This window comes from Anomaloglossus baeobatrachus, chromosome 1 (genome assembly GCF_048569485.1).
Source record: "Anomaloglossus baeobatrachus isolate aAnoBae1 chromosome 1, aAnoBae1.hap1, whole genome shotgun sequence".
NCBI lineage: Eukaryota > Metazoa > Chordata > Amphibia > Anura > Aromobatidae > Anomaloglossus > Anomaloglossus baeobatrachus.
The window spans coordinates 601,689,518-601,761,606 of NC_134353.1; positions in this window are offsets into that span (position 1 = coordinate 601,689,518).

Genomic DNA, 72,089 nt, shown 5'->3' on the forward strand with positions numbered 1-72,089 from the left:
GGACAGCTGTCACACCTGTTTTTCCACCCACAACTTCCACCACTGTAACCGCAACAGGCAGTTTGCTTGGTAGGTCGTCAGTTGTTTTGGAAGGGGAAACAAGTGAGTGTGTACAGCTGTCTCAGACATCGATAGCACCAACTTTGGATGAAGGCAACATCATGTCTCCGCCTGCACTTTCCTCACAAACCTGCATTTTTCCAGGGACACCCTACTCAACACCGTCTACACACAGCAGCCAGATCTCTGTCCCTCAGATGTGGACAAATAAAAGGCCATTTCCTGCGACCCATGACAAAGCTAAGAGGTTGACTCTATCCCTCTGTAAGCTGTTGGCTACAGAAATGCTGCTTTTCCGCCTAGTGGACACACAGGATTTTAGAGACCTTATGTCTGTCGCTGTGCCCCAGTACCAGATGCCTAGTCGCCACTACTTCTCTAAGAAAGGTGTGCCCGCGCTACACCAGCATGTCGCACACAACATCACCGCTTCCTTGAGAAACTCTGTGTGTGAACGGGTGCATTTCACCACCGATACTTGGACCAGTAAGCATGGACAGGGACGTTACATGTCGCTGACTGGGCACTGGGTAACTATGGTGATAGATGGTGAAGGGTCTGCTGCACAAGTCTTGCCGTCCCCACGACTTGTGTGTCAATCCTCTGTCTGTCCAAGTTCCGCCACTGCTTCTGCATCCTCCACCTCATCTGGGTCCTCCACCTCCGCCCCAAGCCTGCCTGGTCAGGCCACCAGCGTTCTCACTGCGCAGAAGGAATCACGCACCCCTCATTACTATGCTGGCAGCAGAGCGCAACGGCATCAGGCGGTCTTTAGCTTGACATGTCTTGGGAATAAGAGTCACACAGCTGAGGAGTTGTGGTCAGCTCTGCGGTCCGAGTTTAATAAATGGTTGTCTCCACTCAACCTGCAGCCTGGTAAGGCCGTGTGCGACAATGCTGCAAACCTGGGTGCGGCCCTTCACCTGGGCAAGGTGACACACGTACCTTGTATGGCTCACGTGTTGAACCTTGTCATGCAGCAATTTTTAACACACTATCCCGGCCTAGATGGCCTTCTGAACAGGGCACGAAAACTGTCTGCTCACTTCCACCGTTCAAGCGCCGCAGCTGAGCGACTTGCATCGCTCCAGAAGTCTTTCGGCCTGCCGGTTCATCGCCTGAAATGCGATGTGGCGACACGCTGGAATTCAACTCTCCACATGTTACAGCGACTGTGGCAGCACCGCCGTGCCCTGGTGCAATACGTCATGACGTATAGCCTGGGCCAACGAGATGCAGAGGTGGGGCAGATCACCCTGATGGAGTGGTCTCAGATCAAGGACCTATGCACCCTTCTGCACAGTTTCGACATGGCGACAAATATGTTTAGCGCTGACAATGCCATTATCAGCATGACGATTCCAGTCATTTACATGCTGGAACACACGCTAAACACTATTCGGAGTCAGGGGATGGGACAACAGGAAGGGGATGAACTACAGGAGGATTCATATGCGCAAGACACAACAACATCACCAAGGTCCAGACGTTCATTATCACCAAGGCGCCAGGCATGGGTCCATGGGGGACAGGGATCAACAAGGGCGCATGGTAGCAGGCGAGATGTTGAGGAAGGTGCAGGAGGACATGAAGAAATGGAGGACGAACTGTCCATGGACATGGAAGACTCAGCAGATGAGGGAGACCTTGGTCAAATTTCAGTTGAAAGAGGTTGGGGGGAGATGTCAGAGGAAGAAAGAACGGTTAGCACCTCTATGCCACAATTACAGCGTGGACTTGGTCCGCATGGCTGCGCAAGACACATGAGTGCCTTCTTGTTGCACTACCTCCAACATGACCCTCGTATTGTCAAAATTAGAAGTGATGATGACTACTGGCTTGCCACACTATTAGATCCCCGGTACAAGTCCAAATTTTGTGACATAATTCCAGCCATAGAAAGGGACGCACGTATGCAGGAGTATCAGCAGAAGCTGTTACTCGATCTTAGATCCGCTTTTCCACCAAACAACCGTGCAGGTACAGTGAGTGAATCTCCCAGTTGTAACTTCACAAACATGGGACGGTCTCGTCATCTTCAACAGTCTACACGTACCAGTAGGACCGTATCTGGTGCTGGTAACAGCAATTTTATGGAATCTTTTCATAATTTTTTTAGACCCTCCTTTGCAAGGCCACCAGAGACAACAAGTCTGACACATAGTCAACGGCTGGAGAGGATGATACAGGAGTATCTCCAAATGAACATCGATGCCATGACTGTGCAACTGGAGCCTTGCTCCTTTTGGGCTTCAAACCTAGAAAAATGGCCAGAGCTCGCAACTTACGCCTTGGAGATTTTGTCGTGTCCAGCTGCCAGCGTTGTCTCTGAACGTGTCTTCAGTGCTGCTGGGTGTGTGCTGACAGATAAGCGCACGCGTCTGTCCAGTGACAATGTGGACAGACTGACGTTCATCAAAATGAACAAGTCATGGATCCAGAAGGAATTTACAACCCCTGTGTCATCCTGGGGAGAGTAAATGCTTGTGGATTTGGAATGTGCTTGATGCAAATGTAGCTGTGAAGTGTACAACTAGGGCACAAGTGCTGCCACTGAATGGGTGGGTGTGTGTGGGGCACAATTTTTGGAAAAAAAGGGAGACTCCGCTTGGAGTAACCCTTGCTTGCTGTGTTTTTAAAAGAAGCCAAGATGAACAAGTCATGGTTCAGCAAAGACTTTATCTACCTACCCCGGTGTCATGCTGGGGACGGTTAATTATGGCGTATTTTTGAATGTGCTTGATGCAAATGTAGCTGTGAAGTGTACAACTAGGGCACAAGTGCTGCCACTGAATGGGTGGGTGTGTGTGGGGCACAATTTTTGGAAAAAAAGGGAGACTCCGCTTGGAGTAACCCTTGCTTGCTGTGTTTTTAAAAGAAGCCAAGATGAACAGAGCTGGGATCAGGAAAGACTTTGCTACCTACCCCGGTGTCATCCTGGGGATGGATAAGAATGGCGTATTTTTGAATGTGCTTGATGCAAATCTAGCTGTGAAGTGTACAACTGGGGCACAACTGCTGCCACTGAAGTGGTGGGTGTGTGTGGGGTCCAATTTTTGGAAAAAAGGGAGACTCCGCTTGGAGTAACCCTTGCTTGCTGTGTTTTTAAAAGAAGCCAAGATGAACAGAGCTGGGATCAGGAAAGACTTAGCTACCTACCCCGGTGTCCTCCTGGGGACGGTTAAGTATGGCGCATTTTTGAATGTGCTTGATGCAAATCTAGCTGTGAAGTGTACAACTGGGGCACAACTGCTGCCACTGAAGTGGTGGGTGTGTGTGGGGCCCAATTTTTGGAAAAAAAGGGAGACTCCGCTTGGAGTAACCCTTGCTTGCTGTGTTTTTAAAAGAAGCCAAGATGAACAGAGCTGGGATCAGGAAAGACTTAGCTACCTACCCCGGTGTCCTCCTGGGGACGGTTAAGTATGGCGCATTTTTGAATGTGCTTGATGCAAATCTAGCTGTGAAGTGTACAACTGGGGCACAAGTGCTGCCACTGAAGGGGTGGGTGTGTGTGGGGCCCAATTTTTGGAAAAAAAGGGAGACTCCGCTTGGAGTAACCCTTGCTTGCTGTGTTTTTTAAAAGGAGCCAAGATGAACAGTGCTGGGATCAAGAAAGACTTAGCTACCTACCCCGGTGTCATCCTGGGGACGGTTAAGAATGGCGTATTTTTGAATGTGCTTGATGCAAATCTAGCTGTGAAGTGTACAACTGGGGCACAAGTTCTGCCACTGATGGGGTGTCTGTGTGGCCCAATTTTTGGAAAAAAGAGAGACTCCGCTTGGAGTCACCTTGCGTTGTTTTTCATGATTTTAGAAGGGCGTGCCATGCCTATATCTGTGTCTCCTCCTCTTTTTCCTTGTCCAGCTCTTTTGTTTTCGCATGAGTATATGTCCTTGTCACTTTCCCATGTGTTGTGAGTTGTTTGTCACCTTTTGGACACCTTTGAGTGTGTTTTCTAGGTGTTTTTCTGTGTTTGGGATTGCCTGCCATTGTTTCCTATGCAGTTCGAGTTCGGTTCGTCGAACGTTCGACGAGCCGAACTCGAACGGGACCTCCGTTTGGCGAACCGACCTCGAGCCGAACCGGGACCGGTTCGCTCATCTCTAGTGTCGACATTATACAAAATACAGACCAAAGGTTTCAACCACTGTATATTATTCATGGCAACTAGTACACAATTGCGGGTCTGATTCTGCACTCTAAGTGTAATATTTCCTCTATCCAGTTAGAAAAATTTCACAGACCCCAATCACAAGACAAAAGGTCTCTTAGGTGGGGAAAATTTTTGTTTGTTTACCTTGGATAGAGCATGAAAGAGGCATTTTGGGTGGTGAAGTGTTAAATTACTTTTTTTTTTAAACTTGATGGATGAACGATCTGTATGAAAATCGATCTTGTGCAAGTCTAGAAAGGTCAACCATGGTCTTCTCCACCATTACTTTAATTGTATCAATGATATCGGGTTGTTGGCCTTTCGTTTCCCCTTGTTCCTTCTATTCCCTCGCCGACCATTTTGTTTTTCTACCAATTGACTATATAGAAGTATATCAGCTGTTGTTGAATAGCCTGTTTAGACAGACGGACAGCACTTTCATGCACACAGAATTGCTCAATTAATCGATTGTTGTGACAGCAAAGAATGTCCTTGTTCTTAGCAGCACATCACCTGTTTACATGGGACGAATGTGCTGTTGAGAACAATGATTTTTAAGCAAGCTTAAAAATAATTTCAAACATCCAACAAATGTTTTGCTCTTTTGGCATGGGATTGAGAGCCTGTTTACACTGGTTAATTATTAGGAAACAAGCATTCCTGGAACTGTTCCTTCCCCCAAGTCAGCAAATGGTAATGCACCCTAACTCACTAATCTGGACTTCCACCTACTAGAACAATATACAGTGCTGGCCAAAAGTATTAGCACCCCTGCAATTCTGTCAGAGAATACTCAGTTTCTTCTTGAAAATGATTGCAATCACAAATTTTTTGATATTATCTTCATTTATTTTGCTTGCAATGAAAAAACACAAAAGAGAATGAAACAAAAAGCAAATCATTGACCATTTCACACAAAACTCCAAAAATGGGCCAGACAAAAGTATTGGCACCCTTAGCCTAATACTTTGTTGCACAACCTTTAGCCAAATAACTGCGAACAACCGCTTCCGGTAACCATCAATGAGTTTCTTACAATGCTCTGCTGGAATTTTAAACCATTCTTCCTTGGCAAACTGCTCTAGGTCCCTGAGATTTGAAGGGTGCCTTCTCCAAACTGCCATTTTGAGATCTCTCCACAGGTGTTCTATGGGATTCAGGTCTGGACTCATTGCTGGCCACTTTAGTAGTCTCCAGTGCTTTCTCTCAAACCATTTTCTAGTGCTTCTTGAAGTGTGTTTTGAGTCATTGTCCTGCTGGAAGACCCATGACCTCTTAGGGAGACCCAGCTTTCCCACACTGGGCCCTACATTATGCTGCAAAATTTGTTGGCAGTCTTCAGACTTCATAATGCCATGCACACAGTCAAGCAGTCCAGTGCCAGAGGCAGCAAACGAAACCCCAAAACATCAGAGAACTTCCACCATGTTTGACTGTAGGGACTGTGTTCTTTTCTTTGAATGCCTCTTTTTTTTTCCTGTAAACTCTATGTTGATGGCTTTTCCCAAAAAGCTCTACTTTTGTCTCATCTGACCAGAGAACATTCTTCCAAAACGTTTTAGGCTTTCTCAGGTAAGTTTTGGTAAACTCCAGCCTGGCTTTTTTATGTCTCGGGGTAAGAAGTGGGGTCTTCCTGGGTATCCTACCATACAGACCCTTGTCATTCAGACGCCGACGGATAGTACGGGTTGACACTGTTGTACCCTCGGACTGCAGGGCAGCTTAAACATGTTTGGATGTTAGTCAAGATTCTTTATCCACCATCCGCACAATCTTGCGTTGAAATCTCTTGTCAATTTTTCTTTTCCTTCCACATCTAGGGAGGTTAGCCACAGTGCCATGGGCTTTAAACTTCTTGATGACACTGCACACCGTAAACACAGGAACTTTCAGGCCTTTGGAGATGGACTTGTAGCCTTGAGATTGCTCATGCTTTCTCACAATTTGGATTCTCAAGTCCTCAGACAGTTCTTTGGTCTTCTTTCTTTTCTCCATGCTCAATGTGGTACTCACAAGGACATAGGACAGAGGTTGAGTCAACTTTAATCCATGTCAACTAGCTGCAAGTGGGATTTAGTTATTGCCAACACCTGTTAGGTGCCACAGGTAAGTTACAGGTGCTGTTAATTACACAAACTAGAGAATCATCACATGATTTTTCAAACAGTGCCAATACTTTTGTCCACCCCCTTTTTATGTTTGGTGTGGAATTATATCCAATTTGGCTTTATGACAATTTTTTTTTTTTCATTGAAGACAAATTAAATGAAGATAATAATACCAAAGAATTTGTGATTGCAATCATTTTCAGGAAGAAACTGAGTATTCTCTGACAGAATTGCAGGGGTGGTAATACTTTTGACCAGCACTGTAGCTGTTGTAGTTTGGCATTTCCTGTATGAAAGAAGTCTTGTCGTGTAATCTTGACTGATCACTATAACAGCAAACTGACTATATAACCTGGTCCACCCCTTATAAGGAATTCTGTAGACGAATTAACTCATATGTGAAAGACTATATGTTACCCATGGATAAAACTGACCCCAATTATAGTCTATGTATTTTCATCGATAGAGTGTTTTACAAAAAAAAAATCACAGAGGCATGTCTGATTTTGATCCAAGTCTCGGATCAATATCACCAATACAAGTCTATGGGTTCATGAAAAAATCGGACAGCACTTAAATGCCATCTGTGTGCTGTCTGTTTTTCACAGACAGTTTGATATGGGGAGGTTGAGAAACCTTCATAATTTTTTTAAATCTGAAAAAAAGTGATGAAACCATGATGATAAAAACTGACACTGTAAATATACTCTCATGAAACTTATTAAGATCTAAATGAGGCCTAATGGGTGCAGCAATATAAGCTACCGAGGTTATGCACACTACTAGATCATGAAACCTAAGGGGAGCTAAAAGGTATTTTCTGTTCCACAATAGGGGTCTGTTACTAGAAATTAGAACTTATGGTAGTAGTTAGTAGCCCTGTTCCCTGTTAAAGGTTTTACCTTATGGCCTTGAAAATTCAAGTTACATTTCTTTACCCTATAAAGTAGTTTGATTATTTTTGTATAGACTGCGGTATATCAGCATCGTTTAGAGGCACACTCCCCTCAAAAGTTAAAGAACTACATAAACAAAGGAATTGACTCTGGATCACACGGCATGCTACATGCAAGACGTGGTCCTGGCTGGGGGTGTGGACTTCTGTTGTGAGATTGCATGCCAAAACTAGGCTGCATGTTTCCATTGGCATCGGCTGGCCAGGACCAAATCATGACTTGCTTTCACAAGGATACCATCAGTTCAGTTTTAACAACAACACTTTACTTGACAGTTGACCTTCGTCAACTCTATACACGAGATAGCTGACACACATCTACCAGCATGGTTTAGCTTCTCAAAGCATATTTAGACATATTTGCAGTTCCCACTGGGTTGTTTCTGTTCTTACTAGTCCTGTGAGTCCCAGCAAAATCCAATCTAATGCTACAGTCCAATTTCTGACAGTCAATTTTCTTTGTCCATGCCTCTCTATTTCTTCTCCTCACAGTGGAGGGGGTCAGGGGGTTTTGCCAGTATGGCCAGAATAAAGCTATGTCCCTTGGCCTCATAGAGGAGGGAGGTATAGCCAATAGTACCAGAGAAGAGCCTTGAGCTCCCAGATGCTTGGGGGAGTCTCCGCCTGGGAAAGCCAACTTTACTCATGTCTTAGTCCGTATTGACCCTTTATATTTTAGGCTTGGGGCCTTGTCGCTAATGTCCCATCCTCCAAACCTGTCTTGTCTGCCTGGGGCCCCTTCAATTGAAGCTCATTCTCTAGCCTCACAGTTGTTTCTTGTTCCAAATCTCAGTCAACATGCAATGATCACGCTATCTCAACTTCAGTCTCTTCTCTCCTTCTTCTGACACAATTCACCCACCCATGTGACCTTAATGAACTACAGACTATCCATCCATATCTATTGCACATTAGACTTTCACTATCAATCTAAAAGGAACCGTTTCTTTCCCTTTGAGATAACCCCTCCCATTGTAGGCTAGTCACAACACTTAACTGTTTGCTTACTGTCTCTTGGTAGGCAGAACTCATCCCCCTAACTAAACAATACCATATATGAAAACACTAAAACATTTTACATTACAACGGATTACATTCCCTTCATTGTGGAACAAGACATATCACACTTTGCTTTACATTACAATTTACATACTACTATATTTACAAAAGATGCAGAACACAATTCACATTACAGTACTTGACAAGATAACAACACGATTGGTGTCTTTCGTGAAAGGAACGCAACAACACTCAATACACCTCCTTTTAATGCTATAGATTTTTTTCTGTATGAAAATTGACCTGCAGTGTGGAATTTAAAATCTCTAGCAGTTTGAGTGTCTGTTTCAGGGGTTGTTTTTGGAAAAGTGTAAAATCCACACAAAAATTGTACTGCTTATTTTGTGCCCTGTGTGGACGTGGTTGGAGCCAGGTCCTTGAGCAAAGGTCCCTTTGACCCATATGAGGAGAGCAATTTGTGATAGATTAGGGCATTGTTGTAGAATCCTCATAGGTGTCCACAAAATGTTGCCACTGTCCAAAAAGTTATATTTTTTAAATGAACGAGAACCACATGCAATTTTTATGTCTTCTAGAATAATTTATATATTATAGTTTTGTCCTTACCAGGAACATCCCTTTAACCCTTTTATAATTTCCTAACACTGAGGATGGTGTGTGGATTTTAAGGTGCACTGTGCAAACAATCTCATGGTGTGTGTTTGCCAGAGGGTAAAATGACAAACACAACCGTGCTATAATATTTGTTAGTCATATCAGGCTGACAGTCTCACCCTGTTGTATTTATTGCTTATTGCAAGATGTAATCCGTCTGGATTTTAAATGCAAATATACAGTAAGGTAGAAAACAGAAGTGTTGGAATTTGTTATGCACTACAGACTTATATGTTTAATATCTATGCATGAGATGATGGAATTTTAAAACTATTACAGCTAAAAAGCAGCATCTCATTCTTGGGCTGACTTCCATTTACTATACAATAAACCTCACGCAAATGAAGCAAATCCCCTATGTACTGTTTCTCTTCAGCTCACATATTTTTGCATTGGTTGACAGTTTATTGTAGCACATAGTCAGCCTTTTAGGGAGATTAGCAGATTTAAATAATTTAGTTTAGTTGCTGGTTTTGACTAATGGCTGACAAGTTGCAGACAAACAAATCTGCAGACAGGAACCAAAATGCTAGTTTAATTTGTCAGACAGTATTTTTAGTAGCAGAAATTCCACAAACTCTAAATCTGACAATGCCAACAATAACCTTGTTTTATACCGTCAACTTGTTCATATTAATTTGCAATATATTTTTATTAATTACAAATTAATTATATGTAGAAAGCATAAAAATGTGTATACTGTATTTTTCCTTCAAGAAGTAAAGTGCATTTCTTAATTTTTATTACTTGTTCAACAAACTTAGTTTTTTGTTATAATAAAAAATATATACGGTAATTTTTTATTTAGACACTTATTTCTTGTGGATTTTACCAGTGTTTTTTAAAGCACCTGTCATGCGCTGTTGGTACCACATGTAATGCCCTGGCAGCGGTCGAACCGCTTGGGTCCAGATGTCACTGCTCGTGGCTCTAGGGTCTCCGGACCCGAGGGCTTAGGGTTACACCCGAATAAAGATGGGGGCTATTTACAGGGGAGATATAGTTCGTGATGCCACTCGTGGTGTACGGTAATTGGGAGTACCGCCGCTGCAATTGGGAGTACCTGGGGTGATGGAGTTGAGCAGCAAGATGACATTACCCTCCATGGGTAGGGGAAGGCCCCAGGACTCTGGATGGTGGTATGGGGTGCAGGGGGGAGCGCAGGCTCGCTGGTTGCAGGGGTTAATCTGGTACTCACTCAGCAATAAAGCAGACGCTGACAACATGGTAAACCAAGTCTCTGGGTGCTGCTGCCCTCTTGGGGGAGCTCGTTCGGGTCCCGTCCCCTGCAGCACTGCCTGATGGTCTGTGGCCTTCCTCCTGGCACAGTATTTTTAGAGTGTCCTTTGTGCCCGTTAGCCTGGAGCTTTCTGGTCCCCGCTCCCCATTGTGGCTAAGTAGAAGAGCTTGCTCTCAGAGGGTCACACTTGGGATTTCAGTGGGCCACTTGCTTGAAAAGCCCTATCCCCCTTGTTGCGCTAGTGCCCCCAATCTCTGAGCTTCGTGGGAGCAGTCAATAGAGGCCCTGTCCTCCGCAGGTTAATTGCCGGGTTGCTTGAAGCTTCTCCCCAACCTAGGGTCCGTGTACCCCGTCGTGCCTTTGGTCCCAGATCGGAGATTAGGCCCAGGCTGCTGACCGTCCTCCAAGACAGGTTCCAGGCACCTAGCCTCAATCCCCTGCGACCGGGGGTCCGACTCCTCTAGGTCCAGACTACCGTCTGCGACCTAATCTGCTTCTCCCCTGGGAGCTACAACTCCCAGCTTTGTCAGAGCTCCTCACAGCTCGAGAGCTACCACTGCACTGACTTTACACCTCCCACCAACCTGCCTGACCCCTAGGTGGGTGGCCCTATTCCAGCTTAAGCAGCCCACTGGTGTGCCTGACAGTTTGTGGTGCAAGATGTATCTAGGATTTGTGAATGCTGGTGGAGGCAGTACTGCAGGTTAGGTTAACAGAACCATGGGGGGTTGAGCCCTGCATGGGGAGAGAAAGATTGTGCAGAAACCTGTGACGACCTGACTAGTCCAGGGCGTCACACACACACGGATTAAGGCTACTTTCATACTTGCATTGGACGGCTTCCGTAGCATTGCGTTGTGTGACGGATGCAACGGATGCGTTGCATATACTGGCACAACGGATGCTACGGATCGTACAAAACAACGGAAAGCTTTTTTTTTTATTTTTTTTTCTTCTTTACAGTTTACCGGCAGCAGACTATTGTGAACGACCAGCTGATCGCTGTCAATAGCCGGCGGCTGGGCGCTCAGCTGAGCGCTCTTACATGCCGGCGGCCGGGCGCTCAGCTGAACATTCCGCCACCGAGAAACAAAATAAAGTTTCTGTGATTTAAAGGGAACCTGTCATCAGAAATTTTGCTTTAAACCTAAAAGTTTCCCCCTCTGCAGCTCCTGGGCTGCATTCTAGCAAGATTCCTGTACTTTTTGTGGCCCCTTTTAAACCAAATTAAATACTTTATAAACTTGTACCTTTTGCTATGTACATTTTGTAAATCGTCCATGGGGACGGGCTCTCTGGTGACCGTTGATGTTCCTCCAGCACATTGACGCCGCCCCCCCACGCTCCATTTCATCCATCAGGACGCTGCTCACTGCGCCCGAGGTGCCTCCCATGCCAGGATCGCTGGTGACGTGTGTCACAAGCACGAGATTATGGGCGGCGCTGTGATTGCATCACAAGTGCCCGCCCATAATCTCGTGGACGCGCTTTCCCCCACTGCCTCCAGCGTTCTGCGCAAGCGCTTGCTGGCCAAATGACCCGACGTCACCTCCTTCCCATCTTACCCTGCAGCAGGGCAAGATGGGAAAGACGTGACGTCCGGTCATCTGGCCAGCAAGCGCTTGCGCAGAACGCTGGAGGAAGAGGGGAAAGTGCAGTCACGAGGTTATGGGCGGCACTTGCTGATGACACTCACAGCGCCGCCCATAACCTCGTGCCTGCGCAAAACGTTACCAGCGGTCACATGTGCACACAGTGCACAGTACCGCTACAGTCGCACAGCGCATGCGCGGGACCACGGGCGCCCAGGGGCGGCGTCCTGAGATATGAAATTCAGCGTTGGGGGCGTCATAAATCTGCTGGAGGAACAGCAACGGTCACCAGAGAGCCCGCCCCCATGGACGATTTACAAAATTTACATAGCAAAAGGTACAAGTTTATAAAGTATTTAATTTGGTTTAAAAGGGGCCACAAAAAATACAGGAACCTTGCTAGAATGCAGGGGAAACTTTTAGGTTTAAAGCAAAATTTCTGATGACAGGTTCTCTTTAAAAAAAAAAAAGAGCATGCGCAGTGAAAAATAAAGGTTTCCGTCGCTCAAAAAAAGTTACATGCAGCGTTCCTTCTGCCCAACGCAGCGTCAAAATAACGACGCTGCGTCGTCCAGCGGATGCAACGCTGACACTTGCGTTACAGTGTGTTGTCCATACAAGTCTATGGAGAATAGCGCAGTGCGTTAACGGACTGCGCTATTCTCCATAGTGACGGACTCCGCTGAACGCAAGTGTGAAAGTACCCTAATACTACTGTATCGGGCTCCGTTCACATTGTAGAGTCCAATAGGCAACCTGGTCTCTCTTAGTGCTCAGCTCGGCTGGGCGTCGGCTCAGTTTTTTCACTGCTCCAAGCTGTGCAGGGGTTAATCGTTTTTGGAGCAGCATACTGGGAGCCAGGTTGCTGATTTCCTTCTACAGCTGGTCTATTTAAGGCTCGGGTGTGTAGTAGGAGACTTTCAAAGATAGTGTCTGCTAGCAGTTGCGATATCCTGGTGTCCGTGGTGATCCTCTATTTGGTGGTTAGTAGTTTGTTGTCTGCGCTGCTTTATAGCTCCCTGGTGTGACTTACTCCTTCCCCTTTGGATTATTCCCTCTGGTGCCTTTTTGTCTCTCCTATGTGGATATTTGCGGTGTGAGTTTCAGTTTATCCCTGTGTCTTTGTCTTGTGGGTGGTGTTATACTTTGTGTCCTGCCCAGCCATGGGTTGGTGGGTGCGGGGGTATTAGGTCAGGGCCCGACAGGAGACAGCGACATGCTGGTGGCTCGACCCTGACCACCTTCAGGTCTACTATCAGGATAAGGGATAGCACAGGGTCCCCAGCCTTAAGGTCAGCTCAGGAGCCCCTGTGCCATCTGTACTCTCCGTGACAGCACCACTCTAGCGTTTTTTTATTTCAACCCTGGAATTGAGCTTCAAAGCTAAGTTCCCTACCTCGTCTTATACAGTCCCTGACAGAAGTTCTGTCGCGTATCCATGTTATGTAAATAAAAGCTTATAACCTGACTTTAAATTCATCCATTGGTTTTATAAATTTCTCTTTTGAAAGCTGAAACGCTCCCAAATTTGGTTTAGGTTATGAAAATAAAGTTGCTGCAAAGCTGAAATATTGATCATTTAATGACCACAGAAAGGTCAGATTTTGGCAAGACAAAAGTTTGTCACCCACAGAAAGTAATGTGAAATTCAAACAAATAATTAACTTCCAATACAAAGATCTGTTGCATAATATTGGTGAATGAAGTTGTTGTGCTATTAGAGCTATATTTAATATTTTGTGTGACTTCCATGAGCTTGCAGTACTGCATCCATGCGGTTCAACAATGATTCATACAATTTATTGATGAAGTCATCAGGAATAGCAGTCTTAAGCCAGCTTTACACCTTACAATTAGGTGTGCGATCTCATATGCGATGTGACACGCCCAGGTCGCATATGCGACTTAATGAGATCGCACGTAGGGCGTTCATTTGCTGTCACACGTGCGTTAGTAGTTTATGTTAAATTGATCAATTTTGTGTGCGATCCTTTAGATCATGTGTTCTGTGACGTATGCATTGGGCACCCTTTTTTTTTTTTAATTTATTGACTTGCCAAGCGTGTGTAAAGTGTAGGGATGCGTTTTTACTATGTCATCTGCCATTCAGCTCTGCTACATGGCCGCTAACAGCAGACACAGGCAGCCATGTAGCAGAGCTGAATGGCAGATGACAGCAGACACAGAAAGAGCCGCACGGTCGGAATGAACTCGGGTGAATTTCACCCGACTTCATTGTCATGCTGCGGCTCTGTCTGTGTCGCGTCCTGATTAGTGGTCACCAGTGAAGGACTCACCGGTGACCGCTAAACTTCTGAGTAGAGATGAGCGAACCGGTCCCGGTTCGGCTCGAGGTCGGTTCGCCGAACGGAGGTCCCGTTCGAGTTCGATTCGTTGCACGTTCGACGAACCGAACTCGAACTGCATAGGAAACAATGGCAGGCAATCACAAACACATAAAAACACCTAGAAAACACCCTCAAAGGTGTCCAAAAGGTGACAAACAACTCACAACACAACACAAACACATGGGAAAGTGACAAGGACATATACTCATGCGAAAACAAAACAGCTGGACAAGGAAAAAGAGGAGGACACACAGATATAGGCATGGCACGCCCTTCTAAAGTCATGTAAAACACCGCAAGGTGACTCCAAGCGCAGTCTCCCTTTTTTCAAAAAATTGGGCCCCACACACACCCACCCCTTCAGTGGCAGCAGTTGTGCCCCAGTTGTACACTTCACAGCTAGATTTGCATCAAGCACATTCAAAAATACGTCATTCTTATCCGTCCCCAGGATGACACCGGGGTAGGTAGCAAAGTCTTTCCTGATCCCAGCTCTGTTCATCTTGGCTTCTTTTAAAAACACATCAAGCAAGGGTTACTCCAAGCGGAGTCTCCCTTTTTTCCAAAAATTGGGCCCCACACACACCCACCCCTTCAGTGGCAGCAGTTGTGCCCCAGTTGTACACTTCACAGCTAGATTTGCATCAAGCACATTCAAAAATACGTCATTCTTATCCGTCCCCAGGATGACACCGGGGTAGGTAGCAAAGTCTTTCCTGATCCCAGCTCTGTTCATCTTGGCTTCTTTTAAAAACATATCAAGCAAGGGTTACTCCAAGCGGAGTCTCCCTTTTTTCCAAAAATTGAGCCCCACACACACCCACCCCTTCAGTGGCAGCAGTTGTGCCCCAGTTGTACACTTCACAGCTAGATTTGCATCAAGCACATTCAAAAATACGCCATTCTTATCCGTCCACAGGATGACACCGGGGTAGGTAGCAAAGTCTTTCCTGATCCCAGCTCTGTTCATCTTGGCTTCTTTTAAAAACACATCAAGCAAGGGTTACTCCAAGCGGAGTCTCCCTTTTTTTCCAAAAATTGGGCCCCACACACACCCACCCCTTCAGTGGCAGCAGTTGTGCCCCAGTTGTACACTTCACAGCTAGATTTGCATCAAGCACATTCAAAAATACGCTATTCTTAACCGTCCCCAGCATGACCCCGGGGTAGGTAGATAAAGTCTTTGCTGAACCATGACTTGTTCATCTTGGCTTCTTTTAAAAACAATGTAAGCAAGGGTTACTCCAAGCGGAGTCTCCCTTTTTTCCAAAAATTGGGCCCCACACACACCCACCCCTTCAGTGGCAGCAGTTGTGCCCCAGTTGTACACTTCACAGCTAGATTTGCATCAAGCACATTCAAAAATACGCCATTCTTATCCGTCCCCAGGATGACACCGGGGTAGGTAGCAAAGTCTTTCCTGATCCCAGCTCTGTTCATCTTGGCTTCTTTTAAAAACAATGTAAGCAAGGGTTACTCCAAGCGGAGTCTCCCTTTTTTCCAAAAATTGGGCCCCACACACACCCACCCCTTCAGTGGCAGCAGTTGTGCCCCAGTTGTACACTTCACAGCTAGATTTGCATCAAGCACATTCAAAAATACGCCATTCTTATCCGTCCCCAGGATGACACCGGGGTAGGTAGCAAAGTCTTTCCTGATCCCAGCTCTGTTCATCTTGGCTTCTTTTAAAAACAATGTAAGCAAGGGTTACTCCAAGTGGAGTCTCCCTTTTTTCCAAAAATTGGGCCCCACACACACCCACCCCTTCAGTGGCAGCAGTTGTGCCCCAGTTGTACACTTCACAGCTAGATTTGCATCAAGCACATTCAAAAATACGCCATTCTTATCCGTCCCCAGGATGACACCGGGGTAGGTAGCAAAGTCTTTCCTGATCCCAGCTCTGTTCATCTTGGCTTCTTTTAAAAACACATCAAGCAAGGGTTACTCCAAGCGGAGTCTCCCTTTTTTTCCAAAAATTGGGCCCCACACACACCCACCCCTTCAGTGGCAGCAGTTGTGCCCCAGTTGTACACTTCACAGCTAGATTTGCATCAAGCACATTCAAAAATACGCCATTCTTATCCGTCCCCAGGATGACACCGGGGTAGGTAGCAAAGTCTTTCCTGATCCCAGCTCTGTTCATCTTGGCTTCTTTTAAAAACACATCAAGCAAGGGTTACTCCAAGCGGAGTCTCCCTTTTTTCCAAAAATTGGGCCCCACACACACCCACCCCTTCAGTGGCAGCAGTTGTGCCCCAGTTGTACACTTCACAGCTAGATTTGCATCAAGCACATTCAAAAATACGCTATTCTTAACCGTCCCCAGCATGACACCGGGGTAGGTAGATAAAGTCTTTGCTGAACCATGACTTGTTCATCTTGGCTTCTTTTAAAAACTATGTAAGCAAGGGTTACTCCAAGCGGAGTCTCCCTTTTTTCCAAAAATTGGGCCCCACACACACCCACCCCTTCAGTGGCAGCAGTTGTGCCCCAGTTGTACACTTCACAGCTAGATTTGCATCAAGCACATTCAAAAATACGCCATTCTTATCCGTCCCCAGGATGACACCGGGGTAGGTAGCAAAGTCTTTCCTGATCCCAGCTCTGTTCATCTTGGCTTCTTTTAAAAACAATGTAAGCAAGGGTTACTCCAAGCGGAGTCTCCCTTTTTTCCAAAAATTGGGCCCCACACACACCCACCCCTTCAGTGGCAGCAGTTGTGCCCCAGTTGTACACTTCACAGCTAGATTTGCATCAAGCACATTCAAAAATACGCCATTCTTATCCGTCCCCAGGATGACACCGGGGTAGGTAGCAAAGTCTTTCCTGATCCCAGCTCTGTTCATCTTGGCTTCTTTTAAAAACACATCAAGCAAGGGTTACTCCAAGCGGAGTCTCCCTTTTTTTCCAAAAATTGGGCCCCACACACACCCACCCCTTCAGTGGCAGCAGTTGTGCCCCAGTTGTACATTTCACAGCTAGATTTGCATCAAGTACATTCAAAAATACGCCATTCTTATCCGTCCCCAGGATGACACCGGGGTAGGTAGCAAAGTCTTTCCTGATCCCAGCTCTGTTCATCTTGGCTTCTTTTAAAAACACATCAAGCAAGGGTTACTCCAAGCGGAGTCTCCCTTTTTTCCAAAAATTGGGCCCCACACACACCCACCCCTTCAGTGGCAGCAGTTGTGCCCCAGTTGTACACTTCACAGCTAGATTTGCATCAAGCACATTCAAAAATACGTCATTCTTATCCGTCCCCAGGATGACACCGGGGTAGGTAGCAAAGTCTTTCCTGATCCCAGCTCTGTTCATCTTGGCTTCTTTTAAAAACACATCAAGCAAGGGTTACTCCAAGCGGAGTCTCCCTTTTTTCCAAAAATTGGGCCCCACACACACCCACCCCTTCAGTGGCAGAAGTTGTGCCCCAGTTGTACACTTCACAGCTAGATTTGCATCAAGCACATTCAAAAATACGCCATTCTTATCCGTCCCCAGGATGACACCGGGGTAGGTAGCAAAGTCTTTCCTGATCCCAGCTCTGTTCATCTTGGCTTCTTTTAAAAACACATCAAGCAAGGGTTACTCCAAGCGGAGTCTCCCTTTTTTTCCAAAAATTGGGCCCCACACACACCCACCCCTTCAGTGGCAGCAGTTGTGCCCCAGTTGTACACTTCACAGCTAGATTTGCATCAAGCACATTCAAAAATACGCCATTCTTATCCGTCCCCAGGATGACACCGGGGTAGGTAGCAAAGTCTTTCCTGATCCCAGCTCTGTTCATCTTGGCTTCTTTTAAAAACACATCAAGCAAGGGTTACTCCAAGCGGAGTCTCCCTTTTTTCCAAAAATTGGGCCCCACACACACCCACCCCTTCAGTGGCAGCAGTTGTGCCCCAGTTGTACACTTCACAGCTAGATTTGCATCAAGCACATTCAAAAATACGTCATTCTTATCCGTCCCCAGGATGACACCGGGGTAGGTAGCAAAGTCTTTCCTGATCCCAGCTCTGTTCATCTTGGCTTCTTTTAAAAACACATCAAGCAAGGGTTACTCCAAGCGGAGTCTCCCTTTTTTCCAAAAATTGGGCCCCACACACACCCACCCCTTCAGTGGCAGCAGTTGTGCCCCAGTTGTACACTTCACAGCTAGATTTGCATCAAGCACATTCAAAAATACGCCATTCTTATCCGTCCCCAGGATGACACCGGGGTAGGTAGCAAAGTCTTTCCTGATCCCAGCTCTGTTCATCTTGGCTTCTTTTAAAAACACATCAAGCAAGGGTTACTCCAAGCGGAGTCTCCCTTTTTTTCCAAAAATTGGGCCCCACACACACCCACCCCTTCAGTGGCAGCAGTTGTGCCCCAGTTGTACACTTCACAGCTAGATTTGCATCAAGCACATTCAAAAATACGCTATTCTTAACCGTCCCCAGCATGACCCCGGGGTAGGTAGATAAAGTCTTTGCTGAACCATGACTTGTTCATCTTGGCTTCTTTTAAAAACAATGTAAGCAAGGGTTACTCCAAGCGGAGTCTCCCTTTTTTCCAAAAATTGGGCCCCACACACACCCACCCCTTCAGTGGCAGCAGTTGTGCCCCAGTTGTACACTTCACAGCTAGATTTGCATCAAGCACATTCAAAAATACGCCATTCTTATCCGTCCCCAGGATGACACCGGGGTAGGTAGCAAAGTCTTTCCTGATCCCAGCTCTGTTCATCTTGGCTTCTTTTAAAAACAATGTAAGCAAGGGTTACTCCAAGCGGAGTCTCCCTTTTTTCCAAAAATTGGGCCCCACACACACCCACCCCTTCAGTGGCAGCAGTTGTGCCCCAGTTGTACACTTCACAGCTAGATTTGCATCAAGCACATTCAAAAATACGCCATTCTTATCCGTCCCCAGGATGACACCGGGGTAGGTAGCAAAGTCTTTCCTGATCCCAGCTCTGTTCATCTTGGCTTCTTTTAAAAACAATGTAAGCAAGGGTTACTCCAAGTGGAGTCTCCCTTTTTTCCAAAAATTGGGCCCCACACACACCCACCCCTTCAGTGGCAGCAGTTGTGCCCCAGTTGTACACTTCACAGCTAGATTTGCATCAAGCACATTCAAAAATACGCCATTCTTATCCGTCCCCAGGATGACACCGGGGTAGGTAGCAAAGTCTTTCCTGATCCCAGCTCTGTTCATCTTGGCTTCTTTTAAAAACACATCAAGCAAGGGTTACTCCAAGCGGAGTCTCCCTTTTTTCCAAAAATTGGGCCCCACACACACCCACCCCTTCAGTGGCAGCAGTTGTGCCCCAGTTGTACACTTCACAGCTAGATTTGCATCAAGCACATTCAAAAATACGCTATTCTTAACCGTCCCCAGCATGACCCCGGGGTAGGTAGATAAAGTCTTTGCTGAACCATGACTTGTTCATCTTGGCTTCTTTTAAAAACAATGTAAGCAAGGGTTACTCCAAGCGGAGTCTCCCTTTTTTCCAAAAATTGGGCCCCACACACACCCACCCCTTCAGTGGCAGCAGTTGTGCCCCAGTTGTACACTTCACAGCTAGATTTGCATCAAGCACATTCAAAAATACGCCATTCTTATCCGTCCCCAGGATGACACCGGGGTAGGTAGCAAAGTCTTTCCTGATCCCAGCTCTGTTCATCTTGGCTTCTTTTAAAAACAATGTAAGCAAGGGTTACTCCAAGCGGAGTCTCCCTTTTTTCCAAAAATTGGGCCCCACACACACCCACCCCTTCAGTGGCAGCAGTTGTGCCCCAGTTGTACACTTCACAGCTAGATTTGCATCAAGCACATTCAAAAATACGCCATTCTTATCCGTCCCCAGGATGACACCGGGGTAGGTAGCAAAGTCTTTCCTGATCCCAGCTCTGTTCATCTTGGCTTCTTTTAAAAACAATGTAAGCAAGGGTTACTCCAAGTGGAGTCTCCCTTTTTTCCAAAAATTGGGCCCCACACACACCCACCCCTTCAGTGGCAGCAGTTGTGCCCCAGTTGTACACTTCACAGCTAGATTTGCATCAAGCACATTCAAAAATACGCCATTCTTATCCGTCCCCAGGATGACACCGGGGTAGGTAGCAAAGTCTTTCCTGATCCCAGCTCTGTTCATCTTGGCTTCTTTTAAAAACACATCAAGCAAGGGTTACTCCAAGCGGAGTCTCCCTTTTTTTTCCAAAAATTGGGCCCCACACACACCCACCCCTTCAGTGGCAGCAGTTGTGCCCCAGTTGTACACTTCACAGCTAGATTTGCATCAAGCACATTCAAAAATACGCCATTCTTATCCGTCCCCAGGATGACACCGGGGTAGGTAGCAAAGTCTTTCCTGATCCCAGCTCTGTTCATCTTGGCTTCTTTTAAAAACACATCAAGCAAGGGTTACTCCAAGCGGAGTCTCCCTTTTTTCCAAAAATTGGGCCCCACACACACCCACCCCTTCAGTGGCAGCAGTTGTGCCCCAGTTGTACACTTCACAGCTAGATTTGCATCAAGCACATTCAAAAATACGTCATTCTTATCCGTCCCCAGGATGACACCGGGGTAGGTAGCAAAGTCTTTCCTGATCCCAGCTCTGTTCATCTTGGCTTCTTTTAAAAACACATCAAGCAAGGGTTACTCCAAGCGGAGTCTCCCTTTTTTTCCAAAAATTGGGCCCCACACACACCCACCCCTTCAGTGGCAGCAGTTGTGCCCCAGTTGTACACTTCACAGCTAGATTTGCATCAAGCACATTCAAAAATACGCTATTCTTAACCGTCCCCAGCATGACCCCGGGGTAGGTAGATAAAGTCTTTGCTGAACCATGACTTGTTCATCTTGGCTTCTTTTAAAAACAATGTAAGCAAGGGTTACTCCAAGCGGAGTCTCCCTTTTTTCCAAAAATTGGGCCCCACACACACCCACCCCTTCAGTGGCAGCAGTTGTGCCCCAGTTGTACACTTCACAGCTAGATTTGCATCAAGCACATTCAAAAATATGCCATTCTTATCCGTCCCCAGGATGACACCGGGGTAGGTAGCAAAGTCTTTCCTGATCCCAGCTCTGTTCATCTTGGCTTCTTTTAAAAACAATGTAAGCAAGGGTTACTCCAAGCGGAGTCTCCCTTTTTTCCAAAAATTGGGCCCCACACACACCCACCCCTTCAGTGGCAGCAGTTGTGCCCCAGTTGTACACTTCACAGCTAGATTTGCATCAAGCACATTCAAAAATACGCCATTCTTATCCGTCCCCAGGATGACACCGGGGTAGGTAGCAAAGTCTTTCCTGATCCCAGCTCTGTTCATCTTGGCTTCTTTTAAAAACAATGTAAGCAAGGGTTACTCCAAGTGGAGTCTCCCTTTTTTCCAAAAATTGGGCCCCACACACACCCACCCCTTCAGTGGCAGCAGTTGTGCCCCAGTTGTACACTTCACAGCTAGATTTGCATCAAGCACATTCAAAAATACGCCATTCTTATCCGTCCCCAGGATGACACCGGGGTAGGTAGCAAAGTCTTTCCTGATCCCAGCTCTGTTCATCTTGGCTTCTTTTAAAAACACATCAAGCAAGGGTTACTCCAAGCGGAGTCTCCCTTTTTTTTCCAAAAATTGGGCCCCACACACACCCACCCCTTCAGTGGCAGCAGTTGTGCCCCAGTTGTACACTTCACAGCTAGATTTGCATCAAGCACATTCAAAAATACGCCATTCTTATCCGTCCCCAGGATGACACCGGGGTAGGTAGCAAAGTCTTTCCTGATCTCAGCTCTGTTCATCTTGGCTTCTTTTAAAAACACATCAAGCAAGGGTTACTCCAAGCGGAGTCTCCCTTTTTTCCAAAAATTGGGCCCCACACACACCCACCCCTTCAGTGGCAGCAGTTGTGCCCCAGTTGTACACTTCACAGCTAGATTTGCATCAAGCACATTCAAAAATACGTCATTCTTATCCGTCCCCAGGATGACACCGGGGTAGGTAGCAAAGTCTTTCCTGATCCCAGCTCTGTTCATCTTGGCTTCTTTTAAAAACACATCAAGCAAGGGTTACTCCAAGCGGAGTCTCCCTTTTTTCCAAAAATTGGGCCCCACACACACCCACCCCTTCAGTGGCAGCAGTTGTGCCCCAGTTGTACACTTCACAGCTAGATTTGCATCAAGCCCATTCAAAAATACGCCATTCTTATCCGTCCCCAGGATGACACCGGGGTAGGTAGCAAAGTCTTTCCTGATCCCAGCTCTGTTCATCTTGGCTTCTTTTAAAAACAATGTAAGCAAGGGTTACTCCAAGTGGAGTCTCCCTTTTTTCCAAAAATTGGGCCCCACACACACCCACCCCTTCAGTGGCAGCAGTTGTGCCCCAGTTGTACACTTCACAGCTAGATTTGCATCAAGCACATTCAAAAATACGCCATTCTTATCCGTCCCCAGGATGACACCGGGGTAGGTAGCAAAGTCTTTCCTGATCCCAGCTCTGTTCATCTTGGCTTCTTTTAAAAACACATCAAGCAAGGGTTACTCCAAGCGGAGTCTCCCTTTTTTTTCCAAAAATTGGGCCCCACACACACCCACCCCTTCAGTGGCAGCAGTTGTGCCCCAGTTGTACACTTCACAGCTAGATTTGCATCAAGCACATTCAAAAATACGCCATTCTTATCCGTCCCCAGGATGACACCGGGGTAGGTAGCAAAGTCTTTCCTGATCCCAGCTCTGTTCATCTTGGCTTCTTTTAAAAACACATCAAGCAAGGGTTACTCCAAGCGGAGTCTCCCTTTTTTCCAAAAATTGGGCCCCCCACACACCCACCCCTTCAGTGGCAGCAGTTGTGCCCCAGTTGTACACTTCACAGCTAGATTTGCATCAAGCACATTCAAAAATACGTCATTCTTATCCGTCCCCAGGATGACACCGGGGTAGGTAGCAAAGTCTTTCCTGATCCCAGCTCTGTTCATCTTGGCTTCTTTTAAAAACACATCAAGCAAGGGTTACTCCAAGCGGAGTCTCCCTTTTTTCCAAAAATTGGGCCCCACACACACCCACCCCTTCAGTGGCAGCAGTTGTGCCCCAGTTGTACACTTCACAGCTAGATTTGCATCAAGCACATTAAAAAATACGCCATTCTTATCCGTCCCCAGGATGACACCGGGGTAGGTAGCAAAGTCTTTCCTGATCCCAGCTCTGTTCATCTTGGCTTCTTTTAAAAACACATCAAGCAAGGGTTACTCCAAGCGGAGTCTCCCTTTTTTTCCAAAAATTGGGCCCCACACACACCCACCCCTTCAGTGGCAGCAGTTGTGCCCCAGTTGTACACTTCACAGCTAGATTTGCATCAAGCACATTCAAAAATACGCCATTCTTATCCGTCCCCAGGATGACACCGGGGTAGGTAGCAAAGTCTTTCCTGATCCCAGCTCTGTTCATCTTGGCTTCTTTTAAAAACACATCAAGCAAGGGTTACTCCAAGCGGAGTCTCCCTTTTTTTCCAAAAATTGGGCCCCACACACACCCACCCCTTCAGTGGCAGCAGTTGTGCCCCAGTTGTACACTTCACAGCTAGATTTGCATCAAGCACATTCAAAAATACGCCATTCTTATCCGTCCCCAGGATGACACCGGGGTAGGTAGCAAAGTCTTTCCTGATCCCAGCTCTGTTCATCTTGGCTTCTTTTAAAAACACATCAAGCAAGGGTTACTCCAAGCGGAGTCTCCCTTTTTTTAAAAAATTGGGCCCCACACACACCCACCCCTTCAGTGGCAGCAGTTGTGCCCCAGTTGTACACTTCACAGCTAGATTTGCATCAAGCACATTCAAAAATACGCTATTCTTAACCGTCCCCAGCATGACACCGGGGTAGGTAGATAAAGTCTTTGCTGAACCATGACTTGTTCATCTTGGCTTCTTTTAAAAACAATGTAAGCAAGGGTTACTCCAAGCGGAGTCTCCCTTTTTTCCAAAAATTGTGCCCCACACACACCCACCCCTTCAGTGGCAGCAGTTGTGCCCCAGTTGTACACTTCACAGCTAGATTTGCATCAAGCACATTCAAAAATACGCCATTCTTATCCGTCCCCAGGATGACACCGGGGTAGGTAGCAAAGTCTTTCCTGATCCCAGCTCTGTTCATCTTGGCTTCTTTTAAAAACACATCAAGCAAGGGTTACTCCAAGCGGAGTCTCCCTTTTTTTCCAAAAATTGGGCCCCACACACACCCACCCCTTCAGTGGCAGCAGTTGTGCCCCAGTTGTACACTTCACAGCTAGATTTGCATCAAGTACATTCAAAAATACGCCATTCTTATCCGTCCCCAGGATGACACCGGGGTAGGTAGCAAAGTCTTTCCTGATCCCAGCTCTGTTCATCTTGGCTTCTTTTAAAAACACATCAAGCAAGGGTTACTCCAAGCGGAGTCTCCCTTTTTTCCAAAAATTGGGCCCCACACACACCCACCCCTTCAGTGGCAGCAGTTGTGCCCCAGTTGTACACTTCACAGCTAGATTTGCATCAAGCACATTCAAAAATACGTCATTCTTATCCGTCCCCAGGATGACACCGGGGTAGGTAGCAAAGTCTTTCCTGATCCCAGCTCTGTTCATCTTGGCTTCTTTTAAAAACACATCAAGCAAGGGTTACTCCAAGCGGAGTCTCCCTTTTTTCCAAAAATTGGGCCCCACACACACCCACCCCTTCAGTGGCAGCACTTGTGCCCCAGTTGTACACTTCACAGCTAGATTTGCATCAAGCACATTCAAAAATACGCCATTCTTATCCGTCCCCAGGATGACACCGGGGTAGGTAGCAAAGTCTTTCCTGATCCCAGCTCTGTTCATCTTGGCTTCTTTTAAAAACACATCAAGCAAGGGTTACTCCAAGCGGAGTCTCCCTTTTTTCCAAAAATTGTGCCCCACACACACCCACCCATTCAGTGGCAGCACTTGTGCCCTAGTTGCAAACAGGATGTTTTGATTTGCATCAAGCACATTCCAAATCCACAAGCATTTACTCTCCCCAGGATGACACAGGGGTAGTAAATTCCTTCTGGATCCATGACTTGTTCATTTTGATGAACGTCAGTCTGTTCACATTGTCACTGGACAGACGCGTGCGCTTATCTGTCAGCACACACCCAGCAGCACTGAAGACACGTTCAGAGACAACGCTGGCAGCTGGACACGACAAAATCTCCAAGGCGTAACTGGAGAGCTCTGGCCATTTTTCTAGATTTGAAGCCCAAAAGGAGCAAGGCTCCATTTGCAAAGTCATGGCATCGATGTTCATTTGGAGATACTCCTGTATCATCCTCTCCAGCCGTTGACTATGTGTCAGACTTGTTGTCTCTGGTGGCCTTGCAAAGGAGGGTCTAAAAAAATTATGAAAAGATTCCATAAAATTGCTGTTACCAGCACCAGATACGGTCCTACTGGTACGGGTAGACTGTTGAAGATGACGAGACCGTCCCATGTTTGTAAAGTTACAACTGGGAGATTCACTCCCTGCACCTGCACGGTTGTTTGGTGGAAAAGCCGATCTAAGATCGAGTAACAGCTTCTGCTGATACTCCTGCATACGTGCGTCCCTTTCTATGGCTGGAATTATGTCACAAAATTTGGACTTGTACCGGGGATCTAATAGTGTGGCAAGCCAGTAGTCATCATCACTTCTAATTTTGACAATACGAGGGTCATGTTGGAGGTAGTGCAACAAGAAGGCACTCATGTGTCTTGCGCAGCCATGCGGACCAAGTCCACGCTGTGTTTGTGGCATAGAGGTGCTAACCGTTCTTTCTTCCTCTGACATCTCCCCCCAACCTCTTTCAACTGAAATTTGACCAAGGTCTCCCTCATCTGCTGAGTCTTCCATGTCCATGGACACTTCGTCCTCCATTTCTTCATGTCCTCCTGCACCTTCCTCAACATCTCGCCTGCTACCATGCGCCCTTGTTGATCCCTGTCCCCCATGGTCCCATGCCTGGCGCCTTGGTGATGATGAACGTCTGGACCTTGGTGATGTTGTTGTGTCTTGCGCATGTGAATCCTCCTGTAGTTCCTCATCTTCCTGTTGTCCCACCCCCTGACTCCGAATAGTGTTTAGCGTCTGCTCCAGCATGTAAATGACTGGAATCGTCATGCTGATAATGGCATTGTCAGCGCTAAACATATTCGTCGCCATGTCGAAACTGTGCAGAAGGGTGCATAGGTCCTTGATCTGAGACCACTCCATCAGGGTGATCTGCCCCACCTCTGCATCTCGTTGGCCCAGGCTATACGTCATGACGTATTGCACCAGGGCTCGGCGGTGCTGCCACAGTCGCTGTAACATGTGGAGAGTCGAATTCCAGCGTGTCGCCACATCGCATTTCAGACGATGAACCGGCAGGCCGAAAGACTTCTGGAGCGATGCAAGTCGCTCAGCTGCGGCGCTTGAACGGCGGAAGTGAGCAGACAGTTTTCGTGCCCTGTTCAGAAGGCCATCTAGGCCGGGATAGTGTGTTAAAAATTGCTGCACGACAAGGTTCAACACGTGAGCCATACAAGGTACGTGTGTCACCTTGCCCAGGCGAAGGGCCGCACCCAGGTTTGCAGCATTGTCGCACACGGCCTTACCAGGCTGCAGGTTGAGTGGAGACAACCATTTATTAAACTCGGACCGCAGAGCTGACCACAACTCCTCAGCTGTGTGACTCTTATTCCCAAGACATGTCAAGCAAAAGACCGCCTGATGCCGTTGTGCTCTGCTGCCAGCATAGTAATGAGGGGTGCGTGATTCCTTCTGCGCAGTGAGAACGCTGTTGGCCTGACCAGGCAGGCTTGGGGCGGAGGTGGAGGACCCAGATGAGGTGGAGGATGCAGAAGCAGTGGCGGAACTTGGACAGACAGAGGATTGAAACACAAGTCGTGGGGACGGCAAGACTTGTGCAGCAGACCCTTCACCATCTATCACCATAGTTACCCAGTGCCCAGTCAGCGACATGTAACGTCCCTGTCCATGCTTACTGGTCCAAGTATCGGTGGTGAAATGCACCCGTTGACACACAGAGTTTCTCAAGGAAGCGGTGATGTTGTGTGCGACATGCTGGTGTAGCGCGGGCACACCTTTCTTAGAGAAGTAGTGGCGACTAGGCATCTGGTACTGGGGCACAGCGACAGACATAAGGTCTCTAAAATCCTATGTGTCCACTAGGCGGAAAGGCAGCATTTCGGTAGCCAAGAGCTTACAGAGGGATAGAGTCAACCTCTTAGCTTTGTCATGGGTCGCAGGAAGTGGCCTTTTATTTGACCACATCTGAGGGACAGAGATCTGGCTGCTGTGTGTAGACGGTGTTGAGTAGGGTGTCCCTGGAAAAATGCAGGTTTGTGAGGAAAGTGCAGGCGGAGTCATGATGTTGCCTTCATCCAACGTTGGTGCTATCGATGTCTGAGAGAGCTGTACACACTCACTTGTTTCCCCTTCCAAACCAACTGACGACCTACCAAGCAAACTGCCTGTTGCGGTTACAGTGGTGGAAGTTGTGGGTGGAAAAACAGGTGTGACAGCTGTCCCCACAGTCCTAGAAGATGACGAGCGCGCGGATGCACTGGAAGGGGCAGGCGGTGGATGGTTCGCTACGCTAGGCCGCATTGCAGCACGGTGAGCTTCCCACCGGGCCATATGATATTTATTCATGTGACGATTCATGGAAGAAGTTGTCAAACTGCTGAGGTTTTGACCTCTACTAAGAGAACCATGACAAATTTTACAGATCACATAATTTGGGCGATCTTTTTCTATGTCAAAAAAGGACCAGGCTAGGCAAGGCTTAGAGGCCATGCGACCTGTTGATCCACCCCGAATAATGCTCAGAGGCAGAGTGGTGGCTGAGGATGCAGTTGTAGACGTGCTACCAGTACTCCGACTGTGTCCAGGAAGGCGCAAGGTAACTTCGTCATCAGTTGCATCCTCCTCCACCACCTCTGTTGACCTCCTCGAGTGCCTGACTGTGGGTTGACAGTAGGTGGGATCTAGAACTTCATCATCAATTGTTGTGTTTGCACTCCCCTCCCCCTCAGACCGAGCCTCTTCTTGCCCTGACCGAATATTTAAGTTGTCATCCCAATCGGGTATCTGCGTCTCATCTTCATCAGTATGTTCCTCATTGTCTATAACCACAGATGTTACAGTTTGTGACAAAGGGTCAACATTATGCTCAGAAACTTGGTCCTCACGGCCTGAATCAGAGTCACAAAGGTTCTGGGCATCACTGCAGACCATTTCCTGTTCTGTACTCACTGTAGCTTGGGAGCAGACCTCTGATTCCCAGGCTATAGTGTGACTGAACAGCTCTGCAGACTCAGCCATCTCAGTTCCACCATACTGTGCAGGGCTGATGGAGACTTCAGAGCTGGGAGAAAGCAAGTTTGATTGGGATGACAACTCAGAGGACTGGTGTTTTTTGGATGCGGTACTTGAAGTGGCTGAGAGGGAACTTGTTGGACCACTTGAGATCCATTCAAGCATTTTCCTTTTTTGGCCATCATCTACCTTTGTTCCCGTTGTTCGTGTCCGTAAAAAAGGGAGCACATCGGATTGTCCACGGTAAGTAGTAGACATCTTACTTTTGCTGGTAGATGGTCTATCTTCAGCAGATGATAATGGAGCTTTGCCACCTTCCCCACGGACAAAACCTTTTTTGCCTTTTCCACCACGCCTCTTCCCCTTTCCACCAGCATCTGTCATTTTGCCACTCATGTTGATTGCGACAAGATTGTGCACTGAAAATGTGGTAGTAAAAATTGAGAGGTGGTGTAGATTGCAGTGGTGGTCTAGCTTTATTAACAGCAGAATAATAAAGAATAAATATCCCTGACAATGCAACTACAGCCCTTAAACTGGCAGCAAAAATACTAGTATAATGGCTTAGTTATAATGAGTTGGAGTGTGCAATGCAGGCAGACGCGCTCTGCAAATGACTAGTGTGACTATAGCAAAGTCCAATAGCCACGTATAGGATGCCACTAGGTACACTGAGTGTTTTCTAGTATAATGGCTTAGTTATCATGAGTTGGAGTGTGCAATGCAGGCAGACGCGCTCTGCAAATGTCTTTGCACTAGTGTGACTATAGCAAAGTCCATTAGCCACGTATAGGATGCCACTAGGTACACTGAGTGTTTGCTAGTATAATGGCTTAGTTATCATGAGTTGGAGTGTGCAATGCAGGTAGAGGTGCTGCAAATGTCTTTGCACTAGTGTGACTATAGCAAAGTCCAATAGCCACATATAGGATGCCACTAGGTACACTGAGTGTTTGCTAGTATAATGGCTTAGTTATCATGAGTTGGAGTGTGCAATGCAGGCAGACGCGCTCTGCAAATGTCTTTGCACTAGTGTGACTATAGCAAAGTCCAATAGCCACGTATAGGATGCCACTAGGTACACTGAGTGTTTGCTAGTATAATGGCTTCGTTATCATGAGTTGGAGTGTGCAATGCAGGCAGACGCGCTCTGCAAATGTCTTTGCACTAGTGTGACTATAGCAAAGTCCAATAGCCACGTATAGGATGCCACTAGGTACACTGTTTGCTAGTATAATGGCTTAGTTATCATGAGTTGGAGTGTGCAATGCAGGCAGACGCGCTCTGCAAATGTCTTTGCACTAGTGTGACTATAGCAAAGTCCAATAGCCACGTATAGGATGCCACTAGGTACACTGATTGTTTGCTAGTATAATGGCTTAGTTATCATGAGTTGGAGTGTGCAATGCAGGCAGACGCGCTCTGCAAATGTCTTTGCACTAGTGTGACTATAGCAAAGTCCAATAGCCACGTATAGGATGCCACTAGGTACACTGAGTGTTTGCTAGTATAATGGCTTAGTTATCATGAGTTGGAGTGTGCAATGCAGGTAGAGGTGCTGCAAATGTCTTTGCACTAGTGTGACTATAGCAAAGTCCAATAGCCACGTATAGGATGCCACTAGGTACACTGAGTGTTTGCTAGTATAATGGCTTAGTTATAATGAGTTGGAGTGTGCAATGCAGGCAGACGCGCTCTGCAAATGTCTTTGCACTAGTGTGACTATAGCAAAGTCCAATAGCCACGTATAGGATGCCACTAGGTACACTGAGTGTTTGCTAGTATAATGGCTTAGTTATAATGAGTTGGAGTGTGCAGAGGACAGGAGGGTACAGTGCCAGGATTTTGGGGCTCTGGGTAGAGGAATGGAAGCCTGCCTTTCTATCCCTCCTAATAGGGAAATGCAGGGAGGAAATCCCTGACCTTGGCTACACAGACGCTGGCGCTGTTTTCAGGACCTGTCACCTTAACTCTGACCCTGCCGGTTTGAGCCCTTAAAAGGACTGCTAGAAAGTGCTATCCCTATGCTGTCCAGCGCTGTGTATGGAGCGCATACAGCTGTATCAGCGATAGGACTCAAGACGGAGCTGCGACAGTGATGTCTGACACCAAAGACGCAGAAGAGATAATGGCGTCCTGGAGGAAAATGTCCGTTTTTATAATGCAGGGACATGTGACATGGACATCCTATCACACATGCCGTTGCTTCTCTGGCTAAAAGTCCACTTAGCTGTGTGTGTGTCTGGGATTGGCTGACATGCTGGCCCGCCCCACAAGACGCGCGCGCTTAGGGAAGGAAGACAAGAAAAAAAAAAAAAAAAATGACGATCGCCATTATAGAAACAGCAGTGATCTGAAGGCGCTGTTCACGCACACTATACACTGAAATGTCATAATAGTGTGATTCACAGAGTGACTTACACTATTACAGCAGAAACCAAGCTAGGATTTAGCTGTTTTTTTGCTGCTAGAACCGTTCTCGAACGTTTCTAGAACTATCGAGCTTTTGCAAAAAGCTCGAGTTCTAGTTCGATCTAGAACATGCCCCAAAATCACTCGAGCCTAGAACTGGAGAACCACGAACCACGAACCGCGCTCAACTCTACTTCTGAGTAACTGAATTGAGCAGCCCTCTCTCATATGCTTACCGATCCCCGATCCCCGGCGCGGCGCTGCACGGCGTTCACACTGCTCCGGCGGCTTTTACTATTTTGAAAAAGCCGGCCGCTCATTAAACAATCTCGTATTCCCTGCTTTCCCTGCCCACCGGCGCCTATGATTGGTTGCAGTGAGACACGCCCCCACGCTGAGTGACAGGTGTCTCACTGCACCCAATCACAGCAGCCGGTGGGCGTGTCTATACTGTGCAGTGAAATAAATAATTAAATAATTAAAAAAACCGGGGTGCGGTCCCCCCCAATTTTAAAACCAGCCAGATAAAGCCATACGGCTGAAGGCTGGTATTCTCAGGATGGGGAGCTCCACGTTATGGGGAGCCCCCCAGCCTAACAATATCAGCCAGCAGCTGCCCAGAATTGCCGCATACATTAGATGTGACAGTTCTGGGACTGTACCCGGCTCTTCCCGATTTGCCCTGGTGCGTTGGCAAATCGGGGTAATAAGGAGTTAATGGCAGCCCATAGCTGCCACTAAATCCTAGATTAATCATGTCAGGCGTCTCCCCGAGATACCTTCCATGATTAATCTGTAAGTGAAAGTAAATAAACACACACACACGAAAAAATCCTTTATTAGAAATAAAAAACACAAACATATACCCTTGTTCACCACTTTAATAAGCCCGAAAAAGCCCTCCATGTCTGGCGTAATCCACGGACCTCCAGCGTCGCATCCAGCTCTGCTGCATGAAGGTGACAGGAGCTGCTGAAGACACCGCCACTCCTGTCACCTCCACGCAGCAACTGAAGACAGCCGCGCGATCAGCTGAGCTGTCACTGAGGTTACCCGCTGTCACTGGATACAGCGGTGGCCGCGGGTAACCTCAGTGACAGCTCAGCTGATCGCGCTACTCACCTCAATTGCTGCGTGGAGCTGCAGGAGCGGATGTGTCTACTGCAGCTCCGGTCACCTCCATGCAGCAGAGCTGGATGCGACGCTGGAGGTCCGTGGATTACGCCAGACATGGAGGGCTTTTTCGGGCTTATTAAAGTGGTGAACCAGGGTATATGTTTATGTTTTTTATTTCTAATAAAGGATTTTTTCGGGTGTGTGTTTATTTACTGTCACTTACAGATTAATCATGGAAGGTATCTCGGGGAGATGCCTGACATGATTAATCTAGGATTTAGTGGCAGCTATGGGCTGCCATTAACTCCTTATTACCCCGATTTGCCAACGCACCAGGGCAAATCGGTAAGAGCCAGGTACAGTCCCAGAACTGTCGCATCCAATGTATGCTGCAATTCTGGGCGGCTGCTGGCTGATATTGTTAGGCTGGGGGGCTCCCCATAACGTGGAGCTCCCCATCCTGAGAATACCAGCCTTCAGCCATATGGCTTTATCTGGCTGGTTTTAAAATTGGGGGGGACCGCACCCCGGTTTTTTTAATTATTTAATTATTTATTTCACTGCACAGTATAGACACGCCCATCGGCTACTGTGATTGGGTGCAGTGAGACACCTGTCACTCAGTGTGGGGGCGTGTCTCACTGCAACCAATCATAGGCACCGGTGGGTGGGGAAAGCAGGGGATACGAGAGTGTTTAATGGGCGGCCAGCTTTTTCAAAATAGTAAAAGCCGCCGGAGCAGTGTGAATGCCGTGCAGCACCGCGCCGGGGATCGGGGATCGGTGAGTATGAGAGAGGGGGTAAGAGGGATAGACTGACATGGACAGAGAGAGAGGGACAGAAATAGTGACCGACTGACAGAGATTAGTGAATGACAGACATTGTGAGGTGCTTCAGAACGCAGCTTTTCAGCTGCGCTCTGAAGCGGAGCTTTTTTAAGCTGCGGTGCAAAGCGCACACCTGCGCACAAAGCCTCAGACATCAAAATCGTATGAGGGATGTCACACGTTTCAATTGACTAGGTTCGTACAATAAAACGTCCAATGTATGAGGAATAAACGACGTGTATGCGATCACCGTATTTGCGTTCAATCTTGATCGCATGTAGGTGTCACACGCAAATACGTCACGAACGATGCCAGATGTGCGTCACTTACAACTTGACCCCGACGACGGATTGAAAGATTTATTGAAGCGTGTAAAGCAGGCATTACATGCCTCCCAGAGTTCATCTAGATTCTTTGGTTTTGTCTTCCAAGCTTCCTCTTTCATCATACCCCAAACATGCTCAATGATGTTCATGTCTGGTGATTGGGCTGGCCAGTCCTTGAGCACCTTTATCTTCTTCGCCAGGAGGAACTTTGTTGTAGAGGTGGATGTATGAGATTGAGCACCATCCTGCTGCAGAATTTGACCCCTTTTATGATTGTGAATGTAGAGGTATCTAATACTTCTTGATATTTTAGGCTATTGATATTGCCTTCCACCTTGCAAATGTTTCGCACACCCCCATACTGAATGTAACCCCAGACCATGATCTTTCCACCACCAAACATAACTGTTTTCTGGATCCATACGGGCTCCAGTAGGTCTCCTCCAGTATTTGCGATTCATCAGAGAAATCCACCTTCTGCCATTTTTCCAGTGTCCATCTGTTTAGCAGGCTGTGGGACTTGGCAAATGCCACACGGTTTTTTAATTGCCTTTTGTTTAGTGCTGGCTTCTGGGCACTGATTCGACCATGGAGGTCATTTGAGACAGAATCCTACAAACTGTTCTAGTTGACACAGGGACTTAAGGTGACCAGGTCTTTTGGAGCTCTGCTGTAGTGGAAGAGGGGCTGGTTTTGGAATTTCTAACGAACAAACCTTCCTCCTGAGCAGTTGTCTTGTGGGGTCTGCCAGACCTGAGCTTGTCAAAAACATCCCCAGTCTCTTCAAATCTTTTTTTTTATTCTTTGTACTTGATGCTGAGACACATTAAAGGTGCCAGCCACCTCTGCAGTGGATCTGGTCTTCAGCCTCTTGATAAGCAAGGCTTTGGTCGCATTGTAGATTTTTGGCATGTTGTCAAAGGTCAAGTTGCAGTTCAAGTGAAGGTCTGGGGTCCTGGTTTATTTTATACACACCCACTAATTAACCGATCATTTAGTAGGCACAGTTGAGGATGTAAACTAGGATTGAGTGCATTATATGACAAGGCGACAAAACTTTTGTCTTGCCAAAATCTGACCTTTCTGTGTTCATTAAATGATCAATATTTGAGCTTTGCAGCAACTTTATTTTCATAACCTAAACCAAATTTGGGAGGGTTTCAGCTTTCAAAAGAGTAATTTATGAAACCAATGGATGAATTTAAAGTCAGGTTATAAGCTTTTATTTACATAACATGGATAAGCGACAGAATTTCTGTCAGGGACTGTACTCATCTACTGCCATCTTCAGCATTTTCCAGCGTCGGTCCGGTCGGTCTCCAGCGATATATAACCTGCCGGCAGCTCCATTGTTTCATGAAGCGCGCATGAGGTCAAATCAATGCAATTCTATGAGAGCCTCATTCTGCCATTGTTGTGGCTCTCATAGAGTATGCACAATGTGAGAACTCACAAGTGTGAAATCACATAGAGTAACACAAGAGTGATTTGTTGTTTCAGACCGGACAACCACTTTGAAATTTAAATTTACTGTGAATTCATTAGAAAATTCTTTGAAAAGGAAAAGGAAACATTTATTTATTAATTTTCTCACAATTTACCTTGACAATGAGTTATGTATAAAATGAAATTAATATTGATTAAGTTTAAAAACTACTTGCCGATCTTCCATTGCTTTCTTAAAAAACTCTAAAATATGAGTGATATATTACAAAGGAATATTGATAGTCTCACATTTACATGAGAACCTACAAACAATGCACTTGAGTCTTATGAGGGTAGGTACGTTTCACAACAAACACCTCTCATCTTGTTAAAAAGTGATGATAAAGACACTTTTATTGGACTGCCTAATCTCACTTTAAAATAAATACTAATTAAGCAGTCTTCACTCTTTTTGTATTAGGCAATACCCTGCACCTCAATAATAAAGTATAATCTGATAATTGCTACTAGAGTTTGAAGTTGCATCACATCGACAAAATACCTTTGCATTTGTTTTGTTTGCGCTCTGTACAGAATTGTCTAGCAGGTATTTCTTGCTGTACTTACTTTACTTAAAGGGGTTTTCCAGCTTCACTTTTCTGCACACCATTAGTTGTCTGTGACAAAAATAATAAAAATAAGCCTGATTTCATCTATCGCATGTCCAGCGGCAACTGGGGACTATTTAATGTCTGCAGTGGTAACATAACATCAAGGTTAAGGCTGAAAAGAGTTATTGGTGATATTTCTGCATTTGTTTTCAATATCATATAAAGCAAATGCTGACTACTGTGAATAATAAAAATTTGAGTAAACTGTTAATGCCATGGAAATATATGAATGAAATGGGAAGTTATTAAGTATGTTAAATACATCATATTACTTAAATGGGGTGAAATAAGTTCCAATATTCTAGAGATGAGCGAACCTGTAGAAGTTCGGGTTCTGGGGGTTCAAGCTAAACTTTTTGTAAAGTTCTACTTTGGACCACGAATTGATCCGAGCTTCATTTTAAGTCACTGATTGGCAGTTTGGCTCTCCGCCTGCATGCAGCCGGCCATAAACAGAGCACTTCCGGGGAGAGTGAGTGTTTATTTTTTCCATTTTTTTGTGTGTACACACTACATCTGATCAAGCTGATTTTATCACCAGTGCGAGCCGTTCAAACACTGCAAGCGGCTCGCACTGGGCTGAGCATCAAGCGCACCTGAGAACAGTGCTTCTCGCTTAGGTAGTTTGTACATATAAATCACCCAAACATTGAAGCCAAATTCTTTTTTTTTTTTAAAGCCTATATTCGGTACGAACTCTGAACAAAGAACATTGGGCAAGCTCATCTCTAATTTCTAAGGGTGCTATCGATATGGAATTCTCACTAGCTGTCAGTAACAACCCATCCATTCCATACAGGCAAAGAAATCAAACCATATATGTCCATGTATTAAGTTATGAGTAATAATGAGAAATGACACAGGGAAAAAGTATTCAACCCATGAAGAAAGACAGTTGCAAACAGCCATGGAAAGTAATCACAACAGCTGAAATTTATCAGTAATTAGAAAGCAATCCTGCCACTTAGTGAAAAATAATATCAGCTGTGTCAACTGATGGGCTGTTAAAAATGTCTCAGTATCTATGTGCTACATAAGAAACATCTCATAATAGGTAAAATCAGTGGGCTATCTCAAGACCTTCACAACCATATTATTGCAAAACATACTGATGGCATTGGTTACAGATTTTTTAAACCACTGAAGGTTCCAGTGAGTATTGTTGGGGCCATAATCCAGAAATGGAAAGAACATCATTTCACCATAAGCCAGCCACAACAAGGTGCTTCCAGTAAGATTTCAAAGGAGTGAAAATTATCAGAAGAGATGTCCAAGAACCAAAATCCACCTGTGGAGAGCTATAGACCTGTAATCAGCAGGTACAATTGTTTCAAAGATAAAAATAAGAAATGCACTCAATCTCAATGGCCTGTATGCATGCTCACCATGCACAACTCAATTGCTAAACAAAAAGCATGCTCAATTGCATTTAAAGTTTGCTCAACAACATTTAGACAAGCCTGTGAAATATTGGGAGAATATATTCTGGTCAGATGAGACCAAAACTGAACTCTTTGAATGCCATAATACATACTATGTTTGGAGGTCAAAAGGCACTGCATACTACCCCTAAAACACCATACAATCAGTAAAGTTTGGTGGTAAAAACATCATAGTGTGGGGCCATTTTTCAGTATACAGCACTTGCAAACTTCATGTAACTAAAGGAAAGAAATGTACTGAGACATTCTTGATTAAAATCTGCTGCCATCTACCAGGATGATGAAGATGAAACACACAGCCAATTAAACTCTCAAATGGTGTCAGAGACAAAATAAAGCTGATAGAATGGTCCAGCCAATCCCCTGATCTGGATCCAACAGAAAATTTATGGAAGGGACTAAATCTCAGAGTTCATAGATGGAGCCAATAGAACCTTCAGGATTTGAGTAATATATAATATTTATGTGGAAGTATAGCTCCTCATAGAAACCCAACACGTTGGTTAGACACGACTTTTGTGAAACCATGCTGGTTGTCCGTTATTATGTTATTCTCCGCAATATATTTTTGCATGCCATCTCTTTAAATGCTCACTAAAACTTTGCACACCTCTAATGTCAGACTTACCAGATGGTAGTTGCCTGGATCCACCTTCTTACCTTTCTTTAATATTCGTACCATGTCAGCCACCCTCTATTCCTTAGGCTCCCACTCTGTTATAAGAGAGGTTAAGGAAATAAGATGCAGTGGTGTGTCAGTTACTGAGCTCAATTCCCTAAATATTTGTGGATGAATGCCATTTGGCCCTTGGGATTTCCCAATGTTTAATTTGCTCAAAAGCAGGTGTACTTCTTCTTCTGTTAAATTAGTTATTTAAAGTGGTGAACTTTGATTTTTGCCTTTCTAAATGATACCTTGAATAGTCAGTTCCTTGGTGAACACAGATGAGAAGTGCCTGTTTAATATCTCGGCCTTTTCTTTGTCCTCTATAATTAACCTATGGCATTTTTATTTATTTAGCCCCACTATAAGGACACAGACAGCATTTTTTATTCCAACCAATCACAGATGCTGTCTCAGAAGGTGGGGGTGCAGTCCAATGGCAGCCAATCAGAGATACCAGTGGACGGGGAAAGCAGTGACTATGGATGAGAAATCATTTTTGAACTGGAAGTAGTGCTGCAGCAGTGGGAGACTTGGTAAGTATGTACTGCTTCTTTTACTTCCTTTTCTTTTTTTTTAACAGTGACCAATCATAGACATGCCAATACTTGACATGGCTGTGATTGGCAGGGAGAGCATGATTTTTGCCATCCAAACATTTACCGATCCTTAGCAAGATCGCCAACTTTTGCAGTAAATGATTGGAAGTCCAAATTAATCTGGCCAAAGATAGTACGATTTTAATATTTTCCGATCTTTGCCGATCATGATCACTCATCTCTACTCCCGGAACTGTAGATCTGAAATTATATCAGGTCTATTTGATAGGAACAGATCCAGCGGCTTTGGCTGTGAATCAACCCCATATTATCAGGCTTCCTCCACTGAACTTGATAGTTCCTTCAATTTATCCTTCCATTAGAGCTTCTTTCCCTTCTTTCTTCCAGTCCCATTTGCACCCATCAGAGCCTAGTATATTGACTTTCGTCTCATCACTCAAAATCACCTATTTCTAATCTTCTACTGTCCTCATTTTGTACTTTTTTGCAAACTCGAGCCTATGCTTCTTAAGACGATATTGAAATTAAGGATTCTTCACTTTTTTTTTGGCCATCATTCCAGACTTGTGTAAGGTGTATTGCACATTGCTTCATGGACGTCTGTAAATGCACTATTACCAGCTACCTCCACTCCTGTGTTTCTTGCACCAAAACTGATAGACCTTGTTATCAGCTGACTTTTTGACTGACATTTTGCCTAGATGTCTACCTTTTGGATTTGGAATGGATGGGCGGAATTCATTTCATATTCTTCCAACTTTCATGCCACTCACGTGATGCAGTTTTGCATTTTCTTGGCTGAGACACCTCTATCGATGAACTGGATTGTGCTGTTTCTCTTTTCAAATCAGTGACCTTTTGCTTGTGAATCAACCTAATAACAAACTGAGCTATTATGGAATGTGAGAACAAGTTGTAATTTGTAGTATAGAGGAAAAAAAAGATTTTTCCACCACCTGGAGCAAACCAGTAACAATGCATTAACATAACAAAAATCTGCATAACTACTCACATATGCTAAACAATTGCAAGTCAAACTTATGAAGGATATAGCTTTGATGATTGTATAGAAAAATTAAGGTAGTTTCAGCTTTAAAACTGTAGTGGATGGTGAAATATGGAGCCTGAAAGTCAAAAGTTTAAAACATTGTTACCCTTTTACTCATCAGTGTATATCAATAATTCTAAATGAAAATCGAAGAGCATCTATGAGCTGAATTTCAAGAGAACATGGATCATACAGCAAGACGATGATCCAAAGCATAATGTCATTCTACAATAGAATGGTTAAAAAAGAATAAAGTTAACGTTTTGGAATGCCCATGTCAAAATTCTGACCTTAACTCTATAGAAATATTGTGGAAGAACTTGAAGCAAAAAGTTCATGGGAGGAAACTCATCAACATTATAGAGTTGAGTCAATTTTGTAGGAATGAATGATCTCAAATTCCTCCAAGCCAATGTACAGGACTATTGGACAATTACCAGAAATGTTTGGATTCATGAAAGTAAAAGTTCACATGCTATTGCCGCTCTAAAGCCCGCTACACACGCTTCAATATATCTCACAATCCGTCGTTGGGGTCAAGTTGTAAGTGACGCACATCCGGCATCGTTTGTGAGGTGCGGAGTCTCCCTTTTTTCCAAAAATTGGGCCCCACACACACCCACCCCTTCAGTGGCAGCAGTTGTGCCCCAGTTGTACACTTCACAGCTAGATTTGCATCAAGCACATTCAAAAATACGCTATTCTTAACCGTCCCCAGCATGACACCGGGGTAGGTAGATAAAGTCTTTGCTGAACCATGACTTGTTCATCTTGGCTTCTTTTAAAAACAATGTAAGCAAGGGTTACTCCAAGCGGAGTCTCCCTTTTTTCCAAAAATTGTGCCCCACACACACCCACCCCTTCAGTGGCAGCAGTTGTGCCCCAGTTGTACACTTCACAGCTAGATTTGCATCAAGCACATTCAAAAATACGCCATTCTTATCCGTCCCCAGGATGACACCGGGGTAGGTAGCAAAGTCTTTCCTGATCCCAGCTCTGTTCATCTTGGCTTCTTTTAAAAACACATCAAGCAAGGGTTACTCCAAGCGGAGTCTCCCTTTTTTTCCAAAAATTGGGCCCCACACACACCCACCGCTTCAGTGGCAGCAGTTGTGCCCCAGTTGTACACTTCACAGCTAGATTTGCATCAAGTACATTCAAAAATACGCCATTCTTATCCGTCCCCAGGATGACACCGGGGTAGGTAGCAAAGTCTTTCCTGATCCCAGCTCTGTTCATCTTGGCTTCTTTTAAAAACACATCAAGCAAGGGTTACTCCAAGCGGAGTCTCCCTTTTTTCCAAAAATTGGGCCCCACACACACCCACCCCTTCAGTGGCAGCAGTTGTGCCCCAGTTGTACACTTCACAGCTAGATTTGCATCAAGCACATTCAAAAATACGTCATTCTTATCCGTCCCCAGGATGACACCGGGGTAGGTAGCAAAGTCTTTCCTGATCCCAGCTCTGTTCATCTTGGCTTCTTTTAAAAACACATCAAGCAAGGGTTACTCCAAGCGGAGTCTCCCTTTTTTCCAAAAATTGGGCCCCACACACACCCACCCCTTCAGTGGCAGCACTTGTGCCCCAGTTGTACACTTCACAGCTAGATTTGCATCAAGCACATTCAAAAATACGCCATTCTTATCCGTCCCCAGGATGACACCGGGGTAGGTAGCAAAGTCTTTCCTGATCCCAGCTCTGTTCATCTTGGCTTCTTTTAAAAACACATCAAGCAAGGGTTACTCCAAGCGGAGTCTCCCTTTTTTCCAAAAATTGTGCCCCACACACACCCACCCATTCAGTGGCAGCACTTGTGCCCTAGTTGCAAACAGGATGTTTTGATTTGCATCAAGCACATTCCAAATCCACAAGCATTTACTCTCCCCAGGATGACACAGGGGTAGTAAATTCCTTCTGGATCCATGACTTGTTCATTTTGATGAACGTCAGTCTGTTCACATTGTCACTGGACAGACGCGTGCGCTTATCTGTCAGCACACACCCAGCAGCACTGAAGACACGTTCAGAGACAACGCTGGCAGCTGGACACGACAAAATCTCCAAGGCGTAACTGGAGAGCTCTGGCCATTTTTCTAGATTTGAAGCCCAAAAGGAGCAAGGCTCCATTTGCAAAGTCATGGCATCGATGTTCATTTGGAGATACTCCTGTATCATCCTCTCCAGCCGTTGACTATGTGTCAGACTTGTTGTCTCTGGTGGCCTTGCAAAGGAGGGTCTAAAAAAATTATGAAAAGATTCCATAAAATTGCTGTTACCAGCACCAGATACGGTCCTACTGGTACGGGTAGACTGTTGAAGATGACGAGACCGTCCCATGTTTGTAAAGTTACAACTGGGAGATTCACTCCCTGCACCTGCACGGTTGTTTGGTGGAAAAGCCGATCTAAGATCGAGTAACAGCTTCTGCTGATACTCCTGCATACGTGCGTCCCTTTCTATGGCTGGAATTATGTCACAAAATTTGGACTTGTACCGGGGATCTAATAGTGTGGCAAGCCAGTAGTCATCATCACTTCTAATTTTGACAATACGAGGGTCATGTTGGAGGTAGTGCAACAAGAAGGCACTCATGTGTCTTGCGCAGCCATGCGGACCAAGTCCACGCTGTGTTTGTGGCATAGAGGTGCTAACCGTTCTTTCTTCCTCTGACATCTCCCCCCAACCTCTTTCAACTGAAATTTGACCAAGGTCTCCCTCATCTGCTGAGTCTTCCATGTCCATGGACACTTCGTCCTCCATTTCTTCATGTCCTCCTGCACCTTCCTCAACATCTCGCCTGCTACCATGCGCCCTTGTTGATCCCTGTCCCCCATGGTCCCATGCCTGGCGCCTTGGTGATGATGAACGTCTGGACCTTGGTGATGTTGTTGTGTCTTGCGCATGTGAATCCTCCTGTAGTTCCTCATCTTCCTGTTGTCCCACCCCCTGACTCCGAATAGTGTTTAGCGTCTGCTCCAGCATGTAAATGACTGGAATCGTCATGCTGATAATGGCATTGTCAGCGCTAAACATATTCGTCGCCATGTCGAAACTGTGCAGAAGGGTGCATAGGTCCTTGATCTGAGACCACTCCATCAGGGTGATCTGCCCCACCTCTGCATCTCGTTGGCCCAGGCTATACGTCATGACGTATTGCACCAGGGCTCGGCGGTGCTGCCACAGTCGCTGTAACATGTGGAGAGTCGAATTCCAGCGTGTCGCCACATCGCATTTCAGACGATGAACCGGCAGGCCGAAAGACTTCTGGAGCGATGCAAGTCGCTCAGCTGCGGCGCTTGAACGGCGGAAGTGAGCAGACAGTTTTCGTGCCCTGTTCAGAAGGCCATCTAGGCCGGGATAGTGTGTTAAAAATTGCTGCACGACAAGGTTCAACACGTGAGCCATACAAGGTACGTGTGTCACCTTGCCCAGGCGAAGGGCCGCACCCAGGTTTGCAGCATTGTCGCACACGGCCTTACCAGGCTGCAGGTTGAGTGGAGACAACCATTTATTAAACTCGGACCGCAGAGCTGACCACAACTCCTCAGCTGTGTGACTCTTATTCCCAAGACATGTCAAGCAAAAGACCGCCTGATGCCGTTGTGCTCTGCTGCCAGCATAGTAATGAGGGGTGCGTGATTCCTTCTGCGCAGTGAGAACGCTGTTGGCCTGACCAGGCAGGCTTGGGGCGGAGGTGGAGGACCCAGATGAGGTGGAGGATGCAGAAGCAGTGGCGGAACTTGGACAGACAGAGGATTGAAACACAAGTCGTGGGGACGGCAAGACTTGTGCAGCAGACCCTTCACCATCTATCACCATAGTTACCCAGTGCCCAGTCAGCGACATGTAACGTCCCTGTCCATGCTTACTGGTCCAAGTATCGGTGGTGAAATGCACCCGTTGACACACAGAGTTTCTCAAGGAAGCGGTGATGTTGTGTGCGACATGCTGGTGTAGCGCGGGCACACCTTTCTTAGAGAAGTAGTGGCGACTAGGCATCTGGTACTGGGGCACAGCGACAGACATAAGGTCTCTAAAATCCTATGTGTCCACTAGGCGGAAAGGCAGCATTTCGGTAGCCAAGAGCTTACAGAGGGATAGAGTCAACCTCTTAGCTTTGTCATGGGTCGCAGGAAGTGGCCTTTTATTTGACCACATCTGAGGGACAGAGATCTGGCTGCTGTGTGTAGACGGTGTTGAGTAGGGTGTCCCTGGAAAAATGCAGGTTTGTGAGGAAAGTGCAGGCGGAGTCATGATGTTGCCTTCATCCAACGTTGGTGCTATCGATGTCTGAGAGAGCTGTACACACTCACTTGTTTCCCCTTCCAAACCAACTGACGACCTACCAAGCAAACTGCCTGTTGCGGTTACAGTGGTGGAAGTTGTGGGTGGAAAAACAGGTGTGACAGCTGTCCCCACAGTCCTAGAAGATGACGAGCGCGCGGATGCACTGGAAGGGGCAGGCGGTGGATGGTTCGCTACGCTAGGCCGCATTGCAGCACGGTGAGCTTCCCACCGGGCCATATGATATTTATTCATGTGACGATTCATGGAAGAAGTTGTCAAACTGCTGAGGTTTTGACCTCTACTAAGAGAACCATGACAAATTTTACAGATCACATAATTTGGGCGATCTTTTTCTATGTCAAAAAAAGACCAGGCTAGGCAAGGCTTAGAGGCCATGCGACCTGTTGATCCACCCCGAATAATGCTCAGAGGCAGAGTGGTGGCTGAGGATGCAGTTGTAGACGTGCTACCAGTACTCCGACTGTGTCCAGGAAGGCGCAAGGTAACTTCGTCATCAGTTGCATCCTCCTCCACCACCTCTGTTGACCTCCTCGAGTGCCTGACTGTGGGTTGACAGTAGGTGGGATCTAGAACTTCATCATCAATTGTTGTGTTTGCACTCCCCTCCCCCTCAGACCGAGCCTCTTCTTGCCCTGACCGAATATTTAAGTTGTCATCCCAATCGGGTATCTGCGTCTCATCTTCATCAGTATGTTCCTCATTGTCTATAACCACAGATGTTACAGTTTGTGACAAAGGGTCAACATTATGCTCAGAAACTTGGTCCTCACGGCCTGAATCAGAGTCACAAAGGTTCTGGGCATCACTGCAGACCATTTCCTGTTCTGTACTCACTGTAGCTTGGGAGCAGACCTCTGATTCCCAGGCTATAGTGTGACTGAACAGCTCTGCAGACTCAGCCATCTCAGTTCCACCATACTGTGCAGGGCTGATGGAGACTTCAGAGCTGGGAGAAAGCAAGTTTGATTGGGATGACAACTCAGAGGACTGGTGTTTTTTGGATGCGGTACTTGAAGTGGCTGAGAGGGAACTTGTTGGACCACTTGAGATCCATTCAAGCATTTTCCTTTTTTGGCCATCATCTACCTTTGTTCCCGTTGTTCGTGTCCGTAAAAAAGGGAGCACATCGGATTGTCCACGGTAAGTAGTAGACATCTTACTTTTGCTGGTAGATGGTCTATCTTCAGCAGATGATAATGGAGCTTTGCCACCTTCCCCACGGACAAAACCTTTTTTGCCTTTTCCACCACGCCTCTTCCCCTTTCCACCAGCATCTGTCATTTTGCCACTCATGTTGATTGCGACAAGATTGTGCACTGAAAATGTGGTAGTAAAAATTGAGAGGTGGTGTAGATTGCAGTGGTGGTCTAGCTTTATTAACAGCAGAATAATAAAGAATAAATATCCCTGACAATGCAACTACAGCCCTTAAACTGGCAGCAAAAATACTAGTATAATGGCTTAGTTATAATGAGTTGGAGTGTGCAATGCAGGCAGACGCGCTCTGCAAATGACTAGTGTGACTATAGCAAAGTCCAATAGCCACGTATAGGATGCCACTAGGTACACTGAGTGTTTTCTAGTATAATGGCTTAGTTATCATGAGTTGGAGTGTGCAATGCAGGCAGACGCGCTCTGCAAATGTCTTTGCACTAGTGTGACTATAGCAAAGTCCATTAGCCACGTATAGGATGCCACTAGGTACACTGAGTGTTTGCTAGTATAATGGCTTAGTTATCATGAGTTGGAGTGTGCAATGCAGGTAGAGGTGCTGCAAATGTCTTTGCACTAGTGTGACTATAGCAAAGTCCAATAGCCACATATAGGATGCCACTAGGTACACTGAGTGTTTGCTAGTATAATGGCTTAGTTATCATGAGTTGGAGTGTGCAATGCAGGCAGACGCGCTCTGCAAATGTCTTTGCACTAGTGTGACTATAGCAAAGTCCAATAGCCACGTATAGGATGCCACTAGGTACACTGAGTGTTTGCTAGTATAATGGCTTCGTTATCATGAGTTGGAGTGTGCAATGCAGGCAGACGCGCTCTGCAAATGTCTTTGCACTAGTGTGACTATAGCAAAGTCCAATAGCCACGTATAGGATGCCACTAGGTACACTGTTTGCTAGTATAATGGCTTAGTTATCATGAGTTGGAGTGTGCAATGCAGGCAGACGCGCTCTGCAAATGTCTTTGCACTAGTGTGACTATAGCAAAGTCCAATAGCCACGTATAGGATGCCACTAGGTACACTGATTGTTTGCTAGTATAATGGCTTAGTTATCATGAGTTGGAGTGTGCAATGCAGGCAGACGCGCTCTGCAAATGTCTTTGCACTAGTGTGACTATAGCAAAGTCCAATAGCCACGTATAGGATGCCACTAGGTACACTGAGTGTTTGCTAGTATAATGGCTTAGTTATCATGAGTTGGAGTGTGCAATGCAGGTAGAGGTGCTGCAAATGTCTTTGCACTAGTGTGACTATAGCAAAGTCCAATAGCCACGTATAGGATGCCACTAGGTACACTGAGTGTTTGCTAGTATAATGGCTTAGTTATAATGAGTTGGAGTGTGCAATGCAGGCAGACGCGCTCTGCAAATGTCTTTGCACTAGTGTGACTATAGCAAAGTCCAATAGCCACGTATAGGATGCCACTAGGTACACTGAGTGTTTGCTAGTATAATGGCTTAGTTATAATGAGTTGGAGTGTGCAGAGGACAGGAGGGTACAGTGCCAGGATTTTGGGGCTCTGGGTAGAGGAATGGAAGCCTGCCTTTCTATCCCTCCTAATAGGGAAATGCAGGGAGGAAATCCCTGACCTTGGCTACACAGACGCTGGCGCTGTTTTCAGGACCTGTCACCTTAACTCTGACCCTGCCGGTTTGAGCCCTTAAAAGGACTGCTAGAAAGTGCTATCCCTATGCTGTCCAGCGCTGTGTATGGAGCGCATACAGCTGTATCAGCGATAGGACTCAAGACGGAGCTGCGACAGTGATGTCTGACACCAAAGACGCAGAAGAGATAATGGCGTCCTGGAGGAAAATGTCCGTTTTTATAATGCAGGGACATGTGACATGGACATCCTATCACACATGCCGTTGCTTCTCTGGCTAAAAGTCCACTTAGCTGTGTGTGTGTCTGGGATTGGCTGACATGCTGGCCCGCCCCACAAGACGCGCGCGCTTAGGGAAGGAAGACAAGAAAAAAAAAAAAAAAAATGACGATCGCCATTATAGAAACAGCAGTGATCTGAAGGCGCTGTTCACGCACACTATACACTGAAATGTCATAATAGTGTGATTCACAGAGTGACTTACACTATTACAGCAGAAACCAAGCTAGGATTTAGCTGTTTTTTTGCTGCTAGAACCGTTCTCGAACGTTTCTAGAACTATCGAGCTTTTGCAAAAAGCTCGAGTTCTAGTTCGATCTAGAACATGCCCCAAAATCACTCGAGCCTAGAACTGGAGAACCACGAACCACGAACCGCGCTCAACTCTACTTCTGAGTAACTGAATTGAGCAGCCCTCTCTCATATGCTTACCGATCCCCGATCCCCGGCGCGGCGCTGCACGGCGTTCACACTGCTCCGGCGGCTTTTACTATTTTGAAAAAGCCGGCCGCTCATTAAACAATCTCGTATTCCCTGCTTTCCCTGCCCACCGGCGCCTATGATTGGTTGCAGTGAGACACGCCCCCACGCTGAGTGACAGGTGTCTCACTGCACCCAATCACAGCAGCCGGTGGGCGTGTCTATACTGTGCAGTGAAATAAATAATTAAATAATTAAAAAAACCGGGGTGCGGTCCCCCCCAATTTTAAAACCAGCCAGATAAAGCCATACGGCTGAAGGCTGGTATTCTCAGGATGGGGAGCTCCACGTTATGGGGAGCCCCCCAGCCTAACAATATCAGCCAGCAGCTGCCCAGAATTGCCGCATACATTAGATGTGACAGTTCTGGGACTGTACCCGGCTCTTCCCGATTTGCCCTGGTGCGTTGGCAAATCGGGGTAATAAGGAGTTAATGGCAGCCCATAGCTGCCACTAAATCCTAGATTAATCATGTCAGGCGTCTCCCCGAGATACCTTCCATGATTAATCTGTAAGTGAAAGTAAATAAACACACACACACGAAAAAATCCTTTATTAGAAATAAAAAACACAAACATATACCCTTGTTCACCACTTTAATAAGCCCGAAAAAGCCCTCCATGTCTGGCGTAATCCACGGACCTCCAGCGTCGCATCCAGCTCTGCTGCATGAAGGTGACAGGAGCTGCTGAAGACACCGCCACTCCTGTCACCTCCACGCAGCAACTGAAGACAGCCGCGCGATCAGCTGAGCTGTCACTGAGGTTACCCGCTGTCACTGGATACAGCGGTGGCCGCGGGTAACCTCAGTGACAGCTCAGCTGATCGCGCTACTCACCTCAATTGCTGCGTGGAGCTGCAGGAGCGGATGTGTCTACTGCAGCTCCGGTCACCTCCATGCAGCAGAGCTGGATGCGACGCTGGAGGTCCGTGGATTACGCCAGACATGGAGGGCTTTTTCGGGCTTATTAAAGTGGTGAACCAGGGTATATGTTTATGTTTTTTATTTCTAATAAAGGATTTTTTCGGGTGTGTGTTTATTTACTGTCACTTACAGATTAATCATGGAAGGTATCTCGGGGAGATGCCTGACATGATTAATCTAGGATTTAGTGGCAGCTATGGGCTGCCATTAACTCCTTATTACCCCGATTTGCCAACGCACCAGGGCAAATCGGTAAGAGCCGGGTACAGTCCCAGAACTGTCGCATCCAATGTATGCTGCAATTCTGGGCGGCTGCTGGCTGATATTGTTAGGCTGGGGGGCTCCCCATAACGTGGAGCTCCCCATCCTGAGAATACCAGCCTTCAGCCATATGGCTTTATCTGGCTGGTTTTAAAATTGGGGGGGACCGCACCCCGGTTTTTTTAATTATTTAATTATTTATTTCACTGCACAGTATAGACACGCCCATCGGCTACTGTGATTGGGTGCAGTGAGACACCTGTCACTCAGTGTGGGGGCGTGTCTCACTGCAACCAATCATAGGCACCGGTGGGTGGGGAAAGCAGGGGATACGAGAGTGTTTAATGGGCGGCCAGCTTTTTCAAAATAGTAAAAGCCGCCGGAGCAGTGTGAATGCCGTGCAGCACCGCGCCGGGGATCGGGGATCGGTGAGTATGAGAGAGGGGGTAAGAGGGATAGACTGACATGGACAGAGAGAGAGGGACAGAAATAGTGACCGACTGACAGAGATTAGTGAATGACAGACATTGTGAGGTGCTTCAGAACGCAGCTTTTCAGCTGCGCTCTGAAGCGGAGCTTTTTTAAGCTGCGGTGCAAAGCGCACACCTGCGCACAAAGCCTCAGACATCAAAATCGTATGAGGGATGTCACACGTTTCAATTGACTAGGTTCGTACAATAAAACGTCCAATGTATGAGGAATAAACGACGTGTATGCGATCACCGTATTTGCGTTCAATCTTGATCGCATGTAGGTGTCACACGCAAATACGTCACGAACGATGCCAGATGTGCGTCACTTACAACTTGACCCCGACGACGGATTGAAAGATTTATTGAAGCGTGTAAAGCAGGCATTACATGCCTCCCAGAGTTCATCTAGATTCTTTGGTTTTGTCTTCCAAGCTTCCTCTTTCATCATACCCCAAACATGCTCAATGATGTTCATGTCTGGTGATTGGGCTGGCCAGTCCTTGAGCACCTTTATCTTCTTCGCCAGGAGGAACTTTGTTGTAGAGGTGGATGTATGAGATTGAGCACCATCCTGCTGCAGAATTTGACCCCTTTTATGATTGTGAATGTAGAGGTATCTAATACTTCTTGATATTTTAGGCTATTGATATTGCCTTCCACCTTGCAAATGTTTCGCACACCCCCATACTGAATGTAACCCCAGACCATGATCTTTCCACCACCAAACATAACTGTTTTCTGGATCCATACGGGCTCCAGTAGGTCTCCTCCAGTATTTGCGATTCATCAGAGAAATCCACCTTCTGCCATTTTTCCAGTGTCCATCTGTTTAGCAGGCTGTGGGACTTGGCAAATGCCACACGGTTTTTTAATTGCCTTTTGTTTAGTGCTGGCTTCTGGGCACTGATTCGACCATGGAGGTCATTTGAGACAGAATCCTACAAACTGTTCTAGTTGACACAGGGACTTAAGGTGACCAGGTCTTTTGGAGCTCTGCTGTAGTGGAAGAGGGGCTGGTTTTGGAATTTCTAACGAACAAACCTTCCTCCTGAGCAGTTGTCTTGTGGGGTCTGCCAGACCTGAGCTTGTCAAAAACATCCCCAGTCTCTTCAAATCTTTTTTTTTATTCTTTGTACTTGATGCTGAGACACATTAAAGGTGCCAGCCACCTCTGCAGTGGATCTGGTCTTCAGCCTCTTGATAAGCAAGGCTTTGGTCGCATTGTAGATTTTTGGCATGTTGTCAAAGGTCAAGTTGCAGTTCAAGTGAAGGTCTGGGGTCCTGGTTTATTTTATACACACCCACTAATTAACCGATCATTTAGTAGGCACAGTTGAGGATGTAAACTAGGATTGAGTGCATTATATGACAAGGCGACAAAACTTTTGTCTTGCCAAAATCTGACCTTTCTGTGTTCATTAAATGATCAATATTTGAGCTTTGCAGCAACTTTATTTTCATAACCTAAACCAAATTTGGGAGGGTTTCAGCTTTCAAAAGAGTAATTTATGAAACCAATGGATGAATTTAAAGTCAGGTTATAAGCTTTTATTTACATAACATGGATAAGCGACAGAATTTCTGTCAGGGACTGTACTCATCTACTGCCATCTTCAGCATTTTCCAGCGTCGGTCCGGTCGGTCTCCAGCGATATATAACCTGCCGGCAGCTCCATTGTTTCATGAAGCGCGCATGAGGTCAAATCAATGCAATTCTATGAGAGCCTCATTCTGCCATTGTTGTGGCTCTCATAGAGTATGCACAATGTGAGAACTCACAAGTGTGAAATCACATAGAGTAACACAAGAGTGATTTGTTGTTTCAGACCGGACAACCACTTTGAAATTTAAATTTACTGTGAATTCATTAGAAAATTCTTTGAAAAGGAAAAGGAAACATTTATTTATTAATTTTCTCACAATTTACCTTGACAATGAGTTATGTATAAAATGAAATTAATATTGATTAAGTTTAAAAACTACTTGCCGATCTTCCATTGCTTTCTTAAAAAACTCTAAAATATGAGTGATATATTACAAAGGAATATTGATAGTCTCACATTTACATGAGAACCTACAAACAATGCACTTGAGTCTTATGAGGGTAGGTACGTTTCACAACAAACACCTCTCATCTTGTTAAAAAGTGATGATAAAGACACTTTTATTGGACTGCCTAATCTCACTTTAAAATAAATACTAATTAAGCAGTCTTCACTCTTTTTGTATTAGGGAATACCCTGCACCTCAATAATAAAGTATAATCTGATAATTGCTACTAGAGTTTGAAGCTGCATCACATCGACAAAATACCTTTGCATTTGTTTTGTTTGCGCTCTGTACAGAATTGTCTAGCAGGTATTTCTTGCTGTACTTACTTTACTTAAAGGGGTTTTCCAGCTTCACTTTTCTGCACACCATTAGTTGTCTGTGACAAAAATAATAAAAATAAGCCTGATTTCATCTATCGCATGTCCAGCGGCAACTGGGGACTATTTAATGTCTGCAGTGGTAACATAACATCAAGGTTAAGGCTGAAAAGAGTTATTGGTGATATTTCTGCATTTGTTTTCAATATCATATAAAGCAAATGCTGACTACTGTGAATAATAAAAATTTGAGTAAACTGTTAATGCCATGGAAATATATGAATGAAATGGGAAGTTATTAAGTATGTTAAATACATCATATTACTTAAATGGGGTGAAATAAGTTCCAATATTCTAGAGATGAGCGAACCTGTAGAAGTTCGGGTTCTGGGGGTTCAAGCTAAACTTTTTGTAAAGTTCTACTTTGGACCACGAATTGACCCGAGCTTCATTTTAAGTCACTGATTGGCAGTTTGGCTCTCCGCCTGCATGCAGCCGGCCATAAACAGAGCACTTCCGGGGAGAGTGAGTGTTTATTTTTTCCATTTTTTTGTGTGTACACACTACATCTGATCAAGCTGATTTTATCACCAGTGCGAGCCGTTCAAACACTGCAAGCGGCTCGCACTGGGCTGAGCATCAAGCGCACCTGAGAACAGTGCTTCTCGCTTAGGTAGTTTGTACATATAAATCACCCAAACATTGAAGCCAAATTCTTTTTTTTTTTTAAAGCCTATATTCGGTACGAACTCTGAACAAAGAACATTGGGCAAGCTCATCTCTAATTTCTAAGGGTGCTATCGATATGGAATTCTCACTAGCTGTCAGTAACAACCCATCCATTCCATACAGGCAAAGAAATCAAACCATATATGTCCATGTATTAAGTTATGAGTAATAATGAGAAATGACACAGGGAAAAAGTATTCAACCCATGAAGAAAGACAGTTGCAAACAGCCATGGAAAGTAATCACAACAGCTGAAATTTATCAGTAATTAGAAAGCAATCCTGCCACTTAGTGAAAAATAATATCAGCTGTGTCAACTGATGGGCTGTTAAAAATGTCTCAGTATCTATGTGCTACATAAGAAACATCTCATAATAGGTAAAATCAGTGGGCTATCTCAAGAGCTTCACAACCATATTATTGCAAAACATACTGATGGCATTGGTTACAGATTTTTTAAACCACTGAAGGTTCCAGTGAGTATTGTTGGGGCCATAATCCAGAAATGGAAAGAACATCATTTCACCATAAGCCAGCCACAACAAGGTGCTTCCAGTAAGATTTCAAAGGAGTGAAAATTATCAGAAGAGATGTCCAAGAACCAAAATCCACCTGTGGAGAGCTATAGACCTGTAATCAGCAGGTACAATTGTTTCAAAGATAAAAATAAGAAATGCACTCAATCTCAATGGCCTGTATGCATGCTCACCATGCACAACTCAATTGCTAAACAAAAAGCATGCTCAATTGCATTTAAAGTTTGCTCAACAACATTTAGACAAGCCTGTGAAATATTGGGAGAATATATTCTGGTCAGATGAGACCAAAACTGAACTCTTTGAATGCCATAATACATACTATGTTTGGAGGTCAAAAGGCACTGCATACTACCCCTAAAACACCATACAATCAGTAAAGTTTGGTGGTAAAAACATCATAGTGTGGGGCCATTTTTCAGTATACAGCACTTGCAAACTTCATGTAACTAAAGGAAAGAAATGTACTGAGACATTCTTGATTAAAATCTGCTGCCATCTACCAGGATGATGAAGATGAAACACACAGCCAATTAAACTCTCAAATGGTGTCAGAGACAAAATAAAGCTGATAGAATGGTCCAGCCAATCCCCTGATCTGGATCCAACAGAAAATTTATGGAAGGGACTAAATCTCAGAGTTCATAGATGGAGCCAATAGAACCTTCAGGATTTGAGTAATATATAATATTTATGTGGAAGTATAGCTCCTCATAGAAACCCAACACGTTGGTTAGACACGACTTTTGTGAAACCATGCTGGTTGTCCGTTATTATGTTATTCTCCGCAATATATTTTTGCATGCCATCTCTTTAAATGCTCACTAAAACTTTGCACACCTCTAATGTCAGACTTACCAGATGGTAGTTGCCTGGATCCACCTTCTTACCTTTCTTTAATATTCGTACCATGTCAGCCACCCTCTATTCCTTAGGCTCCCACTCTGTTATAAGAGAGGTTAAGGAAATAAGATGCAGTGGTGTGTCAGTTACTGAGCTCAATTCCCTAAATATTTGTGGATGAATGCCATTTGGCCCTTGGGATTTCCCAATGTTTAATTTGCTCAAAAGCAGGTGTACTTCTTCTTCTGTTAAATTAGTTATTTAAAGTGGTGAACTTTGATTTTTGCCTTTCTAAATGATACCTTGAATAGTCAGTTCCTTGGTGAACACAGATGAGAAGTGCCTGTTTAATATCTCGGCCTTTTCTTTGTCCTCTATAATTAACCTATGGCATTTTTATTTATTTAGCCCCACTATAAGGACACAGACAGCATTTTTTATTCCAACCAATCACAGATGCTGTCTCAGAAGGTGGGGGTGCAGTCCAATGGCAGCCAATCAGAGATACCAGTGGACGGGGAAAGCAGTGACTATGGATGAGAAATCATTTTTGAACTGGAAGTAGTGCTGCAGCAGTGGGAGACTTGGTAAGTATGTACTGCTTCTTTTACTTCCTTTTCTTTTTTTTTAACAGTGACCAATCATAGACATGCCAATACTTGACATGGCTGTGATTGGCAGGGAGAGCATGATTTTTGCCATCCAAACATTTACCGATCCTTAGCAAGATCGCCAACTTTTGCAGTAAATGATTGGAAGTCCAAATTAATCTGGCCAAAGATAGTACGATTTTAATATTTTCCGATCTTTGCCGATCATGATCACTCATCTCTACTCCCGGAACTGTAGATCTGAAATTATATCAGGTCTATTTGATAGGAACAGATCCAGCGGCTTTGGCTGTGAATCAACCCCATATTATCAGGCTTCCTCCACTGAACTTGATTGTTCCTTCAATTTATCCTTCCATTAGAGCTTCTTTCCCTTCTTTCTTCCAGTCCCATTTGCACCCATCAGAGCCTAGTATATTGACTTTCGTCTCATCACTCAAAATCACCTATTTCTAATCTTCTACTGTCCTCATTTTGTACTTTTTTGCAAACTCGAGCCTATGCTTCTTAAGACGATATTGAAATTAAGGATTCTTCACTTTTTTTTTGGCCATCATTCCAGACTTGTGTAAGGTGTATTGCACATTGCTTCATGGACGTCTGTAAATGCACTATTACCAGCTACCTCCACTCCTGTGTTTCTTGCACCAAAACTGATAGACCTTGTTATCAGCTGACTTTTTGACTGACATTTTGCCTAGATGTCTACCTTTTGGATTTGGAATGGATGGGCGGAATTCATTTCATATTCTTCCAACTTTCATGCCACTCACGTGATGCAGTTTTGCATTTTCTTGGCTGAGACACCTCTATCGATGAACTGGATTGTGCTGTTTCTCTTTTCAAATCAGTGACCTTTTGCTTGTGAATCAACCTAATAACAAACTGAGCTATTATGGAATGTGAGAACAAGTTGTAATTTGTAGTATAGAGGAAAAAAAAGATTTTTCCACCACCTGGAGCAAACCAGTAACAATGCATTAACATAACAAAAATCTGCATAACTACTCACATATGCTAAACAATTGCAAGTCAAACTTATGAAGGATATAGCTTTGATGATTGTATAGAAAAATTAAGGTAGTTTCAGCTTTAAAACTGTAGTGGATGGTGAAATATGGAGCCTGAAAGTCAAAAGTTTAAAACATTGTTACCCTTTTACTCATCAGTGTATATCAATAATTCTAAATGAAAATCGAAGAGCATCTATGAGCTGAATTTCAAGAGAACATGGATCATACAGCAAGACGATGATCCAAAGCATAATGTCATTCTACAATAGAATGGTTAAAAAAGAATAAAGTTAACGTTTTGGAATGCCCATGTCAAAATTCTGACCTTAACTCTATAGAAATATTGTGGAAGAACTTGAAGCAAAAAGTTCATGGGAGGAAACTCATCAACATTATAGAGTTGAGTCAATTTTGTAGGAATGAATGATCTCAAATTCCTCCAAGCCAATGTACAGGACTATTGGACAATTACCAGAAATGTTTGGATTCATGAAAGTAAAAGTTCACATGCTATTGCCGCTCTAAAGCCCGCTACACACGCTTCAATATATCTCACAATCCGTCGTTGGGGTCAAGTTGTAAGTGACGCACATCCGGCATCGTTTGTGAGGTATCTGCGTGTGACAGCTACATGCGATCAGGATTGAACGCAAAACCGTTGATCGCAAACACATCATATCATTCTCTAGAATTGAGCGTTTTGTTGCACGAACCTAGTCAATTGTAACGTGTGACATCCCTCATACGATTTTGTTGTCTGATGCTATGTGCGCAGGTGTGCGCTCTGCACCGCAGCTTAAAAAAGGTCTGCTTCAGAGCGCAGCTGAAAAGCTGCGTTCTGAAGCGCCTCACAATGTCTGTCATTCACTAATCTCTGTCAGTCCGTCACTATCTCTGTCCCTCACTCTCAGTCCATGTCAGTCTATCCCCCTCTCTCATATACTCACCGATCCCCGATCCCTAGCGCTGCACGGCATTCACACTGCTCCGGCGGCTTTTACTGTTTTGAAAAAGCCGGCCGCCCATTAAACAATCTCGTATTCCCTGCTTTCCCCGCCCACCAGCGCCTATGATTGGTTACAGTGAGACACGCCCCCACTCTGAGTGACAGGTGTCACACTGCACCCAATCACAGCAGCCGGTGGGCGTGTCTATACTGTGTAGTGAAATAAATAATTAAATAATTAAAAAAAAACGGCGTGCGGTTCCCCCCATTTTTAAAACCAGCCAGATAAAGCCATACGGCTGAAGGCTGGTATTCTCAGGATGGGGAGCTCCACGTTATGGGGAGCCCCCCACCCTAACAATATCAGCCAACAGCCGCCCAGAATTGCCGCATACATTATATGTGACAGTTCTGGGACTGTACCCGGCTCTTCCCGATTTACCCTGGTGCGTTGGCAAATCGGGGTAATAAGGAGTTATTGGCAGCCCATAGCTGCCAATAAGTCCTAGATTAATCATGTCAGGCGTCTATGAGACACCCTCCATGATTAATCTGTAAGTTACAGTAAATAAACACACACACCCGAAAAAATCCTTTATTAGAAATAAAAACACACACATATACCCTGGTTCACCACTTTAATCAGCCCCAAAAAGCCCTCCTTGTCCGGCGTAATCCAGGATGATCCAGCGTCGCTTCCACCGCAGCTGCATGGAGGTGACCGGAGCCGCAGCAGACACAGCCGCTCCGGTCACCTCCATGCAGCAAATGAAGACAGCCGTGCGATCAGCTGCTGTCACTGAGGTTACCCGCGGCCACCGGTGGATGCAGCGGTGGCCGCGGGTAACCTCAGTGACAGCAGCTGATCGCGCGGCTGTGTTCATTTGCTGTGTGGAGGTGACCGGAGCGGCTGTGTGTGCTGCAGCTCCGGTCACCTCCATGCAGCAGCGCTGGATGCGACGCTGGATCATCCTGGATTACGCCGGACAAGGAGGGCTTTTTGGGGCTGATTAAAGTGGTGAACCAGGGTATATGTGTGTGTTTTTATTTCTAATAAAGGATTTTTTTCTGGTGTGTGTGTTTATTTACTGTAACTTACAGATTAATCATGGAGGGTGTCTCATAGACGCCTGACATGATTAATCTAGGACTTATTGGCAGCTATGGGCTGCCAATAACTCCTTATTACCCAGATTTGCCAACGCACCAGGGTAAATCGGGAAGAGCCGGGTACAGTCCCAGAACTGTCGCATCTAATGTATGCGGCAATTCTGGGCGGCTGTTGGCTGATATTGTTAGGGTGGGGGGCTCCCCATAACGTGGAGCTCCCCATCCTGAGAATACCAGCCTTCAGCCGTATGGCTTTATCTGGCTGGTTTTTTTAAATTATTTAATTATTTATTTCACTACACAGTATAGACACGCCCACCGGCTGCTGTGATTGGGTGCAGTGTGACACCTGTCACTCAGAGTGGGGGCGTGTCTCACTGTAACCAATCATAGGCGCTGGTGGGCGGGGAAAGCAGGGAATACGAAATTGTTTAATGGGCGGCCGGCTTTTTCAAAACAGTAAAAGCCGCCGGAGCAGTGTGAATGCCGTGCAGCGCCGGGGATCGGGGATTGGTGAGTATATGAGAGAGGGCTGCTAACTTCAGTTACTCAGGAGATTAGCGGTCACCGGTGAGTCTTCACTGGTGACCGCTAATCAGGACGCGACACAGACAGAGCCGCAGCATGACAATGAAGTCGGGTTAAGTTCACCCGAGTTCATTCTGACAGTGCGGCTCTGTCTGTGTCTGCTGTCATCTGCCATTCAGCTCTGCTACATGGCTGTCTGTGTCTGCTGTCATCTGCCATTCACCGCTGCTACATGGCTGTCTGTGTCTGCTGTTAGCGGCCATGTAGCAGAGCTGAATGGCAGATGACATAGTAAAAACGCATCCCTACACATTACACACGCTTGGCAAGTCAATAAATAAAAAAAAAAAAAGGTGCTCAATGCATACGTCACAGAACACATGATCTAAAGGAGCGCACACAAAATTAACCAATTTAACATAGACTACTAACGCTCGTGTGACAGCAAATGAACGACCAACGTGAAATCTCATAGATCCTGTATGCAACCTGGGCGTGTCACATCGCATATGCGATTGTACAACTAATTGCAACGTGTAAAGTGGGCTTTAGACATATGATTCTGGTTAATTTTCCTCATTTGTTTGATTTGTTACTCTATCACTTTCTACAATTTCTGAAAAGTCATAAACTTTTAAGAACCACTAAGTTTATAATGTACACGAAGAGCTTGGGTATGTTCGGTACTCGGCCCAGTGTTTCACTTGCTCGCACTGGGGATAAAACCAACATTATCGGATGTAATGTGGACAAAAAGAAATGGGAAAACCTTCCTTCCATCCCCCTTAAATGCTCTGTTTATGGCTGGCAGTAAGTGAGTTGAAAGCCAAACTGCCAATCAATGACCTCCAATGAAGTTCGGGTCAAATCCGGATCCAGAACAGAACTTTATCAAAAGTCCTGCTGAACCCCCAGACCGAACTTCAACGGGTCTCCTCATCTCAACATACACTAGCTTTTTATGACCACATAAAAATTCTGAAATCATGAAACTAGGTCTGAGCTTTTGGACATTTTTTTTGTGAACTTCAAAACTAACTAGGCACAGCAGTGGTGGATATTGCTCTTTTGATGACTCTTCTTTTTCAGTTCAAATCTGTTTTTCAAGCTGCGTTCTTCTCTTTAAAAATGAAAATGACATAGCATTCACAGCAAAAAGGAATAGCTTTTAACCGACTAACTGCCAATGAGCATTTGTTGTACAAAGACAAATGCAAACTCAATTCCTTTGATGTAGTCCCACTTGGAGACATTGCAATTTGCTGACAGTAGCGATGAACAGATCTTTTGACATTGAAATTCACCAACTTCGACAAATTTTCCCCAAAAAATTGTTCTGGAGCAAATATATTCTCACGAATCTCAATACTGAAAGCTTGTAATGGCATGTAATAGAGATATGTGGGGAGAGGAGAGAGAAAGACAAAACCTATAAGAAATTAATCTATACAGAAGAACCACGCTGAGCATGAGAGCTTACATTGCAAAATACCACAGCGGCAGGGCATTATGGGAGGCCCACTCGGCTACACAAAAAGACATTAGCCACTCTGTGGTGCTATAACAGAGTCGGCAAGTTTATTTTTTGGCAGATTGAACCTCAAAAGTGTCCTGACTGAAACTAAGAATTACAGGAAATTTGACTTGATCCTCTGTGGATTGATCCACTCAACAATTCTAAACAGGTCCCAAGCACTATAACTTACAGTGCTTTTAAAAATATTCACCCCCTTGGTTTTTTACTTATTTTGTTACATTACATCCTCTGTTTACATATTTTTGTAATCCAATTTCTGTATGATGCATCAGCACTAAATAGTCTAAGCTGGGGAAGTGAAGTTAGAAAAATATAGGCAAAAATTTCATTTATGGGACAAAGTAAATAAAAATTGCCATGTGCATATGTATTCACCCCTTTTGCTATGAAGACCCATAAAATTTCTGGTGCAAGTAATTACCTTCATAATTCACATACTTAGTGAAAGTAAGTCCACGTGTGTGCAATCTAAGTGTTATATGATCTGTAAGTATACAGTGTGTCCACCCATATCCTTTCCATCGCCATTATCTTGAGAACGGCAGCAGCTATAGGCATAGAAGTGGTGTCTAGGTATAGTAAAGTATCCATGCGCTACGCAATGAAACCACCTATAGCGCCACCTGCTGGAAAACAACGGAGTTAGCATTTTTTTCTCGAAAACAGAACGAGAAAGAGAAAAAAGTGAATTACAAAGTTGTAGGGCATCATCAATTCAATACGAATCGATACCTTGCATACAGAAATGCTATGATTAGAACGTGTAAAACCCGCAAGGCTGCCGACGTGAAGCAATACCTCATGGAAACCTTCCTACAAGTTATTGGGTATGGTGGCTGCGTGGAGTGGCTTCCACGCTCACCTAACATGACCCCATTGGACTTCTTTCTGAGAGGTCACATCAAACGTCAGGTGTATGCGACCCCTCCACCAACATTGCAGGACCTACGACGACGTATTACAGATGCTTGTGCAAACGTGTCACCTACCATATTGCACAATGTGCCGCAAGATACAGTATGCTGTCCAGAGTCCAGATATGCATTGCAGCTGACGGTGGCCACTTTGAGCATCAAAGTTAAGTCAGCACCATATGCGTGACCAGCATTCAATGTTTTGGGGGGTCATGGGTTTCATTTCATAGCATTTCTGTATGCAAGGTGTTGATTTGTATTGAATTAATGGTGCCCTTTAATTTTTTAGTTCACTTTTTCTCTCTATCTCGTTCCGATTTCAAGATAAAAATGCTAACTCCGTTGTTTTCCACCAGGTGGTGCTATAGGTGGTTTCATTGCGTAGCGCATGGCTACTTTAATATACCTAGACACCACTTCTATGCCTATAGCTGCCCCCGTTCTCAGGTTAATGGTGATGGACACACTGTATACACACCTTTACTTAAACTCCACAGAGGCTGCAACACTATTTACAAGAGGTACCAATAACCAAACAACACCATGAAGATCAAGGAAATATTCAAACAAGTCAGAGACAAAGTTTTTGAGAAGTGCAAGTCAAGGTTAAGTTCTAAAAAATATCCCATTCTCTGATAATCCCCGAAGCATCATCAAATCCATTATTAGTGGAAAGGACATGAATACCACAACAAACCTGCCAAGAGAGTGCCACCAACCAAAATTCTTAGCCTGGGCAAGGAGAGCATTAATCTGAGAGGCAGCACAGAAACCAAAGGTAACCATGAAGTAGTTGCAGTGTTCCCAAGAAGAGACTGGGGTATTTGTCCATATGACAAACTAAACTGTACACTCCATAGAGCTGGCCTTTATTGAAGACAGGCCAAAAAAATTAAAAAGGCTTTATTTAGAGCCAAAAATTATAAGGCTGATTTTTGTTTATCTAAAAGGCATGTGGGAGGCTCCCCAAATGTATGGAGGAAGGTGCTGTGGTCAGATCAGACCAAAATTGAACTTTTTGGCCATCAGGGTAAATGCTGTGTCTGGCGCCAAACCAACACAGCTCATCCCCAAAGAACACCATCCCCGCAGTGAAACGTGGTGGCAGCGTCATGCTGTGGGGATGTTTTTCAGCAGCAGAGATGGGGAAAATGGACCAAGTTGAGGGGAAGATGTATGGTGCGAAACAGGTCCTGTGATTTCACTATTACAAAGCATATGAGCCACCTCCTCTGTGTAGAATATGAGAACAGGTTGTAATTTGTAGAATATAGGAAGAGAAAGATTTTTCCACCACCAGGAACAAAACATTTACAAGACAGTGACATGATAAGGATCTGCGTAACTAATCATAAGCTAAATAGTTGCAAGTCAAATTTAAATATGAGATAGCCCAGATGATTGTCTATAAAATGAAGGTAGTCTCACATTCAAAGCTGTAGTGCATGACGTAGGACGCGTCATGCACTCAGGCTTCAGAAGAAGGAGGACAAAGATGGCCTAAAGAGGAGGTGCCGCACCCAGAGAACGGAGACACACATCTGACCAGTCTGCATTGCAACGACCATTAGGTAAGTATTATAAAGTCATTTTTCCATTCAACACAGTAGCCTGGACTCTTATATACAGCATGTTAGAATACTGTATATGAGAGCTCACTGGTGGTGGCTGTAGGTTATAGTCACCAAATCCTGTGACAGGTTCCCTCTAAGCCCTACACTAAAAATTAGCCCTAGTTGGGGTTCCATAAGGAAGTGTCCAAGGAGCTAAAAAAAAGTTAAAGAACGCAGCAGGACTCTTCATCAAAAAGGCAGACATCCCCAAAAGCAAGCCACACCCCCCCAAAGAAAGCAGACACCTTCAAAAGAAAGCAGGCATCTCCCCCCAAAAAAGGAAAAAAAATCACTCACCAGGCATTAAACAATTACAGTTAGCAAGTTTGACAAGTGCTGATGGAGGGTAGGCTCTCACACAGAGATCTATGTCGCTGTTCGTTCTCTCACCATTGCAGCTGCACTGAACTGCAGCTCTCAGAAACAATTCAGGTACTTACAGTCACCAGGGGGAGACAACAGCTGTAGAACAAAGGAGGACCTGACAGCGGCCAGATTGGTATGTGAGAGCCCATTCACCTGCCAACTCTAATTGTCTGGGGTCTGGTAAGTGTGATTCTTTTAATGGATATCCGCTTTCTTTAGTAAGTAAACTTAGCAGTATATAAATAATTAACTTAAGCACGTCATTTAAACCATTGTAAATATGGTATGTACCCACCACTATTGGACTGGTTCTGCACCATGACAATAGCAGATCAGATAAGAAAATGTGCATCTGAACCAGTAAGGGAATTAAAACAAATTGATGTTCCAAAATGTGATGACATGATTATATTTAAATAAACATTTATTTTTTTGTGCAATAATAAATGTGGATTATTGTTCATGGGAAAATATAAGACATCCCCTGAAAATAAGCCCTAGCACACCTTTTGGTGCAAAAAATAATATAAGACCCTGTCTTACTTTTGGGGAAACACGGTACTTCCTGAAGAGTGTTCTCCACCTTGTGTGGATGTTAGAAAAGGGCTTTTTCTTCACCATGAAAAGGATTCTACAACCATCAACAACAGATAACTTCTAAGTTTGTTTAGATCTTTTTGAGTTCCCAAGCTCATAAACCCACTCTTTTTTTGTAGAATGTACCAAACTGTTCTTACCCCTAATATTTCTGCTTTCATGAATTTTTTTTTTTTTTTCAGCACAATGATTGTCTGTTTCTTTTACATTGAGAGCTCTTTTGGCCGCATGTTGTAGGTTCACAGACACAGCTTCCAAATGCAAATGCAACACCTGGAATCAGCTCCAGACCTTTTATCTGCTTAATCGATGATGGATCATTTAGAGAATAAGAGATGCAGCTAATTAATGCACTAATGAAATAATTGTCCAATTACATTTGGTTCCTTGAAAAAGGAACAGCTACATATTAAAGAGCTGTGAATACCCACATTTTAAAGCTGAGAGTCTACAATTTAAGCCAATATTGATTGTATAACTGTGTCTTTAATATATCTTTAATATATTTTGGTGAATAGATAACATTCCAAAACTTGTGTGACTATCCAAATATTTCGGGACTTAACTGTAGCGATTGCCACTACATTCAGTGGCTTTGTCAGGACTTACGTTCAAACCCCAGCAAAACAGGATTTTGACATATGCACTGATGGGGCCATTGATTATAATTATTCATATGGAGTCACAGTATGGTCTCTTGTGTTCCATTTTAAGCCATATGTGCTTATTCGAGGCTAGCAGCAAGTCATATTCAACAGTGTCTTCATGCCTGCCTCCAATAGGGGTATGCAGCTTAAGCTGAGTTCACATGTCCTGTAGTCATCTGTTAGAACGGGAGCTGCAAAGCCTGCAAAGATCCGTTGGCAAAAAAAGTTGTGTAAACACAAGTTTTATGACCGCTGGTAAATAACTGATACCTGCCGGACCTGTTTTTTTTAACATAGGAGTTTAAAGAGAATGGATCTGGTAACAGATTGCTATTTAGTCATCCATTATTCTTTTATTTATAACAGATCCATGTTTTTCTTACAGAATCCTTTTCAAATGGAAGATAAATAGCAAGCAGTTAATGAATCCGCCATAGACTCCTATGTTAAAATATTGGATCTGGCAGACTTTATTTTGCCAACAGATCTCTGCAGGATCTGTTCTAATGGATGATTATAGGACATATACACTCAGCTTTAAAATTCTGCACACGAGACCACAATGTGACCATCATTATAGTCAATAGCCCCATTTTGCAGGGGTTTGTCAACCCCGATGTAGCCACTCAATATCGTGGAAAAGGCTACGTAAGCTCAGCTTAATTGGAAAGTTATTTAGGTTTGAAGGTGACATAGGTTCATTAGGTTCAACCTCTCTCCACCATTTTTACATTTTCTATCTCTAAACTATTTATAACACATAATGCCATTTGTTGAGAAGAAAGCTTCGTCCCCTTTTTTAAATGCTGTTATAGTATCTGACATTATGGCCACTTGTGATAGAGCATTCTATAGTCTTACAGCTTTAACTATTAAGAACCCTTTCTTACGTGGATGCTGGAATCACCTTTACTCCACAAGTAATAACTGTACACATATGTATTTATAAATACAGTGGAACCTTGCTTAACGAGAATAATCCGTTCTGAGACTGTGCTTGTTAACCAAGTTACTCGTTCAGCAGAGCAAGATTATCCATAGGAAATCATTGCAATGCAGACAATTCGTTCCACAACTTGTTAAATGTCCCATCCTGGTCCCCTATTCTATCATTCCACACATGCACAAATGCACACAAACACGTACAAACACACACAAACTCACACAAACTCACACAAGCACGCACACGCACATATTATATGCTCACCTTACCTTCCGTTCCATCGCTGGTCTCCTGGGACTTGCTATTCTCTGGTACGGGGCCGGGCTGTGTATCGGGTTACCATAACGACGAGGGAGGAACTTCCATGGGCAGAGCTTTGACGTCAAAGGCAGAGCCGCTTGCCTCTGATTGGCCAGCACGCTGCCTTTGAGTAGCGGTGACAGGAAGTTCCTACTTCCTCGCTATGGATGCCGATGCACAGCCTGGAGTGGAGCGGAGCGGTAAACTACAGAACCCAGGAGACCGGCGATGAAATGGAAAGTACACATATTATATGCTCACCTTACCTCTGTTCCACCGCCGGCCTCATGGTACTTCTAGTTCGCCGCAAGGACGTTGCGATGTACCCGGGATCTACAAGAACCATGAGGCCGGCAGTGGAACGGAAGGTAAGGTGAGTGTAATACTGTATGTGTGTGCGTGCATGTGTGTTTGTGTGTGTTTTGTGCGTACATGTGTGTGTTTGTGTGGACTGAAAGTGCGGGTTAGAGCGCGGTGGACGTAGGGAACCGGAAGTTTGTGCGGTGAGGATTTTGCTCGTCCAGCAAAGCTTTCTCGTAAACCGGGTTACAAATTTACAGAAAGCTTTGCTTGTTAAGCGAAATTCTCGTTAAGTGGGTTACTCGTTAAGCGAGGTTCCACTGTATTAAAGAGACTGCCTTTCAATGCTAAACAAGCCTACCTAAATATAGCTGCCTGCATTTGAACTGACTCAAACTTTGCAACATTATTTTTAAAATGTGGAACCCAAAACTGGATCACAAATTCAAGATGTGGCCACATAAGTCATTAATAGAGCGGTAATCATACATTTGGAGTTCAGAATTTTCTCTCTCTTTTTATACACCGTAAAATCTTGTGTCAAGCTGCTGCTTGACATTGAGTACTGCTGCTTAGCTTTCTTGTAGCCAGAACACCCAAGTCCTTCCAATGTAATGTTATTTCTGGTATATATTGTTTCCCCAATTTATATTTGGCAAATTATAATTGGCACTTAAAATAATGAAGCTGTAAAGACAAAAGGAGCATAACTGGTGTGCTATCCTGGAGGTATAAGTATAAGGAAGTGCAGGGAATCACTCACCTGGGTAAGTAGTGCAAGTCACAACTCCTGTAATGCATTTGTTGGAGTGAAAAAACAGCTTTCGCCAGCCCACAAGGTAAACCGTCAATCAGTGGAAGAGAAGAAATGGGTTGTAATGCCATGCCGCCGCATGGAGAGCAATCGCTATAATCAGCAGATTTTATTGTTCATAGTTCTACGCATTTCGGAGCTAGCATGTGTTTTCTTCAGGAACCAACATTGGCAATGTACATTTGAGGAGAATTAAATAAGAAGTGTCCAAGAACCCTTTGTCCTTCAGGGCTGTCATATTGTAGAAATGCAACCTCCCTGGAGTGCCCAAAAATTCAAGGTGTTTAGAGGCATGGCCAAAGTAAGGATGGCTGAAACCAAACCATCACTGAAAGTTGAAATATGCGACTGGGCCAAGGCTATGGACAGACCAGATAGGCCAGTGGCTGGATCATTAACGGGAACAAACACCCATTTTGACTCAGATGGCAACAAGGTGGAGATAAGGTTTCGCTTTAGGCTTCTGTTTTAATTAAAGATGAGATAGTTGGACCTCTTTTGTTTGAAGACAGACTCAAAATCAACTCCCAAACCTATTGTCAGTTTTTAGAAGATGCTTTCTTTAAGCAGTGGTATAGGAAAATGGGAGCTTTATGGTGAAGGAAAACCACAAATCTCTCAAAACAGTGTCAGGGAGACCGTAGTTGGTGCTGTCCAAAAAGGTAACCATCAACAGATTAAGAAACTGACAGACTCCATGGGTAGAAAAGAAAGAAGGCTATATTGGTCACTGATATATTTTTTTAAATGTTAGAAATGTATTTTGCTCTACCAGCTTTGCACATTTAGAGGATGATAATTTTACTGATTCTTTTTTGCAAAATAGCTCTAGCTAAGTGAGATTGGATGGAGCACATCTGTGAACAATAATTTTCAAGTCGTCTTGTCACAGATTCTCAATTATTATTATTATTTATTATTAAAGCGCCATTAATTCCATGGCGCTTTACAAGTAAAAAGGGTATACATTAAAACTAGTACAACAATCATTAACAGTACAAAACAGATGGGTACAAGAGGAGGGCTCACAGTCTACAGGGAATGGGTGAGGGTACAATAGGTGGTTCAGATCTGGACTTTGACTTAGTGATTCAAGCATATGAACATGCTTTCATCTAAACTATTCCATTGTATCTCCGCGGTATCTTTAGGGTAGTTTTCCTGCTGAAAGTTGAAATAATGCCCCAGTCTCAAGTCTATTGCAGGCTCTAACAGATTTCCCTCCAGTATTCCCCTGTATTTAGCTTCATCCATCTTCTTATCAACCCTAACTAGCTTCCCTGTCCCTGATGAAGAAAAGCATACCCACAGCATTATGCTACCACCATCATGTTTGAAAGTGGGTATGGTGTTTTCAGGTTGATGTGCAGTATTACTTTTCCGCCACAGATAGCATTTTGCATTTAGCTCAAAAAGTTCTACTTTGGTCTCATCTGAAAAGAGTACTTTCTTCCATATTCTAGCTGTGTCCCATACATGGCTTTTTGAAAACTGGAAACAGGACTTCTTATGACCTGCTAATGTTCAAAATTTCTTTCTACATGCCACTCTTACATAAAGTAAGATTTGTGGAGTATATGACTAATAGTAGTCATTTGGATAGATTCTCCTGAGCTTTGGTTTTTTTCAGCTCCTCTAGACTGAGCATGGGCCTCTTGACTACTTCTCTAATTCTCCTTGCTTGGGTTATCAGTTTAGGTCAATGACCATTTTTTGGAAGGTTTGCAGTTATGCCATACTCCTTACATTTTTGGACTGAACAGTGCTCCATGAGATGTTCAGAGCTTAGGCTATTTTTTTATAACCTAACCCTGCTTTACTGTTCTTCACTACTTTATCCATGACCTGTCTGATTTCATGATGCTGTTTGATGCCTAATTATCAAAAAAAATTCTGAAGCCTTCAGTGAAAAAGTGTAGTTATTTTGAGAATAAATTACACACAAGTGGACTCAATTTACTAACTAGCTAACTTTAGGAGACTTTTGGTCCTTCAGGATTTTATTTAGAAATATCAGACTACAGGGGTCTGAATACAAATGCACATCATAATTTTCAGATTTATAGTTTTAAAATATTTAGAAAACCATGTATAATTTTCTTTACACTTTACAAATGCTTGCTACTTTGTGTTGGTATATCACTCAAAATCCCAATAAACTACATTTAAGATTGTGAGTGTAACGTTACAAAATATGTAAAGGTTCACATGGTATGAATATTTTTCAAGGCACTGTATACAGGGCAGCATGGTGGCTCGTTAGTTAGCAATGTTATGTTGCAGCGCTGAGGTCCTCGATTCAAATTCCACCAAGGACAACATCTGAAAGTAGTTTGTATGTTCTCCCCTTGTTTGTGGGAGTTTTCTCTGGGTTCTCTGGTTTCCTCCCACACTACAAAGACATACTGATAGGGAATTTAGATTCGTAGTGAAACTGAAATGACAAAGAAGGGGGGGGGCGCAGATGGTGTCTTATCCAGTAGTGCCAGAAAGAATAAAATTAGGTGCACTAACCGGGTGCTATAGACAGGTGTTATAGACACAACCACTATAACCACGTGTTGAGGATGGCTGCTGCAGACCCAAAAGGATAGCATTGGAGTAAATGGAAAAAAAGGGTTAATCTGCCCTGCCAGAAGAAGATCACTGAAGATCAATGGGGCTTAAGATGTTAGATTTTATTGTTCGACACATTTCGGAGCCATATAATCCTTTTTCAGGAACAAAAATCAATAATGTACATTGTTTATTGATTTTTGTTCCTGAAGAAGGAGTCTATGGCTCCAAAACACGTTGAACAATAAAATATAACATCTTAATCCCCATTGATCTTCAGTGATCTTCTTCTGGCAGCGTGGATTAAGCCTTTTCTTCCATTTTCTCCAACGCAAGAGAATTTAGATTGTAAGCCTCAATGGAGACGCTGATGATAATTTCTGTTAAGGGCTGTGGAATATGTTGGTGCTATTAATTACAGTGGGTACGGAAAGTGTTCAGACCCATTTAAATTTTTCACTCTTTGTTTCATTGCAGCCATTTATTAAATTTAAAAAAGTTCATTTTTTTTCTCATTAATGTACACTCGACACCCCATCTTGACAGAAAAAACAGAAAAGTAGAAATTTTTGCAAATTTATTAAACAAGAAAAACTGAAAAATCACATGGTCATAAGTATTCAGACCCTTTGCTCAGTATTGAGTAGAAGCGCCCTTTTGAGCTAGTACAGTTATGAGTCTTCTTGGAAATGGTGGGATTCCTCTGCCATACTTCCTTGCAGATCCTCTCCAGTTCAGTCAGGTTGGATGGTGAATGTTGGCGGACAGCCATTTTCAGGTCTCTCCAGAGATGCTGAATTGGGTTTAGGTCAGGGCTCTGGCTGGGCCAGTCAAAAATGGTAACAGAGTTGTTCCGAAGGCACTCCTTTGTTATTTTAGCTGTGTGCTTAGGATCATTGTCTTGATGGAAGGTGAATCTTTGGCTAAATCTGAGGTCTGGAGCAGTCTGGAAGAGGTTTTCTTCCAGGATATTTCTGTACTTGGCCACATTCATCTTTCCTTCAATTGCAACCAGTCATTCTGTCCCTGCAGCTGACAAACCCCATAGCATGATGCTGCCACCACCATGTTTCATTGTATTGGGCAGGTGATGAGCAGTGCCTGCTTTTCTCCACACATACCGCTTAGAATTATCACCAAAAAGTTCTATCTTCATCTCGTCAGACCAGAGAATCTTATTTCTCATATTCTGGGAGTCCTTCATTTGTTTTTTTTGCAAACTCTATGCAGGCTTTCATATATCTTGCACTAAGGAGAGGCTTCTGTCGGGCCACTCTGCCATAAAGGTCTGACTGGTGGAGGGCTGCAGTGATAGTTGACTTTGTGGAACTTTCTCCCATCTGCCTATTGCATCTCTGGAGCTCAGCCACAGTGATCTTGGGGTTCTTCTTTACCTCTCTCACCAAGGCTCTTCTCCCACGATTGCTCAGTTTGGCTGGATGGCCAGGTCTAGGAAATGTTCTTGTGGTCCCAAACTTCTTCCATTTAAGCATTATGGAGGCGAGTATGCTCCTAGGAACCTTGAGTACTGCAGAAATTCTTTTGTAACCTTGGCCAGATCTGTGCCTTACCCCAATTCTGTCTCTAAGCTCCTTGGACAGTTCCTTTAATCTCATGATTCTCATTTGGTCTGACATGCACTGTGAGCTGTGAGGTCTTATATATACAGGTGGGTGCATTTCCAAATCAATTCCCATCAGTTTAATTAAACATAGCTGGACTCCAATGAAGGAGTAGAACCATCTCAAGGAAATGGACAGCATGTGACTTAAATATGATTGTCTGAGAAAAGGGTCTGAATACTTATGACCATGTGATACTTCAGTTTTCCTTGTTTATTAAATTTGCAAAAACTTCTAAATTTGTTTTTTTTTCTGTCAATACGGGGTGCAGAGTGTACATTAATGAGAAAAAAATGAACTTTTTTGGAATTTACCAAATGGCTGCAATGAAACAAAGAGTGAAAAATATTAAAGGGTCTGAATGCATTCCATGCACACTGTAAATCATATGTAAGATGTAAAAAAAACCTACTCATAGTTACTTCACTGATCCCAGCCCACTGTCTCTATCTATACACTCTAGCCAAGGGCTTCCAGCGTATGCATGCTACGGAGTGAGCGATCCATGCGCAGAGACTTACTGGACCTGCTTGCAGTCAGAAAACTTGACCTCTTATGAACACTGGGTAGGAAATATGAGACGATGGAGGTGCAAAAAATCATGCATGGAGTAGCAGGGATGGCCAGTACGGTGAGGTGAGAAGATGGCTATCAATTTGCTGAATTCACACAGAGGAAATTACAAAAAGCAGATCTGTGTTCTGTAGAATGCATATTTTTTTAAACTTCAAATTTAATTAAATTCCTCTCGAATATATTAGCCCATGTCTAATTCTATTGAGGTATTAAATAGTTAGTTTAGTTAGCCATTAAAAGGTATCACAAGATTATAATTTTGTTCCTCTCACTGAGAACATTCAATAATAATTCTATTGAGACATTTATGGAGAAAAATGTCTGGAAAAACTGTACACCGAAAGCATGTAGCATTTTTTCAAAAATACCGATGACCCAAAAAATAATAAGACAACATCAAAACTTAAACTATAGATTTTAAACTAGCATCAAAACCGCTTCATTTTACCTGTAAAATCTATTTATAAAAAATATACAGAAAATGTGACTAAAAACATTATAAAATGACATCAGCCTTAAAACTTTTCTCCCAAAGCAATCTAACAACCAGTTTAAAACTGCAGCTATGATTATTTTTTTTGCATTCGTAGTTTTTCCAAACATTTTTAATTTCCAAAACAATTTGTTTTCCAAAAATAGAAAAAACATCTATATTCACCATCACACAAAAGTCAATGAAGTGAAGCTAACCTGAAAAATATAAACTCTGCAGCTCCATTCCTTTATTTCACTCATTCTTGGCATATATGGCCCTCACGTAGTTCTTTTCTCCCATGGAAAGACACGTTTTCTCATTCAACATATCTAGTGCCAAGTACAATGTGTGTCTGCTCTAAATTTTCCTACTATTTTCTTTCTTTTGTGGTTTGTTTTAAGAAAAAACACAAATATAATTTTCATATTTGAATAATCAAAGCAATAATTATTCAAAGAATTAACCATGGCTCATTATTAAGATTTCACAAGATTTCTGTGTGAATATCCCTTTTCCCAGGCCTAAATTATTTGGATGTGATAAAGGAATGGGTTTCAGAAAGATTCTTGATTTTGCGTATCTTACCAAAATTCATAGACTAGGTTAGAGTCCTTGCTTGATTTTACACACAAGCAATGAGCACTGTAATTTTTGCTGCTTCAAATGTAAACTGCAAAAACAAAGAAGCATGGAGTATAACATGCAAAAATAATTTTTATTGAAATTTTATACACTACAGTTTAAAAGTTTAGGGTCACTTAGATATTTCCTTATTTTTTAAATAAAAGCACATTTTAGTTCAATGAAGCTAACATTAAATTAAACAGAAATTCACTCTATACTAGAGATGAGTGAACCGGTCCCGGTTCGGCTCGAGGCGGTTCGCCGAACGGGGGGTCTGGCTCGAGTTCGGCTCGTCGAACGTTCGACGAACCGAACTCGAGCCCATAGGAAACAATGGCAGGCAATCACAAACACAGTAAAACACCTAGAAAACACCCTCAAAGGTGTCCAAAAGGTGACAAACAACTCACAACACAACACAAACACATGGGAAAGTGACAAGGACATGTACTCATGCGAAAACAAAACAGCTGGACAAGGAAAAAGAGGAGGACACACAGATATAGGCATGGCACGCCCTTCTAAAGTCATGTAAAACACCGCAAGGTGACTCCAAGCGGAGTCTCCCTTTTTTCCAAAAATTGGGCCCCACACACCCACCCCTTCAGTGGCAGCAGTTGTGCCCCAGTTGTACACTTCACAGCTAGATTTGCATCAAGCACATTCAAAAATACGCCATTCTTATCCGTCCCCAGGATGACACCGGGGTAGGTAGCAAAGTCTTTCCTGATCCCAGCTCTGTTCATCTTGGCTTCTTTTAAAAACACAGCAAGCAAGGGTTACTCCAAGCGGAGTCTCCCTTTTTTCCAAAAATTGGGCCCCACACACACCCACCCCTTCAGTGGCAGCAGTTGTGCCCCAGTTGTACACTTCACAGCTAGATTTGCATCAAGCACATTCAAAAATATGCTATTCTTAACCGTCCCCAGGATGACACCGGGGTAGGTAGCAAAGTCTTTCCTGATCCCAGCTCTGTTCATCTTGGCTTCTTTTAAAAACACAGCAAGCAAGGGTTACTC